This window comes from Apus apus, chromosome 5, assembly GCF_020740795.1.
Source record: "Apus apus isolate bApuApu2 chromosome 5, bApuApu2.pri.cur, whole genome shotgun sequence".
NCBI lineage: Eukaryota > Metazoa > Chordata > Aves > Apodiformes > Apodidae > Apus > Apus apus.
Window position 1 is genome coordinate 2,179,116 of NC_067286.1, and position 71,707 is coordinate 2,250,822.

The window sequence follows — 71,707 nt, forward strand, 5'->3', positions numbered from 1 at the left end:
TGGTGACTAGCTCTCCTTTGACTGGAACTTGGCCATGGAGAGCTTGGAAGCCCTGGGGGTCCTGGTGGGGAGGTGAGGCTGACATACATAGTTGGTAGAGGATCTTGTTTTATCCTTCTCTAGTTTTACCATCACTCATCAAAAACAAGGTGGGCTGTCTCTGTGCTATTTCAGGATGCAGGAAATTGTGAAAAGAAGCAGATACATGGGAAAAAAACAGAGAGGCAGAGCAAGCAATTTCCTCCCACTGCTTGCTGGAGTGTGAGGAATGAAGAGGCTGACCAGAGAGGAGCTTCTATTTTGTATGAAGGAGGAGGAGTTGCTAAGATAATCAAACAGTCCCAACAGAGAACTGCACCTTAAGTAACTGACTATTGCATAACTGGGACAGCTAGATATTGCTGTTACAGAAATATTAAATGCAATTGATAACAGTGGTGTTCCTCCAGCTGGAGGAGAGTTGAACATGTCTGAATCTCTACATGTCTCTGAGGGGTTTGTGTCTCGCTGGTCACTGCAGTCAGTCCTAACAGGGGAAGCTGAGCTGCAAGCCAGGCCTAAAGAACCCAGCCAGGGTTATCTGTAAGATGCCCACGGGTAGTTTGGGCAGAATCTAGTACTCTGCTTTCTGACTCCATAGTCTGAATGTTAATATTAATTAACAATGTCAATATTGCACTATCAGAACCATGTGAACAGTGTTCTGCGGTCTAGTGAGGGAGAAGAGAGCAACTGATTTGGCTGTGTGATCCCCAAAAGAAGCAGGTCGTCCTTTCCACTTCCATCTTTCCAAGAATAATTGATACACTGGGATAAAAGGAGGACCTGCAGATGATATTATCCTTATGTGTTTATATGCTGCTCTGATTATTGCAGTATGACAACTTACAGCATAGGGAAAACTGGAAAAAGTAAAAGCTTAAAAATGCTTTTGGTTTCTTTCACTGAAGTTGGATGAATTAAAAAAAAAAAATATGTTTGGAGCAAAGCTTCAGAAAAGAATGCTTTCTGAAATGAGAAACTAATTCTGAAGAGTCAGTGGAGATGATGATACAGGTGTAAACATGAGCAGCAGGGACCTAAACGCAGAGCAATCTTCCAGGCTACACCAATGTGCACATCCCCATAGAGGGGAGCTGAAAATGGTATCATTCTAGCCTCCTGCAGAGACTACAGGGCAGGCTCTACTCAGACACCAATCTTTATTGACATGTAAGCCTTCTACTGCTCTTGGTTTTACCTCAAAGCCCCAGGTGTTTATTTAGCCACGCATGAGGATGGCCATGCCATAACAATGGCTCTTAGCAGCATTTCAGTATTGCAGATACCATGCAGAAAAATCTCTGCTCACAAATGAAGGAGGAGAAAAAAACCTCCCTGAATATAGATGGGCTTGTTTTGGACTATTGCATCTGAACCCTCCCTCCTCATGTCAAGTTCTCTACATGTGATTGAATGTTAGTTCTGCTTGAGTGGTCAGGATTCTTGCATTGACTGAGCTGCTCCTGGGATTCAGATCCCAGCACCATTCTGAGCCTAGCTGAGTCATTAATGTCTTGCTGCTGCTGATCAGCAGTAATAACTTTACCTTTCCTCATTCCACAGGGTTGGCTTGATGCTTGATACCATTTAAAACAGCCACTTACACCACTTTGGTGGCTAAGGGTGAGAGAGAAGCACATTCATCCTCATTTTCTCCTTTCTGACAGCTATTCTGACTGTTCCCAGTCATTTTAATGTTGTAATCTCCTGTAAATTAAGGCATATGCTCTGTTTCATCTATTGTAGGATGAACTGGTGCTTGTCTGGGAAATGCTGGGGCTCTTGCTGTGCCACATCAGAAGCCACCCAGTGCCAGACACTGCTAGAAAGCTGCAGTTTGCACGCAGAAGAAATTATCAGAACTATTACAGAAGGCAAAATGCAAAAGCAACTGCTGTCAGACACAATGTACAACTTGCTTTTGTGCTTAGGAATCTGTTTTACCCCAGAAAAAGCTGGAGGTGGCTGCCTTTTTTCTGCTTAGAAAAAAGAGTTTCCATCCATTCCTCTCCCTGAAAGCAAGATCAAGGTAAAGAATTGTTAGGAAAATTCTCTTCCCTGACTATATAGCAACCAGTCTGCAGCATGCAAATGTTTTAACTTTGTTATTATGTGTGTTAATTCAGATTATACACTGTAGTGTCGTGAGGTAGTGGAATTTTACTGGAGACTTTGGCATTGTTTGTGTGTTAGTAAAACAAAGTAAAGGACAGGCTGGCCCTGGACAGAAGGACTTGGCTTCTTGGAAGCTTAGAGCTGTCCCTAAAGGATGAAAGATACCCCTGAACCTCCAAGGTAACACCAGCGTCGTGTTGTACCTGAACATTTGAAGGGTATAAAGAACCTGTGTAAAGCCCCCTTAGGGGTTCCCCAATTTACCTGGAACACCTCACACATCCCCACTACTCACACCTGGATCTCTCTCCCTGTGTCCTGCCTGCTTTCCTTGGCCAGGAGATCTATGCACCTCTACCCTTGCTCACCCTGAAGACCTCTGCTGCACGAAACCCCTTCTCTCTGCAGGAAACTTACCAAAAGGCCTCACTTTTCCCTGAAACTGACTTCCCCTTCCCTCTAGACACTGAAATCCATTAGGATCATCCCAGCCACATCCACACCCCACACCTTCTTTGCCCGGGTCACCTTCCTCCCCCTGACGAATCCTTCACCATGTTTATAAAGCACCACCAGCTCATTCCCCCCCCCGCCCCTCATTCTCTTCCACTCATTAATTACCTTTATCTCATATATTTATTTATTTATTTAATCTCCTCGGGGCTGTTTTTTTTTTCAATTTTATTTTATTTTTTCCTTCGGGTGTTTTTTTCCTTGGGTAACATATTTTTTTTCAAAATCTATGATTATTATTATTATTATTATTTTTTCCTGGTTTGATTTGCTCGCCACGATGACATTTGGAACAGTTTTATTATTTTTTTTTTGGGGAGGGGGGGTCCCTTCACCATCTTCAGCCCCTCCGAGGGGTCGGGGGGGGGTGTGGGGGGGGGTTGTGAGAGGAGGGGGGTCGGGGGGGCAGGATGGGGGGGTTCGTGAGAGGAGGGGGGTCGGGGGGGCTCGGGGGGGGGGGGGGATGGGGGGGGTCATGAGGGGGGTCGGGGGCAGGATGGGGGGGGGCCGGGGGGGGGGGTCGTGGGGGGCTCCGCGGTCCTCCGCGCCGCCAAGGGGCGCTGTCGCCGCTGGGTGCCGCCGGGGCGAGGCGGATGCGCTGCGCTGCGCTGAGGAGGAGGAGGCGGTGACCGGCTTCGCTTCTCGGGGCCCGGCCGCCCCTCACCGCCCCCCCCCCCCCGAGGTGAGCTCTGCTTTATTCCCTTTTGTCAGGCTCTACCAGGCTTCGGCGATGGGTTCTGCACCTGTCCCGGCCTGTCTCCGCTCTTCTCGGGAGCCGGCCGGAGCCCCTGGGGCGGAGCAGGCCGTGCTGGGGGAGGAAGGCTTCCCTGCCTTGTGCCCGCGTCCCAAGCGTTCTTGGCGCCGATGATGGGGGTTGGGGAAGGCTGGGAGACGGGGGGGTGTCGGGCACCTCGGGTCGGAGGCTGCGGACGGGGCAGCGGGACTTGGGGCTGCAGGACTTGGGGCAGCAGGACTTGGGGCTGCAGGACGAGGGGCAGCAGGACGAGGGGCAGCAGGACGAGGGGCAGCGGGACTTGGGGCAGCAGGACGAGGGGCAGCAGGACGAGGGGCAGCAGGACGAGGGGCTGCAGGACGAGGGGCAGCAGGACGAGGGGCAGCAGGACGAGGGGCTGCAGGACGAGGGGCTGCAGGACGAGGGGCTGCTCCGCTGGAAACGGCTCATTTCCCGCACCTCTCACGCACCTGCCCTTCGCTGGGGGCTGTGCCGGTCTTTTCTTCCTCTCCCCCGTGGTGCGCCGTTCCAAAATAACGCTGCCTTTTTTGTATGGTTTGTGAGAGGCAAGTGCGGTCGGTGTTATTAAGAGCTGGTGTTTATAATAGGCACAAGTAACAGCTCTGCGAATGTGCTGTTATATTAACTTCGCAGAGTGCTTGTGGTTTGATTAACCCAGCTTCAGTGTTTGGGTTTCTTTGCTGTATGTCTTGTGTTTTAGCCAAGACACTTTTAAGTCACAGAGGGCACAGACCATTTGAAAACAAGTTTTAACTTATTCAGCAGAAGAATCAACATTTTGGCAAGTCATCAAACAAGGGTGCAGACAAAAACGTGCAGATACAATAAGAAGATGATGGTATTAAATGGTGGATGATGGTATTGTTTTTCTTTCAGTCTGTGTGTTTAAAACACAAGTTCTAGGAAGTGGATTTAAAGTATTATAACATTTACCTGAGCTCTCCCACACTTGTGCTGTTTTCTGCAGCAGTCTTGAGGAAGAGGTGAGAAAGGGGATTGCTCTTACTTCTTAGGTAGTAAGAGGAGTGGAGTTCTGCCTCAGTGTTTTTTTCCATTGTATTTGTTTAAGAGAAGGAGAAAGGTCCAACCTTAATCGTTTCACAGTGAGAACTCAAGTGAGTGCTCTTGGAGGCTGCTTTTTATACCAGAATGATTTTGAAGTAGACATAGGGAAGATTAGACAAACATGAGTAGTTCCATGGGAGTCAGTGGATCACTTCTCTGCCTGGGTAATCATGCAGGTAACAATGTAACCTGTAACAATGATGTTGAATATTTTACCAGGTAGATTTGTCACCCTCGGGATGTGGGACTTCTGTGACTGCTTCAGTATGAGCTGCTGCTCTCCTGTCTGATGTGTGCTCTTCTGAGCCTCTTGTGCTGGGTCCTCTAATAATGTAACTCAGGGGAGTGAAGTAGACTGGAAAATACTGAGATGAATAATACATGTTTAGAGTGTTTTTTAGCTGGATATGGCTGCAGCTGGTGCTGAGACAACAGAATGGATGAGTATGAAGGCAAACCTGACAGAGACACTTTTCTTTTTGATAACATCCCATTGCAAACAAGAGCCTAAATCTCAGTTGTACTTTGAGCATCAGAAGAAACTTGTTTCATAAAATGAAATGAGCTTCTGTGGGATTTGTGAAAGGTTCAGCTCTCCTGCCTGCTGCTCTTCAGTGAAGAAAAGATTAATGGAAATGAATGCACAGTGGATGGCAAAGAATGGTTTTCAATACAGTAGAATAGAATCAGATAATTCAGGTTGGAAAAGACCTTTAAGATCGAGTCCAACTGAATATGCAAGGTGAAAGGCAGGATGAGGTATTATTGGCAGTGATAAAGAATGTGGAACCTTGAAGGTGAGAGCGAGGGGTTTGAACTTACAGGGGAGAGACAAATTGTCTGTCACTGGGAAAACTTCAGAGAGGGTGGCTGCAGATAATTTGGACCCCATGCTTCTCTTACGTTTGATGCCTGGTAGTGCAATATCCAGGATATAGGCTGCCAAAGGAAGGAAAATGGTGCTGGAAAGCTTAATTGAATTGTGTTTAGTGGTACTGCAAGGTGAAGGGATAAGGTTGAATGGTCCAGTGTTCAATTTCAGTGTTTTAAATTGCTGTCTGTACCCCAGAGCAAAACCAAAACCCATTATTGGTAGACTGGAGGAAAGTCTGTTATGGTTTGTTTCCCAGCTTGTTTTGGAAAACTTGTCAATATTTAGTGTCCCTGATGTAAATAAAAATACATCAGAAAGTAGCACTTCAGGTATTCAGATAAGAATGCTGGTAGTGAAGTGAGCAAAAGTGATTGCATTAGTCAGAGCTGGAAGTGAGCTAAAAATATTAATAGATTAAATAAAAATGCACCACCACATTCCATCTAGTGAGTCATTTTGTCCTCTTTGTACTTGGGTAACCTGTGTACATATCTAGAAATGAGCTTTTTGCTGAGAACAGATTTGATGTTATGGCTCTGGAGGAGTTGTGAGAGGGATATATGAATCCCCAAGCCATAGCTGATTTGTTGACTTTAGTGTTGGAAAATAATGTTAGCATAATCAAATTTGGCCTTGTAGTTAATGTAGGCCATAGATTGCAGTCTGTGAATCCTGCTTGTAGCTTTGAAATGATAAAACAGCTTTAAAAGCAGCCTCTGTTATCATTCTGAATGCTTTTTAAGATAAGCTGTGTAGTCATGTTTATGGGAAACTGATTTCCAAGTTCAGGACTGATCTATGGATGCATATTTTCTAAGTCTGTAGTACAGATTTGAGAGGACAGATTACTTTCCTCTGGATGTTGCTAGTTGAGAGTGAAAACTGCTGAGCAGGTACAGCTTCTCACTTCATGTGGAGGAATATCATCCAGAGGCTGAGCAAGATATGTTGCTCTGATCTCAAGATTCTATTTGCAGGACACAATTTGAAATTTACTGCATAGGCTGTTTTATAGACTTTGCCCCCTTTTTTTTTTTTTCAACCAAATTTGTCAGTGTTACTCAGTAAAGGTCTTAACCTTTGAGTTGCCTTGAACCTACATGATCTATAGGATTTTGCCTTTTAAAACCTTGTTGTGGTCTTAGATACAGGCATTTTATATGCTGATCAGTGACCTCAAAGGTTGCAATGCTGCTATTTTTCAGATATGCTGCACTTGCACAGCAATTAAAGGGGTTTGTTCTTTAATGTTTTTAGTCTTTATGTATGTATTTATACAAATATACATTGATGTAATCTCTGTTATATTGCAGTGGCAAGCAGTGTTAAAGGTCAGGTTAAATACTAGGCAAACTATGTGTGGTTTGTATCTTATATGTGGGAGAAGCAACTATGCAGAGTAAAGTTTCATGGCATCTACTCTTAAAAGACTTGTTTGGATTATTTTTTATGGTATTGATGTTTTGCTGACTAGCAGCTTTTAGAAAATGCAAATTTATACATATCTTATACCTAATTTCATTATCTCTCGGCAGCTAGTAATACGGTGATCAGAAGTGCTGTCAGAGTTGAACAAAAAAATTAGTTTCAAACATTTTACAGTGAAATATGTAGAGAGAAGTAGCAGCTAGTTACAGTTATCTGAGAGCCACTGATACTTGCTGTGATGTTATTTCTTTTATGTTTTCACAGCCATCGTGAAACTATGTGGAAATGGGGTAGTGGAGAGGATTCTCCTTCCAAAACAGTAGTAAGTACTGAATTACTATTAAAATAATATTTTCTTAAGAATTTCTGATATAGAGCCTCTTTAATTTATGATATGCTAATTCCTCTTTGGTAAATAAGTTGCTTAACTAGTTTTACCATGACTCAGTTTAGGGACTCTGATAGTCGGGTTGGGTTCTTGCTTCCTGGCTACTTGGCATTTAATCTCTTGTGTGTAACACAGCCTCTCTGTTCTTCTTCACTGTGCTTATCTTGCTCTAAAAAAACATCTGCAGGAGTTACATAAGCTTTATTCCAAGTGTATCTTTTGTCTGTAGTGTGTTCAATATCAATATTTTACTTCCACTAGGTTCAGTAGCATTACTGGTTGTCACAATGCAAATCCAGAAAATGAGGAAAATCAGTTTTGGATGCTTAAATAGTTTTGCTGTATCTCAAACTAATAGTCCTAAACCAGTTTCTAAAGTTTATAATTTCATGTGTCTATCAAACTTGCTAAAAACAGTCTGATATAAGTATATATAGGATATATATAAATTTTAGAATTACACTCTAGTAAGATTTGCTGAATGTTTTAAACAAAAAGAACCAAACACCAACTGAAGACTTGTTGCAGGAGCAGGGTTGTCTGCACCATTTTGCTTTTTCCAAGTATGCTTAATGTCTGAAGGCTGCAGGCTCCCAAGATGCAGGAAGCATGTCGGTGACAGATTTGACTGAGCAGCTGACAAGGACTGAACAGCTGGTAGCACAGCTAAAGGGGCTTGTCAGAGAGAAGGATGCTGAGCTTCGAGATAAAGATCTGCAGTTAAAGGTACCGTGCCTGTATTCTTGTCAAAAAGACTGTTAAAACCCCCCACCTTTTGCCCTGTTTCATCATGAGCAGTTTTATAGGCTTACCATCAGTTACAGCAGCTCTAGGAACACAGGAAACATTGATTACACTTAGCTGTTGTGTTCCTGCTTTTTGCCAGTGTGTCTTCTGGTCCAAAACTGTAGCAAGGCTTGGGAATTACACAGGCAACATGTTCCTTGCCTGAGCAGATGCACTTAATAATTGGAAGGGACAGACTGGCTTTCTGAGGCCTAGGGGTGCATGGTCATTTTAGGCTAAATATGGGGAAAATACCACCCAAATCATTACTGGGCATTTGGTGAGATGCCAGTTTACCTCCAACTAAATTTCTGTAGGTAGTTTTTTATTTCTCCTTCCACTATAATTGTCTTCTTATTGTATAATGATCTTACTGTTAATGCTACTATGTATTGCTATTATCCTCTGCTTGTGACTGGCATTAAGAAGGAAGGAACTAGAATTTTTATCTAATAACCGGAAGGGGTTGTTCTTTATTCTGTTGTTTTTTAAACAGTCATAAGGTTGATCTATTCCTGCAAGAGACTATTTTTACACTTCCAAAAAATGTCTTCTGTGCACACTGACAGCCAAGTGTTAAAGTATCAAATTGTCTAGAACTGATTGTAAAATAAGTCGCCTCTTTAAGCAAAATGAAATAGGTTTTTATAGTATTATGAAGGTGCCTTTTTGGCATGAAAAAAAAAATTAACTCTTCTTGCAAAAAAAAAAAAGTAATCAACCCCTGATTTTGTATTGCTATAAAAAATAGGACAATTTCTGACATCATACTTCTCTGAATTCTCTACAATAATAATAACCACGTGCAGAAAATTTAAATAATGAAAAGATGGTTGTTTTATATATGCAGACCTGTTGCACGTGACTTTATAATGTCTCTTCAGGAGAAAGATTTATTTGATAATCTATATATTTATTTTTTTCAATGGAAGAGTGGAAGGATGCAGTTGTTTGTGTAGCTGATTTAGTCTTTTGTGATTTTGGTGTTTGTAGGAGGAGAAGGAATCTGCTGATGCCAAACTTTCCAAGTTGAAGCTGCAAAACAAAGCAAAGGTAGCATCACTGACCTCACAACTGGAAGAACTTAAGAAACAGGTATCAGCATCAGGAGGCTTAGAGGCAAAGGCAGAACAAAAAAAGGTAAAGTGTCCTTACATTTGAAAGCAGACAGCATTTCTATAAGGCTGTAGGCAGTTCTGTGTGCTGGACTCAAATGTGGAATTGAAGTTCAGATTTTGAGCTGAGTCAGTTTAGGATCAGGTAGAACCTGTGTGGGTGCTGTCAGTCCACCTGTGTATTTCTATTTCATTCTTTTATCTCTCTCTAGAAATTTAGATAATTGTGCATTCTTTTCAGATTGTTTTAGTAAAAAAATATTCTTACTGATCTTCATCTTATTAGCAGCTCAAACTTATAACACATAAATCAGGAAGATAAGTTTTTGAGAAGAAGTGAAAACAAAGGCTCACTTGTTACTTTAATGTCCAAGATAAAAGTGGAAATACAACAATGTCCTCGGTAGGGTAGCAAAATGTAAATTAAGTGTACTAATGTCTCATTGAAGTGACCAGGGTTTTACCATTAGTATTCTTAGATCAGTTTTCAGTTGTGTTATTTTGTGTGTGCTGAAAGGGAACAGAAACAGACCAGTTTGTTGAAGTCCCTCCTTAAGTGCCCTCAAGGACGTGCACTACTTATGCTTCAGTTTTGCTAATAAAACATGTTCTTAGCAACAGCACTTGGTTTCTTTTGTAATGGCAAATAATTCCTGTAACCCAGTAGTTGTACCTACTGAAATTATCCTTGGAAACGTGCTCAGGAACAGTTTAATTTACACATTTTTCCTCCTATAATCTTTTTTTCCCTCTGAGTTACATGGACTACACTTGCCAGAATATATGGGTTACAGTTGCCAGAGGAAACAAATCCCCTTATTGCACTTTTTAGTCCAGTTTGCAGCAGTAATTCTCATTAATCATTGAAATATTAATATTTTTACAAGTTTGATACAAATTCAGTGCCTGATTTGTCTAGCTTCTACATGGAATATGTAATGTATAAGAGAACTGAAACACCCATGAGTAAAGTGCACCTTTTCTCACCAGTTTCTTCGAAGTAAGCAGAGCTGTGGAAGTCAGGTGTTAACTATTTACATAATGCAAAACTCCCTGTTTTTGCAGGCATCAAAAGATGGTGACCAGGAAAATGCTGCAGCTGCAGCAAATCGTGGGAAAATACTAGTACTGAGAAGGAGAATTGAAGAACTAGAATCCCAGATCACACAAAAAAATGAAGAGCTACAGAAAAAGGTGGTGGTTTATACAATGCTAAATGGGTGGTTTCTCACATTTGTGGTGTAGGATCATGTTTAAATATATTTATTTAAATATATTTATATATTGAATTATATTACTAAACAGATATTCTGAGAGCTTTCTGTGGAGTAGACAGAGAAGTTTACAGGCAACAACTTGGCCTGAGCAAACCCTGTGAAAGTCCTGTCATTGTGAGCAGTGAATCCTGAAGTGCCCTTTTGTAGTTGTTTGAAGGTAAATGGAACAGAATGCACAAACAGGAGCTTTGTGGGTTAAATGTTATATTTAAATCTTGTGTTTCGAGCCCAGTTCTCTTCTGCTTCAGGTTTTCTTGGTGCAAAAATAACATGTAACAGAGAGAAATGTAGGCAAGGGATGATTTCATGTCATGGTTTGTAGCTGTTCTGTGGACGGGACTGGTGGTTGTGGAAAGTGGCGGGAATATGGATCCTGCAGAACTGCAGAGAGGATGGCTCAGTAGTTAAAGACTACTATTAAAGTCAGAGCAGGTTATACATTTGATTGGAGTTTTTTTAGTACCCTAAGCCAGACAATAAAGAAATGATGGAACTGTTCTGTGCTGTGGATGGTGGAACCAGACAATGCTGTCCTTTCATTTTCAGAGTGCGGAACTGGAGGCCCAGCACTGCCGCGGGACTGAGATGGATGCCATGCTGGCAGAGAAAGAAAAGAAGTTAGCTGAGAGAGATGCTTATATCATCGATTTACAGATGGCCTTTGGATCCAGTGGTGTTGCCAATGAAATGCTTTTGCCCAATGAAGAACTGAAGGTATATTAGCAGCTCAGATATAAAATCTCCATAGAGGTTTCAAGGAATCAATGATGGGTTGTACGGTGGATCCTTCTCTGAAGCACAAATCCTCTGCAGTTTTTCATGAGAATAAAAATTCCTTATTGATTCTTTAATTGATGTTAGTAGAACTATCTTTATTTACTTCTTTTGTCATTACCATTAAGATGTATTAAGATCAACTTCAGAAGCTGCTGACAGATTTCATTCAAATTAAAGCCAAACCTAGATTTTGAGTTTAATGTTGCATTAACTGAGGGAAGGGCTAGGAGGTGGCTTCATGGTGGATCTTCTCTTTCTGGGTCTGTTCTTCTAATTGTATTTTGGTTTGCATTCTCAAGAATCAGCTGGCTGCTAAAGAGTCATCACTGCAAAGCATGGAGATTTTAGTTCAGAACCTCACCAAGAAGGTTGGAGACAGTGAAGAAAAATGTAGCTTGTTCCAGGAACAGATTGAGAGTCTGAAAAACATTCAGAGCAAAGAAAGAGAGCGTTTTCAAGGAAAAGAAGCTACCTTCATGGAAAATGTAAGTAAACAACAGTGTAAAAATATTTACATACCCATTCCTTGATGTTGCCAGGCTCTTCCAACTCCCTTGGAAGCTAAATCTTGGATTTTCATATGATGTGCCTGATCTCTCAGCATTTGAGTTCTACTATGTGTGAAACTATTCATCTCAGTATTTCCCACATCATTTGATGTCTTGAGCTTTTTTTATCTGTAACAAAAATGCTACTTTTAATCCTGAACATGACCACACCTGGCCAGTAGCATGCAGGGAATTACTTTTGATACAGGAAAGAAAGAAAAAGGCAAATAACTGAGGCTGTAAGAGTAATTTTGTTGATCATAGTGTCGTGACTCAAATATAAGCCTGGGTAGGACTTCATGAGAATTTATTCAAAATATCATTAGCAAGATTCCAAAAGTTATGTCCAGTTCATATAAAAATTGTAAAATAGGTAGCAAAGACATGCTGGTGGTAGAATTCAAGTTTTTGAGGAGGAGACACCTAGGTTTCAAAGCTGCTATTTGGCCTTAATTTATAGAAACATGGTAGAAATGAACACGATCAGTGTCATCTTTTAGAAATTAGAAGTGTCAGAAGTGGCATCCAAAAGTGAAAAGTGAAGATCTGTAGTATTAAAATTATTAAAACAAAATTAATCATAAAATGATAAAATTAATAAAAAGGAACAGTAACCAAGCTTCTTCTTTGAAGTTTATTGTTGTGGAATTGTGACAAATTTTCTGTAAGTTGGAGGTTTTTATCTGCATGCACCCTCAGTAATCATTGGCTGATTACTGTTAAGTGGAAATAAAATTGAGACTTTAGATAGAATACATTATCTTGCTGTACCTTTAGATATACAAACTGGACTGTTGCCATGTTTATTTTTTATGTGTTTTTAGGTACGTGTGTTGCAAAATATTATCCAAGAAAAGGAAAAGGAACTGGTAGCACAGAGAGAAAAGCATGAGCAGGAGCTCTTTAAATTAGCAGCTAAATCTGATGCAAGTGCTGACCTAGAACAGGTATGTTGCTTTGGAAAATCAATAGCTTGCTTTGATTGAGTTAGACAAGGGAATTGGAAATCATGTGATTACTAACCTCTGCAATACAGTTCAGATGCCTGGTTGCAAAAATAAAGCTCAGTCTCTTTCTTTCTCTTCTGAAAGTTTTAACTCTTGTATTGATGGATTGTTTTCTTAAAATTTTTTGTAAATCTTTTTTTGCTAGCTACTAAAGGCTTTGAAACAGAAGCTCCATGAAAAGGAAGAAGTCATGCTGGGAAGGACACAGGTGATAGATGTCTTGCAAAAAGAACTGGATGCCAAGGACCAGCAACTGAATGTAAGGGAGAGCTCACCAGGTTAAATACAAGTTGAAAAAGCTGATTGTGCACAGATTTAGGAAGCTTAGACATGTACTAATAATGCAACCATGGTTGTGCAAACAAATTATTAATTCCAGTTGGGAAATTAACTTGAAGGAGAAGTAAAGTCCATAAAACATAAAACTGTCAACTCTCACCAATCGTTTGTCTGGATTAATTTTGGGAACTTGCTGTGTAGGGGACTTTGCTGTGGGAAGATTTCTACTGGTTAGAGGCTGAAGTGAGCCCTAAAACTTTTTATTTCCCCTACCAAAGAGTGTTTTGCTAGTTGTGTGCCTCTTTTGCTGCATTTCTTCTTCCAGCATTTTAACTATACTATTTGCAACAAATTTTCCACTTAGCAAGAGGGCTCCCAGAATCAAAATATTACTAGAAATAGATTCAGCTCTGTACCCAGGGTAGATGTTCTGCTCAGGTAGTTAAGGTCCATGGTAATTTAAGCCTGTTTGATTTGTCCTTCCTGTTTGTTATGTCTCCTGCCTTATGCAGGGTTTGATTGGATTTTTTTTCTGGGCTAGATGCATCTTCCCACAGTGATGGGGCAGGAACTGGTGGTACCCAGTGCTTGTGCATTGAGGGGACAGAAATACACACCTGGAGGGTAGGGGGAAGGTTTGTTATCACAGATTTGACTATGACAACATGAACTTAAAGCACTTTAAACTGTAATGGAACTCAGAATTAATATTAAAATAGCAGGACACCTTGTTTTGTTCAGATAAGCCATTTTAACCATATTTAGGAAATTTTCCCTCTGCTGTTCTGCACAGCTTCTCTACTTGGACAGTTTGTAGGAGTTTTTTGAGCAGCAGGTCTGATGTGAGTGGACTGAGAGTGATCTGCAGTCTTTTCTAACTCTTACATGTATTAAAATGACTAATGTAAAGGCACTAGGATAAGCACGAGCAGAAGTCTAGTTAGCAAGACTGCAAAGTGGAAATAGAGAAGTTTGCCAGCTTTAATTGTAATGGATGGAGGTGACAACACCTGGCTGACATGAGAGTGAGCATCCTGAATCTTTGGGATCAATCTTAAAAGTCTGCTTCTGTGTTTTTTTTGTTGTTTTTTTTTTTAAATTCTGTTTTCACCTCTGGGAAGAGGTGACATGCAGTTTGCACTCAAATAATGTTGCCATTTTTACTAAAGTCCCCACTTCTGTCATGGAAGGTCAGAGCGGAGTAGTTTTTTGTAGTAGAGCCACATTCCCAACAGTAGCTTTGATTAGAATGTACATAGGAATACAGATATAATATTTGCCAGTGGTACTAAAGATACGTTGCATTAAAAGGTAAAGGATTTTTACTTGTTTTTACAGGAGATTAATGACAACCTGAAACGTGTTCTGTCTGAAAAAGAAAACCTCCAGTCTAAACTGGATGCTGAGAAGCATGTAATGAGAGCCCAGTTAAGAGATATGATGGAGAAACATGAGCTTGAAATGACAAAAGCTAAGGAGAAATATAATGCTGAACTACATGAAATTCAAGAGAAACATGAAACTGAGCTGCAAGAGAAAGATCAGGCCCTGTTTCAGCTTAAGAAACAAGTGGCAGAATTAAGTGGTAGAGGACAGAGTAACTCAAAAGAAGTTACAGATGTGGAGTCTATAACCAAAGAGAAGATGGAAGATTTAGAAGGTATCCTATGGAAACTGTCACCTGTGAAGGGTTCCTTTACTCCTGACTGTTACGTCTTGTATGCCAGTTTCTGACCTCTTGCAAGTTGGATCTACATTAGATTTGGTGGAAGAGTTATTGCCCCTCTAATTTAAAAATATCTGTGCTCAAATACCCTTAATAATGAGGGTTGTAGGAATACCAAGAGAAGTGCATGAACTGTGAATTTCTCACTGTGTTTCTTTAAATGCAGTTCTCTTGTATGAGTGTATAATTTCCAGTTGCTAAAGGACTTAAACACAGATTTTTGTATTAATAATCTTTCTAGAGTTTAAAATACTTGTTTGTGTCATGTTTCTTAGTACAAGTGAAATTGAAAACAGAAGAGGCCAGCAAATCTGAAGCCAAGTTTCTGAAAATGAAGGCTTGGTCTAAATCCAGAATCAAACAACTGGAGGATGAACTAAAAAGTGTATGTGTAACATTGTTTAAAATTCCATGACTGTTTTAAGCTGCTGTGCTTGGAGATTTGACTGAAAATAGCAAAATAAGGGGTAAATGGAATAGTAGAATAATTTTCTCAAAGTGTCTCCATGTATGAATTAATGTACAGAAATTGAATGGACATAAAATGTTGACACAGGATGAAGTTTCAACAAAAAATAGAACAAACTAGTGTTACCAGCATTCAGGAGTAAATTTGTTAGCTGCTTCATTGCACTCTGAAGTATTGGAAAAACAACTACTCTAAATACTATTAAAAAGTCAGGAAAAAAGGTTTCATTGGCTTTGCTGTGTTTCTGGTGTTTTGGTACATGTGAAAAACTCATAACTATTTTTCTTTTCAGTTTTCATCAAAGAATAATGATGTATCTGCCTTAAACAATCGTGTCTCAGAATTAGAAATTGAAAACGAAGAGCTACAGTCAAAACTGCAATCATTGTATGAAATCAGAACACAGAATGGTAAACCAAGTCTTTTTCTTTTGCAAATGATTCAAAATGAAGAGCTAAAGATAAATAAACTTTCTCATTTGAATTTTCAAAGTGTTTCTTTTGTTTGAAAAGAGCTTCTGAAGTGACTTCATGCAACTTTGAGAGGGTACAGTGTTTCAGTCAGTTACAGCTCAGCGTTTTCTTCCCTAAATCTACCTGTGCATAATTGTTGTTGCATTTAGGCTTAGGCAGAGGATGTGCAAACTTTTCCTGGAAGTGGAAGAGGCATCTTGTTAGGAGTAAAGATGAGACCTCTGGAAAATCTATTGGAGTATATACAGTAAACTTCTGAGAGCAGTGGGGTTCAAGTAAATGAAGAATTACCTTTTGTGAAGATTTGAGAGAGAGCAGAGTTTTCTGTTTCATCTTGTGTTATTTTTCTCTGACATCCTTTGTGCAAATGGAAACCAGGAATTTTCAGTTCATCAGTCTGAATTGTTGACAGGTTAGTTTTAAAGCACCAATATTTAATAATCAAGAAGTCAGTTTCATGGGTACGTGGAAAACCAACAGAGGTCTTCTTACTGAAACTAGTTACCTGAATTCTAATTTTCTAATCTTTCTTTTAAATATTTATTGCTCTTCCTGTTACTTTTGTGTCCTAATGAACCAAATTTACTATGTTTTTGTAGAAGAATTGCTGACTAAGCTGGAAGTCTACGAGGAGCAGCAAAGGAAGTTGCAAGCTGATCTTGACCAAGTTACAAAGAGGGCAGCTTCACAGGTTAACTGTCAAATTGATTTGTATGAGTTACTGATTAACTCAAACAGGGCTAATTAGACTTAAAAAGGTGTGTTAGCTGGATTTTGGAGCTGAAAATTAATTTAGTGATAAATGGAATTGTCAGTGTCAGTAACTTAAGTTGGATAAGAAGCTGACAGGTTTTGAATTACTTATAAAGGTTGATTTCTGCTTATTTTTCCACCGACTTAAATAGTATTTTTCCAAGCAGTTTATTATATACTTAGTTACATTTAAGATGAGCCATCAAAGTGTGGCTGTTATTTTGTACAGATATCAGCAGCTTTCAGAAGGAAATAATAGCTGTAGCCTTGACAAATGTACAGGTCCAGATAAGAAAATAAGACTCAGAAAATATTCCTAAAGGGCTTTAGATGGATTAACAATTTACATTAGTCCCAGCAGGTTTGTGCAGCCCTGGCAGCAGAGCCATTTTGAAACAATTAATTATATTTGGCTAAAAACATAATTGTTTTCTCCAAATTTGGTGGAGAAGTTGTTTTGTTGTTATTTTTTATTTTCTTCTAAAATCTGAAAACAGTTTTTATTTTGATGCAAAATTTTCACAGAAAAAAGGTTGATGTAGATTTGTTATCTCACATAAAGACTGAATATTGTTTTACTTTGAAACCTTGCTAAGGTGAGAATGTATTTTGTTTAAAAAAGCCATTTTTTCATTTTAAAATATTTCAGGTTAAAAGTGCAACTGGTAGCAGCATTTCTGATATGAGGTGGTGATGCTTTTGCATGCTATACAGTAGCAATGATCATCACTTGTGTGGATTTTTATTTATGCAAAGTGGTGAATGCTAATGGATTGTTTTCTCTGTGAATGGTTTACCCACTGGGAATGTTACTTACATTTGCAGTGGGATTCAGGAAATCTGTTTTAATGTGGAATTTCCCTTCTTAGGCCAGTGAATCGGGTAGTGTGGATGAATTGCAGAGTCAGCTCTTGGAGTGGCAAGAAAATGTACCAGAATCAGAGGAGTCCCGTGATCAAGTCAGAGAAGAGAAATCTGCTATGGCCTTGAGAATGGCTCAGATTGAGGAGGAGAGAGAAGGTGAATTGTTGTATTTACGATAAAACAACCATATTTGTACATAATCTGTATTTGTGTGTTTGAGAGCACACCACCATGGCTCATTTCTGTACTCCTAAGATTTGTATAGCTAGTGAAATTGCTTACATTTGCAATTTCACCTTTTTACTGTTTCCAGAAACCTGTTCTTCATGCATTCATCTTTTTTGTATCATTTTTATGAGTAGCTGTGCTTGTTCTGTTCTCCATCTAAGTTGCTGCTCCGTGAAACTTGCTGAATTTATTTCCAAAGCTCATTGTCTGCCTATGAATTATCAGTGATAAAAAGTTCACCACTGTCACAGTAAAGCTGCCTGCCTAGAACATGCAGTGAAGGTGTGGGGAACTGTAATGTTAGAATTTGGTGAACGAAGGTGATCCTTCACTAAATTGTACCTGAGACAGAGTTTCTCTTTAAATATAATTAATGAGAAACCTTTCTTGGAATATTTAGCAATGTCTTAGTGTCACTTGTATAGGTCAGCTGGGTAACATGAGCTGGCAATAGTTGGCAGCTAGTTAAAAATGTTAAATTACCCATAGAAAATAACATTTCAAGTCATCTCAGGTTTTATAGTTTTCTAAATTATTAACAAAACAGTGAAGCAGCTTCTGTTAAAACTTACACAAATCTGGTTAAATTTCAGACAGCTCTTGCTGCTTTTTTTCATGCCATCTAGTACTATATTGTACATTTTGCCTTGTTAGTTCTCTGGGTGGGGATTAATGGCAAATTTGAATGTGCACGGTCATAATGAATCCAGTTAGTTAATTTGAGCCTTCTGTTTTTAATCTGCACTTGAATAGTTTTTTCATGTCCACAGTCAGTTTGGAAGTTCAGTTTGCAGACACAGGAATGGTTTAAGGACCATCTCTCTTTCTTTTTGAGCGATTTACGCACGGGAGGTTTTGAAACGGAAAGAGAACAATATTCCTTATATTAAAACTTCCTGTTCTCTGTGGTAACAGCAATATTAATTCCAGTTGTAAAATTTCATCTGCCTCAGCCCATGTTTCATTTTGCAGTTTGTCCCCTTGGGATCAGCATGACCTTTCTGTTTCTTTTTTTCTCCTGCCGTTCCACCCGATGAGCACCCAGCGTCCCTTCCCCCTCCACTCCTACCCTCCTCTGCGATTTGGGCAGCCAGGGAGAACATTTGTTTCCCATCAGTTTTGTGCATGCAGGTTCCTGCAGCTGTGGCAACTTGTAATGTACTGTTGTTGATTTCTTCTCATTGCTTTTTTGGAGGAAATTGCCAGCAGTACCTTAGAAGATTTGCCATTGATGGTGTGTGGTTTCTAGCAATACACGTAACGAATGCTGGTTTCAACTTGATGGCTTTTTTTTTTCCTGCCTTGCTCTACCTGTTTCTTCATTTGTATTAACCATATCATCTTGCTGAATTTCTCTTTGTAGTAACAGCTGGCTCCATATTTATGTTGTCATTTGATCTGGAGGCAAATTTCTTGCCTGGCTGCAAGTGGTTGTGATGAAGTAGGAATCAAATTCATTTAAATATTATTAGTAGCACTAGAAATTCCGTAGTATTTTTTCAAAAATTATAACCCTTCCCATAAATGGGAGAACTTAACATGCATTAAAATTAGCTACCAATATTTTAAGCAATATATAAACCCACTACTCATTCCATCATAGTCTATGACAATTGGCCATAAATGGCAGTTGTCTCCTGAGTGGAATATGTGGGGAGCTGCAAATCACAGAGGGTGCCAGTATTCATTAAAAAGAATTGATTACAAACAGCTAAAGATGGTGATACTTAGTGTGAATAGTGACACAAGGAAGTACAGACACCTGATTAGTTAATTAAAATACAATGTGTACCAGGAGAAAAATATTCTGGGAGGTTTTTCAGTTTTTGTGTTTAGATGTAATTGGAAATGAAAAGCTCCTTAAGCTGCTGTTAAATGTTACAAAATATGTTTACTTGCTGGTTGTTGTTAAAGCAATGCTGAATTCAACTGCCAGTGTTTTAACTCTTCCAAAAAATTCTAATCCCATTTCTTACTTCCATTTTTCATGGTTATGATTATGTTAATTTCATTTTTTTTCAATATCAAATACTTAAGAGCCTAAATGTTTCGGGTTCCTCAAGAATTGTGCTATTCCTTCTGATTATACTTAACAATAGATTACCTCAGTTTCAACTTCCAAGACATTTAATTATTATTAATTTTAATTTATTTTTTCCTCCAAGGAAGGGTTTAAGTTCTTACCTGGAACAGTGTTTGCTTCTTGAATCACTTGGCTGATTTCAATCACAGCTCTTGTAAACAGAGGTTTAAGGCGTGTGACCACAATTTGGCATTTATTTTTTAGGGCTTTCAAGAAGTGTGTATAATGATTAAAAAATAAAATAAAATTATAGCACCTATACTTGCAAACAAAGAAAGGTGTGTAAAATGAATGCTGATGAAGTGACAGTGCCAGAAGCCAAAATGTAATTAAAAACATAAGTAAAATCCAATTTAGCAGTCCTACTTTAGGAGGGTCCTTATTGTTGCATTAACTCTTTTCCTCTGAGGTTTTCTGATAGCATGTTAAGTATGTGATTTTGAAATATGACAGGAAGAACTTAAATCTAGTAAATGTTACAGAATTGTGTTTTAGTGACATTTGTGGCATAAGTAATCCTTGGAAAACTCAGGTGAAAGCTGGGGATTCCCATCAGGGCTGAAGCTCATTGTAGTTTCTGGTGTTTACCTGACAGATGCATCAACATGAGTTCCCTGAATTTTGCCTGCTGTGAGGGCAACTGGGGATTGATGGGATTAAATGGAAAGCTGAATTTGTAATGATCTAATTAATCTGATTTTCAATTGAAATATGGAGCCACCTTTACTTCCATTTCTTTTCACTGGGTGTTCTGTTTTGTCTGCTTTGCATGAAACCTCTGTTTCCTACTCTGTTACCCCAAACGTGTTTTGTCATATCACAAAACAGATGGGAATGTACTTTAAAGGAAAAATAATTTCTAACAAATCCCATTGGTGCATACCTAAACTTTCCTATTCTGAATTTATTCAGTGTGTTTATTTACAAGTGATTCTGTATTTGTCTTAAAAGGAATGGTATTACTAATTGAATATTAAGATGGTTTGATGCCAGTTTGCGGTGTAACATGTGCTTGTGACTTCCTCAAGTTATCTGGCTGTCCAGCTCATACTAAAAGTCAAAGGGGACACGTGTCATTTCCATAAATATGTGATTGTTGAGATCATAAAACCTACAGCTGTCTCAACTGATGCCTTTGTCATACACATTATGTATATTTTAACCTGGTAAATGGAAATGAGATGTAATTTGGCATTTTAATTGGTTGCCATACTTACTTTATTTTTTTTTTTTGTATCAGCATAACCTCACCCTTTCCAGTCTCCTGTATAAAGTCTTCATTTAGAGCTGGTGAAGAAGTAAAGTTAGACATCAGTTTGCTGCTTCTTAGTGAGATCTGCAGACTTTATTCTTGTGTTCTACATAGTAATGTTGGAGGGAAATCACAAAGTGAACGTAGTGATTGCTTCTTTAATCTTGTTCCTGTCAGTCATTCATAGGGACTTCAGTCTGTCCCTGGTCTCTTTTCATGTAGTAGTGTCTGATATAAATGTAATTGCTTTCCTGTGGCACAAAACTGATTGAGGATGACTGGTTCTTTCCTGGCTGCTCTGATCCAGCCATGGTCTCAGGGCAACAGGAGCTGGAGGAGGAACTGACCACAGTTCAAGAAATGGGCAGGCTGCAGCAGGCAAGACGAAAAAGCAGTCAGACCAGCAGGAAGCTTCAGGTGGGTTTAAAGAGAGAAGAGTTTATTTTTACCTCTATGTTAATAAAAATAGAGCCAGTACTATTATTTGTATGATGCTTCACACTTACATACATGAAGTGCTTAAGAACTTAGGTTGCTTATGTAACTGAAAACTTTGCTAAATTTCCTCTCTGTAGCCAGAAGATGAGAAATTGCAATGGCATTGTGCCTTTTTGCTCCTTGAGTCTGCTTAATTGTACATGGAAAAATAATGAGCTTCCCTCTGGAGTCATTCACATGCTTAAAGCTATGTGCATTCTTGGTATGTTAAGGCCATTTTTGGTTTAGAATCGGTCTTTGCAAGTCTCTTTGTTGGTGGAGCTCTACTTAATAATTATCCGTTAGTATCAGTTTGTTCAGGTGAACTTCTAGTAGTTGTTGCTGTAACTTGCAAGAAAAAGTGATGGTCTTTTGTTAGAAGAATTAGGATGTCACTGGGAGAATAGTTTGATGTTAAGTTTACTCCAATACTTTACCCTGAGGTTCAGAGGACCCTATCAGCTGTAACAATCAGGGGACCAACTAAAGTATCCAAACATAGTTGCCTTTCAGGTGCCTGAGGGTGTCTTCAAAGTCTTGACAGGTACCAAACAAAACTTGTGAGACACTTGGCTTCTCTGGGAATAACAGCTGGGAGCTGGGCAGGTGACTCTAGTGTCCCCAGCGATCCCATGTATTTACATTGAGTCACCTGAACCACTTGCTAAATTTTAGGGCTTTTAATTGAAACTGTATCTTCAATAACAGAATATGTATTTTATCCTTGCTGCATTTCTTCTTTAAATTAAACTTCTTTCTCCTGTTTTATGCTCAGGAGGAATACAACTTTGATAGAAAAGAATGTTTTCAGGAACTGAATGTCACCTTGGACAGCACTGATTCAGCTGAAGGAGAAAACATGGGAGGTTGGTGGCCAGAGTACACTTCACCTAATGCAGGTGTGATAGCGACTAGACAGTTTATTAAAGCATGCACAGCATCTGTAGTTTGTGTCTATTTTTGTTTTCAAATTCAACTAACAACCCATTTGTGGTGTATTCTAATCTTTGTTGAATTTTTTTGGCTTGCATTTTCTTCTGTTTCATTTCAAAGCATGTGCGTGCTGGATGAACTGCCTAGTTTTGGTTCAGAAGTAGATTCTAAATATGACCAAACACTGAAATTGGCTGAGCCTTTGTGCCCATGAAATATCCTGTGTGGCAAGATCATTTATTTCTTTAAGTTATGAGTCTTTTTCCTGTGAATGTGTTTTCAATCTATATAACTGTTACGTTGCAAACCAGGATTGCATTCCGCTGCTGTTTGCTTTTCATTTAAAAATCAAATTCTTATTTTTTTAATGCAAGTGTTTTCACACTGATGGTAAAGGCTGCAAATATCCCTTACTGTTAAAATGGAAACTTAGATGGAAACACCCTTGCAAATTTGGATACAGACCAGCTTATTTTGTTTATTAAAAATTGCTCAAAATCTGAACCCGCAAATACACGATTAACTTGTGATTAAAGTGACATGAGCCACACTGCTGATTGAGCCACAGTATTGGTCAGAATATTTCTGCCAGGTTGTCAGAGTTCTTCCTTTTGGTTTTTCAACAGTTAAGGGTACTTTTGCCATCTTTATTTTTGGAAATGCAAGGCCTCAGGCATTTCCCCTGGAAATGGTTGAGATCTGGTTGTTCCCAACACTGGCGAGAATCGTGAATAAAAAGCTGAAACCATTTCTAACTAGACTTCAGGAATTTTAGCAGGCTGCTCTTGAAATCACTTTTCTACTTTGACTTAAGTAGGTTTACGGAGCGTGGTTGAAGAGTTGGAATTGGAAAGGAATCAACTGCAGGAACAGATTCTTTTCCTAGAAGAGCGTTGTCAGGATTTGGAAGATCGAGTACAGCTTCAAGGTAGAATGGAGGCTCTTCAGGTGAGTTTCTGAAGTTGAGTAAAACCTGATAGAAGAGAATAATTTTATTCTCTCTTTCTGTTCTTATAATCATAACCTTCAGTAAGACAAAAACATCAATTTGCAGCTGGCAAAAATGTCCAAAGCCTACTTTATACTTCATAATATTGTTGGCACAGGGCGTACACGTGTACTGTATTGTGCTCTGAAATTGAAGCCTGTAACTTCTGTTCAGCACATGGGAAAACTTGTTTGGAAGTAAACTTAGTTATTTCTTTTAGAAATATATTAAAAGGCAATATGATTTTTATTATTCTTTTTAGGGGGCCTTGGTCAGGAGGTCCCAAATTAGATTTTGTTACTGCTGGCATAAGTCTTCCTCTTCTGACATCCTTCAGGTTTCTTTTCTATAAATCTGTGTGGATGTATATTATGGTTTTACATATGTATATGTAAATATATGTATATATACATAATATACATCCACACAGATTTATAGAAAAAAGAAACACTGTAAATAGAAAAAGATAATTAATGTTTATTTAGATATATATACAATATAAACCCCAGATACCAATTTTATATGTATTTGTATTGTAAAATTATTCACTGAAGGCACCAAAAGGAACTTTAATGTAAATAATGAGCAGAAAAGTTGGATTTAGTATTTCCTTGTTGACAAGTCACTGTGTTTGATAATTTGTAAGCTGTAATCATACAACTCATTTCTTACTTATGAGTAATGCTTGGTGCATTGCTCATAGTTCTTTAACTGTTAAGTTGTACTTGTATAAAAGAGGATTAATATTAAGATGAAAAACAGCCTGATATTAATTATGATTTGAGATTCTTGTAACAAAGCCTTTCAATACAGGTAACGTTTGGTGTAGATGAAGAAGGGCAGCTATTGAGGGCGGTACAGGTGTGTTCTGCCTCCTCCACAAGGCTAGCTTGTTTTCATGAGAGGTGACAAGTTTGCCATGTTTGTCCTATTTGCTGTTGATTCTGGGTATGTGTTCTGCTTTGGGGTTTTGGTTGCTGTTGTCAGATTTCTTTTTTGGTGGTTTTATTTTTTTAATTGGTGCAGTGGATCTGGCTAGAGTAGGAGATTTGTGGTGCGTTTGAAAGAAAAAACAAAAATGCTGTGTGAATGAAGCTTGCTTCATTTTTCTTCTCCCCAGTTTTGCATTCCTTAAACCTGAAAAAATAGGTAAAAAATCCTGTGAGTTTGCTACAGTTTGCAAGCCATGAAGAAAGTGTTTGTTTTTTTTTTTAAAGCAGTGGTTTTCCCTGTTAAGATAAGTAAGCTGCCTTAACACAGTCTGTGTGTGTGTGTGTGTGTGTGTTGTTTTGGGTGCACAGCAATCAATCCTCCTTGAGTTGATGCTACCACAGCATTGCTGAGGGTGTCTCTGAAAGGTGGGTTGCATTTCATTGAACTAATATCACCTCTGAACTTGTGATATTAGTGTTGCATTTTGCACTGGTACCTCCTCAAGTGCTAGAGCAACAGTTCCTGGGTAGAACATACATTTCCTAGAAGAGTCAGATTTTCATGACTCTTAGTTACCTTGTGCTGTTCTGGGTGTTTGTATGTGATTAATCCTTTCTCATGGTTATTTTGTTGCAGAATGAAAATGAACGTTTGCAAACACAACTCACCCAGTTACGCAACCAACAAATGAGAGATGCAGAAAAGAATCAAATCCTGATCTCTGGCTTGAATGAGCAACTTAAAGGGTAAAATAAAAGTTCTTTACAATTCTTTTCAGGATTAGTTTTCTTTGCTTAAGCTTCTAATGAGAAGGATAATCTCCTGATACACTTGAGAAACAGATACTTGATTCCTGCTTCACTAATGGTATTTTTGTACTTGGAAATTTAAATGGAAAGTGTAAAAATAATTATTCTTTTAGGAACATAGTTGAGGGCTAACAAGTCTAGCAAGTTTAAAGCAGGCTTTGTTTTCAGAATATCTAAATGTGTATTTCCTTCTTAGATTAAGTGACAGAAATAGCTCCCTTGAAACTTCACTTGGAGAAAAAGAACAAAAACTGTTGAGTGTGACAGAAAAACTAGGAGAAATTGAAACTTTGAGGAAACTACTTCAAGAAAGGGACCTTCTGAACAAAGAGCTTGGGGAGAAATTTGTGCATACTGAGCAAAAAGTAAGTTAAAGTTGTTAAATAATATTTGTTAAAATTGATGAGCATTAGCCATAACTTTCTAGTTTTGTCCCAGCAACAATATTCTTCTTTTCCCTGTCTGAAGGTTTTTGCTCTGTTTCTTTTCAGTTTTGTTCACTTCAGGTAATTGCTCTGCATTAAGTTGGGTGTAAGGATTTCTTAGACCCAACACAAAGTATTTCTTTTACTGTAGTGATAAGTTGTCCGCTTTTATTAATTTCAAAGTATAAACTCCACTGTTATGTAAACTCAACATTGTAAGCCTAACATCACAGTTTTAATCTAATTATATTTCTCTCACATTGACTTTTATTTTTTCCATACTAAGCTGAATGAGGCCCTAAAGAAATGCAGTGTTTATGAAGTGGAGAACACTGAGCAGAAAACAGTCATCAGTGATCTGACAGAAAAAGTTGCTACGCTGAAGGAAAAGGTAAAAATAAAAGTTAGAGAAGACATTTTATGGTTTTTTGATGTGGCCCTTTATAATGTCAGCAAAATAGCAGCAATAGTTGCTAAAAATGTCATACACTAACCTTTCTGTATGCTAAATCTAAAGAATAACATGGTGATCTCATGATGATACAGTTGGGTAGAGATTACCTTAGATACTTGGTCTTCATGTGGAGTGTAACTTCCATTCACCCTCTAACATATGTTTGAACTATTCTTGTAACATTATTTTTTTGGTGTTTAGACTTTGAAGCAAGATGGTGTGGTAGAGTCCATGCAGCTGGATCTGGACCAGACAAATGAAGAGCTTGACAAGTTGAACACCAGCCATTTAGAGGAAAGATCTCAGCTTATTCAAGACCTCCAGAAACGGGAAAGAGAAATTGATAACCTTAAAGAAGCACTGGCAGAAAAAGACAAGGAGATGTCTGTCCTGTCTTTGAACATGACAGAATATTCTGAGCAGGTTCTCATCCTGAAGCAACAAGTGCAATGCAAAGAGGAAGATATTAGAGGGATGGAAGAGGCTTTATCAAAGGCTGAGAGGGAAACTCATTTACTGAAGGAAGTACAAACAGCTGACGTAAGAGATGCAAGCATGAAGATATCTGTCCTTTCTGAGGAAAGTAATACCCTGAGACTAGAGCTAGAAAGAGTTAGAGTTGAGAGTGAAGCTAAAACCAAAGAAAATGAGGAATTAATAAGACAAAGCAGTGAGAACAGCATCACGATTAAGGATCTCCGGTCTGAAATCAAGGCCAACAATGTTGCCTACCATAACAAACTTGCAGAGTGTGAATCACAGATTACTTTGCTGAAAGAACAACTTAGTAAATCATCTGAAAAGCTACAAGAAACAGAGGATAAACAAAGAAAAGAAACGGAATACTTAAAATCCCAGCTTGAGGAAAACAATACTCTAAAGGAAAAATGGAACAACTTGCTTAAAGAGAAAGAGAGTAAAGCACAGACACTTGAAAACGAGTTAAAATCAATTAAAGATTCATACAACAAACTGGTTTTGGAAAATGCTAAAAAAGATGAAGAGTTGGTTGAGTTATCTAGGAAGCTTATAGAACATACTGAACACCAGGCAACAATTAAAAAAGAATTACAAGAGAAACAAGAGCGTGTTATTTCATTAGAGCAGAAGCTTGGGGTTTTGGAGCAGCAAAATGAAGAGAGTCAACTTAAATTAACTGAAGATCTAAAAGCCAAGGAGACATGTTGCAAAGAACTCAATAACCAATTAAATGAAATACATAAACAAATTAACAAGATGGAAATAGAGACACAAGAGAAAGTTTCAGCTAATAAACAATTGCAGGCAGATCTTGAAGGGAAGGAAGAAAAACTGGCAGAGCAAATAAAAGCAAATGAATATCTGAAAAAAAAAATTGATACGGTGGAAAAAGAGAAGGAACAGCTAATGAGTGAAAATGAGAATTTGTCCAAACTCCTGGATGCAAAAGAGAGTGAATTGTTACAGAAAATCCAGGCTGTGGCAGAAATAGAGAATAAGTTTTCTCTTAGTGCTGCTGAGTACGAAAAAAGTCTTTCAGTACTAAATGGTGATAAAAAGACTCTGGCAAAAGAGGTTGAACAACTGTCAATACTTGCCAAACAAAAAGAAAGTTCAGTTGCAGAACAGCTGCAGGAGAAAACAAAGGAGTGTGATGTGCTGGCTGCTCAGTTGTTTGAAAGCAAGGAACAGACACAACAGTTGCAGGAACAAATGCAATCACTTCTCATTCAGCTGAAGGATACAAGGGAGAAAGAAATAAAGAAAGATGAAATGTTAAATAATAAGTTATCTGAATGTAGTAGCTTGATCCAAGAGCTCAGCCATAGTAATGAAAAGAACTTACTCCTGCAGGAACAAATTCAGAGCGTAACTTTGGATTTTGAAGCTGCAAACAGGTCTCTAGAAGAGAAAATCCTTCAAAGTGATTCATTGCGTAAGGAGATGGAAGAGAGCAAATCTTGTGTTGTGGAGTTGCAGGGTGAAGTTAAAAAACTTAAAGATGAAAAAACAAAGTTATCTCAGTTGGTTGAAGAAAGAGACCTGACTGTAAAAAGTCAGGGTTCAGAACTTGAGAAGCTTCATAGGCAAGTTTCTGAAAAAATGGAAGAAAGTACAGTGTTAAATAATCAGCTACAGCTGCTAAGCAAAGAGGTGGATGTGCTCAAGCATGAAAAGGAGGACTTTGCAAGCCTGTTGAGTGAGAAGTCACGTGAATGTGAAGTGCTTCAGTCACAGCTGGTACAGCAACAGTCGGAAATTACTTCAGTGAGGCAACAAATGCACACAGCAGCTCTGGAGAGTGAAAAATTGAAAGCAGAGATTGAAACATTGAATGTTACAGTAAAGAAGAAGTCAGATGAAGTGGCTGCTTTAACCTCACACTTGTCCCAACAAAGTCATAATATTTTAGCTCTGAAAGACCAAATTGATGGCCTGTTGCTTGAAAAAGAAAACTTAAAAATTGTCTTTGGTGAAAAAGAAACTCTCCTTTCTGAAAAGGAGACTTTGATTCAGCAAATGAAGGATAGTAAAACTGCAGGAGAAGGGCATTACATGCAAATCATTTCAGATCTGCAAAACCAAATACAAACCCTAGGTTTTGAAACCAGCCAGCTTAGACATGCAATCCAGGAAAAAGAAAATGAATGTAAGAGGCAAGTCCAAGAACTAAAGTTATTAAAAAATAAATCCGAAGAGTCTGATGTACTTAGGGTTCAACTGTCTGAGAATATGCAGGTAATTTCTGACCTTCAATTTCAGCTTAAAAATCTGACAGAAAAATCATCCCAGTTGAATGATTCCATTATACAGAAGGATGAATCTTTAAAACAAAAATTAGATGAATACATCAGTTTAAAAGCACAACTTTCTGAGGTACAGGAATCTTCTGTTTTGCAGCAGAAACAGTTGGAGCTTTTAGCCACTGAAACAAAACAATTAAAAGCGGTTGTTTCAGAAAAAGAGTTAACCATCAACAATATGTCATTGTCTAGTGAGACTTTCAAGACACAGCTTCAAGAGAAAGAGAATGAATGTGAGGTCTTAAAGAAGCAGGTGGTAGAGCTGGAGGAAGTGAAAGTTAATTTACAAAAAGAAATACAACATCAGAAGAATGTCATTATGGAGTTGGACCAGTCGTTATCAGAAAAGGAGTCATCTCTCATGGAAAATAAAAATCTCATCACAACTCTGAAGGAGAAAGCTGGGAAAGATGAAGAGAAGACACATCTAATTACTCAGCTCCGAAGTCAGGTACTTGAACTAACCCAGGAGCTGCAGAAATCCAAAGAACTAGTCAACGAGAAAGAAAATGCCTTTTTATCTCTTCAGGAGAAAATGGAAGCACAGAGTGAGCTGAGAACTGAGTTGAATGCAGCTCTTGGGAAAAAGGAAGAAGTTATTGCTGGGCTGCTTAATTCTTTAAAGGAAAAAGACACGAGGATACAGCTGGCAGATGGCAACGTTGGTGTTCTGACTAGTGAGATTGATATTAATCAGAAGAAAATTGATTCTTTGACAGTTGAACTTGACTCTCTTAAAATTGAGCACCAAAAAGCACTAGACCAGATAAGGACATGGGAAGAAGAACTGCAGCAAAAAGACTTGGCTGTGGAGTCTCTGCGTGTGACGTGCGCTGAGCAGGCAGATAACATTGAGTGTCTGAAGTTAGAGCTGAACAATGTAAATTCCAGATCATCTCAAGACTGCCATGACAACAAGCTTCTAATAGGCAGTCTGCAGTGCCAGGTGGAGTCTTTAGAGAAAGAAAAAAGTCTTTTACAGGAAGATGCTGATAAACTGGTGGCTGAAAACGTTCAACTTACCGAGTCGCAAAATCAATTGCAAAAGAAATTGGCAGAGCTTCGAGAAATCAATGAAAAGCTAGAAACCAGTGAGAATTATTCAAGAATGCAGATAGATGCTGTCAAGCTGCAGATGAAGACTGAAAAAGAGAAGTTACAGATGCAGGTTAGTGTAAAGGGTGAAGAACTTTCTAAGTTGGAACATAAAATAGAGTCTCTAGAGCAAAATCTGCTCGAGTCAGAAAACAAGTGGGTGACAGAACTTGACAGGGCAGCTGTACAAAATAATAATCTTACTGAGCAATTGGGCAGTTTAGAAAGTGAAATGAAATCCAAGGATAGCAAAATCCAGGCTTTGCAGCAAGAGCTGGATCTTATAAAAGAGGAATTAACTCAAACCTTATCTCCATTACTTAGTAGTAGGCTTTTATGTAAAGAAAAGAGGGCACAGATTTCAGATTCTGAACTGCAGCTCACTGATAGTAAAATTCAGTTGGAAGAACTCTCCAGTCTGATAACCACTATTCTGAGCAAAGAAACAGAAGGAGAACAGTTGCAACTGGTACTTTTAGAAAAACAGAAAGAAATAGACACCATGAAAAAGGAATTAAAAAGTCTGCAGTCACTTGAGGAGAAGAATGAGTTGCTGCAGAATGATATGGAGAAGATGGAAGGCAAGTACAAATCTGAAATTGAATGTCTGTCAAAAGAAATGGTCACAGTCAAGGAAACATTAAGTGAACAACAGTCTCTCTTGCAAGAAAAGGAAGAGTCTTTTGCAGAAATAAATAAGCAGGTTGAATTTCTTCAAGAGAAGATAAATAAATCAGAAGAAATAATAAGAATCAGTCAAGAAAAACTACAAGGTGAAGGTAAAAAAGTAGCAAGTCTCCTTGAAGAAATGGGAGAAAAAGATGAACTAATAAAAAACTTAACTTCCCAGTTAAATCAGCAGAAGGATTTAATTTCTGGTCTAAGCCAGCAACTGAAAGAAAAGGACTGTTCTGTTACCCAGGTCATGGAGTCGTTGTCTAATGAAATGCTGCATTTTTCTGAAGAGAGAAATACATTAAATACCAAACTGCAAGACCTTGAAGCTGTTCATAAGAGTTCTGTGGGAGAGCTAAAGAGAGTAATGCAAGAGCTTGAGGATTGTAAGAAGGAACTGGAACACAGTCAGGGTACACTAAGCAGTAGAGAATCTGTGTTTAAAGATTTAATGAATGAAAAAGAGGAGATGCAGGTTAACCTGGAGAAAATGGGCAAGGAAAAAGAGAATCTGAAAAAGAAACTTCAAGCAGCATTGATAATAAGAAGAGATTTAATGCAAAAAGTTGGAAAGCTGGAAAAGAGTGGACAGGAAGAAATTGAAAAAGAGCAAAAAAGAGCAGAGGAGTTGTCAAAGAAAGTTAAGGAGTTAACAGACAAGCTGGAACTAGTTGAAGTCCAAAATAAAGATTCTGAGTCTCATCTTAGAGCTCTGAAGCAACAGCTTTTAGAAAAAGATGCCAAAATAAACGATTTGACTGAAAATTTGTCTTCCAAAGCCTCTTATTTAGAGGAGCTTAAGGGCAATATTGCAGAACTAAATGATGTTATTGCTGCAAAACAAAATCTATGTGAGCAGAATCTAAAGGCTTTAGAGGAAAAGGACTGTATGCTTGCTCATATGCAATCTGTGCTCGATGAAAAAGCGAGTGTGTATGAAGTGGAACGTTCTCAGCTGCTTGTAGCTCTTGAAAAAGTGAAGTCTGAAGTCAAGGAGAAGGAAGAATTGTTGAAAAAATCCAGTTCAGAAGAGCCTGATATATGTACTGGGGACAGGAAGAAGTGTCTGGACCCCAACAGTGTCATGAATCAATTGAAAAAAGAAGAAGAAGCCTTAGAGAGGGAGCTTTTGGTCAGGAAAGAAGATATGGAAAAGTTTCAGAAAGAAAAGGAAGAGCACGATAAACTTGCAGTAGATTTAGATGAACAAAAAACCTACCTTGAGAATTTCAAACAAGAACATAAAGCACTCCTGGAAGTTCTTCAAACAAAATGTGAAGAACTCGACTTGAATCAGTTAGAAAAGTATCCTCTAGGGAAGGAGCTGGCTGCACCCAAGGCAGTGCTGGGAGAAGAAGAAACTGACCTGAGGAATTTGGAATCAGACAAACAAAGAAGCAAAGCTGAGGTTGCATCCTTAAAAGAGACAGAAAACATGATCCCTTCGGTGGCAAGTAAAGGCACGGAGTTAGAAGAGCTAAGAAGTAATTATGCAAAACTTCAGGAGGAAACAGAAATGTTAAAGAAAGAGTTGAGAAAAATATCAGTTGAATTTGGTGATGAAAGAGAAGAAACAGTCAACTTAAACTCTTGGAGACAGCAGGAGCAGTACCAGGAGCAATGTAAGGGCAGCTGGTTGGAGGACATAAAGCAGCTACAGAAAAAGCTGGAAGCATCTAAGGCTGAAGCTCTGGACATCAAGAGAGTGCTTGAACGTGTGAATAATGAGAAAGAAGCACTTACTAAAAAAAGTGAAGAGGATCAGAAGATGAGCCAGGAGCAACTGCAGAGATTGAGAAGTGAAGTGAAGAAGGAGGTTGCAGAAAAGAATGAGGAAATAGAATCATTGCGTTCTTCACTGGCGGATGTCAAAGCTAAACTTGATCAGGAGAAGGAATCGTTAAACAAAGCTGTGAAGGAGGCCCGAGAGGAGGCTCATCATTACAAAACAGCATTTGAAGAAATGAAGAGTGAAAGAGAGAAACTTGTCAGTTGTTTAGAAAAGTCCAAGTCGGAGCTACTTAATATGAGAAAGGAGGTGAAACATTTCAGTGAAGAAAACAAAGAGCTTCTGGCAGAGCTACGTGTGCTGCGGGAGAAGGCTGAGATGAGTAGATCTGTGGGGTCGTGCAAAGAGCTTAAGGAAGCTCAGCAAGTTCCTGATTCCTCAGGAAGAACTAAACTGAGGGAAGAAACAGAACGCCAAATCCAGAAACAAACACAAATGATTGAGGTAAAAAGTGCAAATGTAGATGATTCTAAACCACAAGAGCAAAGAGCTACAGCAGAAGAGAAGTCCAGAGAGCACCTTCAGAGAAAATTACAGGCAGCTTTAATATCACGTAAAGAAGCCCTGAGAGAAAATAAGTATCTCAAAGACCAGATAGATAAGCTGATGTTGGAAAGGGAAGAACTGGTGAACAAGACAGGTATGCTTGAGCACTTGTTAGAGCTTGGTAGAGAAAACCAAAGTTCAAGTGCTGTTTTTCCATTGCCTGAAGAGGAGAGCCTTGTGTCTGAAAATGCTAGACTCCTGACTGAAAATGAAAACCTCACTGCGGCATGTGAAAGTCTTAAATCCACCATGGAGACCATAGTTCAGGAAAAAGAGGCCTTTTCTTGCCAACTAAATACCTTAAAAGATTCTCAGACAGTTGAATTAACAGGATGGAAGGCAAAACATAGTGAATTAAAGCAGGAGTATGAGTCGCTGCTTCAGGCTTATGAGAATATCAGTAGTAAAATAGCAGATATGAGGCAAGTTATTGATCTCACTAGGAAGGAGAAGCAAGAGGCTCTTCAAAAGCTGAGGGAAGGAGAATCTGAGAAGGAGGCTCTCGAGAAGCATTTACAAAAACTGATGGGTGAAAACGAGGTTATTAATAATCAACTGAAACAGCTCAGCGAAGCCAAGAAAACGGAAGTCGAGGAATTACAAAGTAAGGCAGAAAGGCAGATCTGTGAGCAAGAGGCAAGGATGCAGGAACACCAGGATCGTCTTCATGAGCTCACTGATCAGAATCACCAGCTCATGGAGGAAAATGAGCAGCTGAAACAAACCTCTGAAAATTTAAAGCAGGCTTTAGAGAAAATTCAGAATGAAAACGATACCCTTCATAACAACATCACCGTAACTAAAGCAGCTTTGGGAGAGCTCCAGGTTCAAATGGAAGTGTACCAAAATGATATGCAGTCTAAAATCAATGAGGCATTGTGTGAGAATGAATCATTGCTAAAGGATATTAATGTGTTAAAGGATCAACTCTCTGAAAAAGAACAAGATGTGCTTGTCCTAGAAGAAGAAATAAATTTGATTTCCGAAAAAGCGAAAGAAACGGAAAGATCTTTGGACCATAAAAATAATTGTCTAACAAAGCTGGACATGGAATGTAAAAGCCTTACACAAGAAATTGTTAGTCTAAGTGAGAAAGTTAAGATTTTAGAGGATGATAAATGCCTGTTACAGGAAGAATTAGAAAACGTACAGGAAAGTTCTTACAAAGTCAAGAATGAGAGAGAATTTCTTGAGACAGAATTGCTTAATCATGTTAAAAAAGTTGATAATCTTACTGATAGAATGAAATCAGCACAGGTACAGAATAACTTGCTGTTACAGCAGCTGGAAGAAATAAAGGCAGAAAAATGTAATGTGGTTAAAGAAAAAGAGCAGCAGCAGTTACATCTTGTAAAAATGTTTGAGGAGAAGGTGAAAAGTGCTCAGAGGGATAATAATGGAAGTAAAAACAAAACAAAAGAATTACAAGAACTCTTAAAGGAGAAACAGCAGGAGATCAACCATTTGCAAAAGGATTCTATAAAGTTCCAGGAGCTGATCCTAGATTTGGAAAGATCTGTGAAACTGTCACAGTCAAAAAGTGAAAAATTTGAAAAGGATTTAAGGAATACATCAGAAAAGCTTGCAAAGTCCTATGAAGAAATACAGCATCTCAAGGCAAAGCTTTCTTCACAGATGGACTTGTTGGATCAGTCGAAGAATGAAATGGACAGGCTTACAGATGAGAATCTAAATTGGAGAAAAACACTTCAGAAGAAAGATGATGAATTACAAATTCAAAAGAAAGAATATGAGAGAGAATTGGAAATAAATCTTCAAGAGTTAAAATTAGTTCACAAAAGAGAAATTTTGAACCTAGAGGAAAGACGTGGTGCCCTTGAAAGAGAAAGAGAGAGGGCAGTTAGTGAGATGCGTGGTTTGCAAGAGGAAATGAGCATGAAGGACTCTCAAAACAAGAAACTTCAAGCAGATTTGAATGCAGCTTTGGCACAATTAGCTGCTTTTACCAAGTGTATGTCCTCTCTTCAGGATGACCGGGACAGGGTCATCACTGAAATGAAAACCTGGGAAATGCAGTTCAAAGAGACCATCCAAAATAAAGAGAGACAGATAGAAAATAGTAATAAGAGAATCATGTCTTTACAAGAGGAACTGAAAGACAAAGTAACTCAGATTCAAGAATTGAATATCAAATATTCTGTGGCAGAAGAAGCAAAAGATGAACTGTACTCAAGGCAGAAATCTGCTGATAAACAAAACTATGAGGAGATCTGCAGAATAAAGGAAGAAAATGCATTTTTCTTTAATAGGCAGCAAGAACTGGAGAGTGTTCTTCAGTCAAAAGAAGAAGCTTTGCAGGCCCTCCTTAAAGAAAATAATTCTCTTAATCATCTCATAGAGAACAGTAAAAGTACAGGAAGGGAGATAAAAGCTCTGGAAAGTCATTTTACAAGGCAGGAGCAAGAATTGCAACAGCTTCTAGCTGAGAAGGAAAAAATGAATGCTGAATTGCAAAAGCAGATTACCATTTCTGAGCAAATGAAGATCATGCTAAATAATAAAGACAAAGAAATTTCCTTACTGATTTCTTCAAAAGGTGATGAAATTTCTAGCTATCTGATTCAGGTACAGACTCAACACAGAGACCAAATCAAAGAGTATGAACTTCAGCTAAGGTCTTTGCAGCTGGAGAGACAACAGTCTGAGGAGTCCTGTCAGAGGATGAGAGATGAGTTGAGGAACCTCCAGATGAAAGCAGACAAAGCTGTTCAAGATAAGGCTGCAATAGCCAGTGAAATAGATGCCTTTAAAAAATCCATGTCCTCTCTTCAGAATGATCGGGATGATCTGTTTTCTAAATACAAAGAGCTGGAACATCTCCACCAAGATGTCTTAAATCAACGGGACAGTCTTCTAGTTGGCAATGCAAGTGAGAACAGTGCTTTGAAGCAAGAACTAAGGATCCTTCTCAATCAGATAGATGATCTTCATTCTGAGAATGCATTGCTAAGTGCCCAGCTGATAAAGTACAGGGAAGACCTTAACCAAGTTTTGTCTCTGAAAGACCATCAGCTGAAAGACTTACTGAAGCAGAAATTGGATTGTATTAAAAGCCTTGAACAAGAAAAATATGATCTTCAAAAGCAAATAAAAGAAATGCAACTTTCCAGTGAGCTGCAGAAGGATGCTGCTGTATCTTTGGAACGGGAAAATAAAAAATTGGTGTCTAAAGTAAATGATTTAGAAGCTTTAATTGCATCATTAAACAAAGAGAAACTTGCTTCTGAATCTGGAGAGAAGCTGCTAATTGGTGGTGGTGTCCCAAAAAAAGAATGTGTATCCAATGGACAATATGAAGCCAATCTTCAGAAGAAGGTTCAAGAACTCCAGAAATCAAAAGGCAAAAATACTCAGGGTACAGATGAGGAACACAGTAAGACTCTTTTGACACTGCAACATGGAGATGAACCTGGTGTTTTTGCAGAGAAGATGATGTTAGAGATTCAATCTCAAAACACTGAGCTGAGGTCCCAAAATGAGGCCTTTGGGAAAGCAATGACTGCTCTGCAAAATGATAGGGATAGGATAATAGAGGACTTAAAGGTACTTCAGAGCAAATACACATCTGAACTTCAGACTGAAAAAAAGAAAGGAGATGAACTTGAAGCTGCATTGAATGGCTTTAAATTACATCTTAGCAGTATGTTTAAAGAAAATCCTCTTTTGAATTGGGCTGGTTTTGATGCTGCAGATAAGATTACACTTGATCAGATTGCTGATGCAGTTGAAACTCTCTGTAGGACCTTAGTCAGTCGTGAGCTGGAGATGAGCAGGCTCTCATCTGAATGTGGGAGTTACGTTCACCAGATCGAAGCATTTTCCAAGGCTATGGCCAGTCTTCAGGATGACAGAGACAAATTGCTGCAGGAGCTCAGCAATCAGAAGGTAACTTCTGGAGCAAAACAGGGCCCAGCTTCATTTCCCATGGGTTGCAACAGCATCATTGAGATAGGGTCTTTAAAAAGTAGTTTGGATACACCTCAGATTGATAGGGAAAAGATTGGTAGGTTTTAATTAGCTACATCACTTCATTTATTTAATTTTTTGTGCAGAGAATGTTTAGAGACATTGTGGATTTTGACGTTGAACTTTGTAGATTCTGTGAGTGTGAAGAGAACATTGTGTGACAAGAGAAAAAATGCTTAGGATTTTGGGAGTTGAGGTCATTATCCTGTTAAACAGGAGCAAATGGGGAAAAATATTATTCTCTAATTAGAATTCTAGCACTAATGGAACTTCAACCATATCATTTTCATTCCAGTTCACTAATCATGTTTATTAAATGTAGGCCAAAGAAGGAGCCAACCTTGCAGCTGTTGAAGTAGCAAAACTGAAGACAAAGGTTGATGATCTGGAGAGGGCATTGCAGCAGACAAAAGCCTTCCAAGCAGAAACAGAGAAAGAGATTGCATCTTACCAGAATGAGCTGGCTGGATTAAGGTATGAGTGTTAAAGCTAACAAATAATACCTGTGGCTCTTGTTTGGAATTCTTCAGTGACTTCTCAGCCTGGCATAGAGCTGATACAAAACCAAAATTATGTTTAGTTTAGCAGGAAGCAGGGTAAAAGTATTTCTGTAATGTGCAAAAACAAATTCCACTGAGTTGTCTTTGTTCCATGTATCTTTATGTAATGGTCTCCTTGTTCATGCAAAGTTTCAGTCTGAAGTGAATATTTTCTGTTCCTTTGGTGACTTGGATGTATGGAACTACAGTCTAAGTGTCTTTTTTCAGTGCTTGATACCATGTTCTCTTCTTAGAGTAACAACTGATACGGCTGAACATTTTCCCCTCTGATCTGTTGTTTGTGTTGGATTTTTATTCAGATATTTGAGGTGTTGCATATTTGGCCCAACTACATACTGAAAATTAAATTAATTTCCCATTAGAGTATTATTTTTGTAGATTCAAGAGTCCACTTCAGCACTGTTAGCACCTTGCATCATCTATGACAAATGAATAATGAGACACCTGGGGCCTAATCCTGGGAATGCTTCATGAGATCTGTTTCAAAGAAGGCAGTGGGCATTTTTAAGTGGCAGTGGAAAGAAGTTTGAGGCCAGGAGGCAGGATCCTAGTGCCTTTACTGTGTTTTATTGCCTGTACTGCAATTTCTAGATCTCTTAATTTAAGTCTGCAAGATAATAACTTTTATACTAGAAGGTTTTGTGGGATGGGATGTAGACCAAAAGGTCAACCCTACATTTATCTTTGCAAATTTAAGCAAGCTAGCATGAAAGAGTCAAACCTCATTCTAACTTGTAGACTTCACCAGGGAGCAGCATGAATAGTCTTTTTCCATTTTTCTCTTCCACTTAAAAACTAGATATGGCATTGAATCATAGAATCATAGGGGTTGGAAGGGACCTCGAAAGATCATCTAGTCCAACCCCCCTGCCAGAGCAGGGTCACCTAGAGTGCATCACACAGGAAGGCGTCCAGGCGGGTTTTGAACATCTCCAGAGAAGGAGACTCCACAACCTCTCTGGGCAGCCTGTCCCAGGGCTCTGTCACTCTCACAGTAAAAAAATTTTTTCTGATATTCACCTTAAACCTCCTATGCTCCAATTTGTATCCATTACTCCTTGTCCTATCACTGGTCATCACTGAAAAAAACTTAACTCCATCTTCTTGACACTCACCCTTTACGTATTTGTAAACATTGATGAGGTCACCCCTAAAGGATTCAAGTTACTTTTCTGCCCTTTGTGATACTGCTTGTGTATGCCAGCAGTTTCTGGGGATATGGTATGTTTGGTTATTTCAGTCTTTTGAGTTGAGGATATTTCGTTTCAAACTGGTGTACTTGCAGCAGGGTACTTGTGCTATTGCTCTGCACAGCTGCAGCCTTATATTTTAGGCAGCTGAAGTATTTGTTACATTAACAAATGTTAGCCAATTAAGCCAATGTGATGTTAATTGATGTTAGTGCTTTATTTTCTGATTTGCTTTTCAGCAGATGTTTTTAAACTGGAATATGTATCGGAATATTGTTCATATAGTGCTGTGTATTTCCATATAACTGTTCATAAAAGGCCATTATTTCAGAAATAACAGTGAGGACAGCTTTATCCTTTTCATTGACTTGTATGCAGTGTATTATCATTTAATGTCTGGTCTAATATTTTCTCTTCAGAATGGAAAAGTCCCTCCTCCTCTCAGAGTCCCAGGCCCTGCGAAATCAATGTCAAACCACAGTTGCTGAGAAGGACCAACAGATTGCAGAGCTACAGAAGCTGCAACAAGACATGATTGTGAGGAATTCAGTCTCCTCTGGCAGCAATTACCCAGTCAAGGTAAACAAATGGGATGTAGCAGGGGCACAAACCTACTTTTACCAGTTTATTGTATTAAATTTGAAGCCTGGTTCCCAAATGAGAACTTTACAGCACATGGTAGTGAAGGATAGAAGGCTGGTGAGTTACACCTGTAGGTCAGTGTTGCCTGGCATCAAATCAGCAAGTGACAACTATTCCAAGCAAAGGAGTTGAAATTATTATTGGGGGAACAGACAGACAAGGTGACTTGCATGTGTCTTGTTTTTAGGAAACTAGTCTAAAACAAAGAAGTTGTTTGCATGTTGAAGAAATGGTAGAAGTGGCACAGAAGACATAGTTACTGAGTGTAAGTCATTTGCAGTACACTTCAGCTTCACAGAAGTATTAGATTGCAATGCAAAAAGAGGTTTCAGATGAGGGAGGTAGAAAACATGATAGAGGAAAACTTGTAAGAGGAAAATTCAAAAAAGATAGGGATTGTTTATATTAAGAAAGAAAGGAGAAGGAAAAAGCCCAACCTAATAGTGCTGTGGGATGTAAGTGAAATGAGAAGCACACTCTCACTTCTTGTAAACCCAGAACAGGAGACATTTGGTCACAAATACAAAACTAGAAAAGGATGTGGTCTTTCAGATAATATGAATATTTTTTTCAGATATACCTGCAGCCTGTCTTCAGGGACACAGTTTTTTTAAGAGGATCAAAAAAGAACTTGGTAGTTTACATGGACAATAGTGTTCAGAATTTGTGTACTTCATGCTAACGTGTTTTAAAGACCTAATAAAGTTCATTCTTGGGAGCCTAAATCAATCTCTAATTGCTGCAGATAAGAATAGGACCTAATTTGGGGGAGAAGGGAGAGATGTGCCTAATGGCAGTGTTCTTGCCCTTCCCCTGAAGCAGCTGGGGTTGGCTTCTGCCAGGAACAAAATACTAGATTTAGAAAGGCAACAGCTGAGACCCAGTCTGGCAATTGCTCTCTACTGTCGTAGACTATTATTAAAGGATCAAGGAAAGTGTTATTTTAGAATAATACTCTTCTTTGCCTTTTCTGTGCCAAAGGAAGTAAACCATATTCCTTTTCCATTTCATTAAAAGCAGTGTTTTAGTTGGGCAAATTTGTGTCTCGGATGCTGTTCATTTTCTGTGATTAAAATCATGAAGAAAAGGTAACAGTCATGTTTTTTGGGTTCTGAAATATTTCATGTGGTAGAAGTCTTTATTTCATGATTTAACAGGAAAATAGATTGCTTAATAGCTTAGGGATGGTATATTTTCTATTCACCTGGCTTTCAGTACTTTTTCCTTTTTTTGTGGGCTTCACACACATTTGTGAATTTCACACGCTTTTTTGAATTATTTTCAAAATTCATTGCAATTTTTTATTGTGTTCTTTTAGTTGAAATATTTAGGTTGAAAACTCTTAGGTAGCTTTTTGAAAATAAAGTCTCCTGCAAATGTCATTCACTTGTGAGAAGAAATGGATCTTGTGAAAAGGAAATTACTGTGTGGTCCAGGCGGATATTTAGTGTTGGAATGTTTATTGTTTGGAAAACTTCCTGTACCATTTACCCCCTTGACTAATATTTTTGAAGGTTTTGGAGACTGCCTCCCTTGCTGGCAGTGCAGAGACACCAGAGGACATCAAACATGCCTTAGCTGAGAAGAATCAGCTTCACAGGGAACTGCAGCGCTGCCTTCAGGAGATGCAGCAGAAGGATCTGCACTTTCAGCAGGTTAATTCAAAGGTAACTTTGAATCTGGGCTGGTGTCAACACAGGAATGTTGCTAAATTGGTGGTTAGTTTAAGACTTAGATTCTTCAAAACAACCCTGTTGGCTCAGACTAGAAATTGCCAACGAGATGTCAGTGTTTTTCTGTCAGGCTTCCCTGACTTATTTGCTTGAGAGGGGTTTATTGGAATCTGCATATTGAACAGACTGATGAGGTGCTGCTGAACTTCTATTCAATATAAAATATTTTTCATCATAGGCAGGAACAGGGAACCAGAATTTAGCTATCTCATCCCAAATTTTAAATACCTCAAAAATACTCCCTTACAGACTCTTATGAACACTTTTGTGGCTGTTATGAGGGTAAGAGTGTATGTGTGTCCACTTGCACACGTGTTTGTGTTAATACTTTCTAAGTATTCTTGGAGACTCCCATAATATTTGCCTCTCTTAAGTGGCCTGTTTTTGGAAGCAGATTAGGTTTATGTTACTTTTCATCTGTGGTTGTGTCTGTTTTCACTCCTTCACCCAAACATTTTGGAAATCTAGTAACAGTTTTAACCAAACTTAGAAACGGGTACAAAAATCTCAGTCTCCTGAAGATGAGTGTTTGGGTAAAGAGGTGGAGACCCTAATTATGCTTTTTGAAAAGCTGAAAACTCAACTGCTGAGCATTCCTGGACATTTGGCTTAAAAATCCTGAGTTTCTGGTTTGGGCATATTAATGACAGATCAAATCAACACTCAGGTTGAATTATTTCTGCTATGAATGAAAAAACTACTTAAATCTCACCCAACTATGAGCTTGTCAAAAAGTTTATGCAGTTTGGAAACTAGTTCAACAGCAGGTCTCAGATCTGTAGTGGTTTCCCAAAGGAGATAATTCCCAAATTTTATTTGTTGAAATGGTAATTTCTTTCAGGTTGTCCAGTCAGCAGAAGAGAATGCTGTCCTGTCTGCCCAGCTGAAGGCTCTGTCACAGACCCTGAGGGATAACCAGCTTCGTTACACTGACCTGCAGAATCGTTATTTAAGACTGGAGAGGGAATATCAGACAATCCAAGTGGCATCATTCCAAGGCCCTGTTCAGGTAAATAAATAGATGGAAATGCTCTTGTTTGGTTGTTTTTTTTTTTCCTTCTCTGCTTACACTTTTCTGGTTTTCATGTTAAAACCAGAATAAATACTTTTCTGTTGTAGTGATCCAATACTTTTTCTAGCCTGTGATGTGCTGAAGATAACTGTCTCTGTTGTGGTAAAGCTGTTCTTATTTGACTTCTCATTTTGTTTTGAAAGATCATATTATTTTAATTGTTCTACAGCTGGCAGAGGTAATTGGATGGTCACTAGTCACTGGATCAGCAGAGTTTAATGATAATTTCACAGCAGGCATGAACCCTTTTGCAAGGTGTTTGAAGTAGTATTTTCAGGAGTGAGATTTTATAACCAGGTCAGCATTTCAGTCCCTTTTGCCACCCCCTCATACACATTTGTAACTTACTCCTTTGTGTTCTCTTCCTTTTCAAAAGTTTTCCTGTACTGCCTTGGTTATTAAAAAAACAACAGTATAATACCCCAAAATATCATATGGATACATCTATATAACAATTCTTACTCTACCATAAACAGAAATGAAACACAAACAAGGAGAACCATGAACTGAAAGATAATGAATAGCTGGATTACTGATGAAGCTGCAGTCAGTGCTTTGTTACTGTGTGGATCTGTAGATGCATTTTTTGCACTTCAGACATTGTTCAGAGCTTGTGGGGTATACGTATCCTTCAAGTCCTGCAGCACACATAGGCAGTGTCCTTCATCAGCTTTCTGTTATCAAACAGGTTTGGAAAATTGCAGCTCTGGAAATGAAAAGATTAAATGGCACAGAGAGCTGTTTGTTGCACAGCTTTGTGATGCTTGTGGCTTTTTAAATTAAAATAAGTTCATTAATTGACAATTTTTAGCAACTAGAAAAATGATGAGTGGCTCTTTGTTTTCCCCTTCTAATATTTTCTAGGATGAAACTCGAGCAGAAGTTCCCCCTGGAGCACCACAGGAAAGATCTGCTGTCATTGTTGAAATAGACAATACGGAGCTGAATGATCTCAGAAAAAGGTCAGGTCTGAGAGCATAAATTAGCAATATTGTTTTCCTGACAGCTGTGCTGTAAGTGCTAAAGAAATCCTTTTCTACCCCTCTAAGGAATTTGGGGGAGGGGGGGGAAGGAAAGAAGTGGATTTACAGCAGATTAAAAGAATCACGGTTATAGTCTTGATTTGTTACTATCTGGTAATATTTGTGGTTTGTTTTTGTAAAGATACATATGTATTGGTGATTTTACTTCAAGATATGATCTGAACCATCTCATTATAATTGAGTTTTTATCACAAAAGAGAATATTTCGTATTTAAGAAACTCAAGAAGTTAATCCTGTAGGTATGTAAAATACTGATTTCAGATGTCATTTTGTCACAGGCTTGCAGAGACTGAGCAACAATATGATTCAGTGCAGCAGGCTCTCTCGCAGCTGACAGAAACTCTGGCAGAAGAGAAGAGGAGGAGAGAAGCTGCAGAAGAGGCTCTTGGACTCTCTGAGGAGCAAAGTAACAGGTAAAATATGTAAAACATGAGGGTTTCTTTTCTTTTGAAATAAAAGTGTCTGTAAATCATACTTATGCTTTTGAAGTATGTGCCAGATTGCTGCATTAAACCCTCATGTGGGTAGGAAATAACTTGCATGTTCAGATAGCCAAAGTCATCTTTTGTTTCTGCTTCCTCTTGAACAAATACTTGGAGGGGTTTTCATTTACCCTCTGCCTGGAATAAATACCAAGTGTACTGCAGAACTAGAAAATTTGCTCAGATTTCTGAGCAAATAACAGAACAAATAGAAAAGAAAAGAATAGAACCTGATTGTAGGTCCACAGCACCTGAAACAGTGACAATGCATGTGTAACTGTGTTCAAAGCTAGGTCTGACTAGGGATAAAGAAAGTGTTACAGACTTGGGGGTTTTTAAAATTTTAATTCTTTGCTTCAGATATTGGACTTAGTAGCCAGTCATATTTCTTTTTTTTCCAAGTTAGAAAAAAAATATCTCACATGGAACAGCTTTAGTATAGCCACTGTTTAGGTTTAAAGTATCATTATCCATCTGCCTGCATAAAGTGTCCATCACTACCATCATCTGCAAATCCACTGTTCCATCAGCTAGTGATGATGGGGCTTATTCTGAATAAATGAAACACCTTGAGAGTAGATTGCAAATAGGGACTGAAAAAGATCTGGCAACATAAACTAAGTCTCACTGGTGTTTGTGGGGACCTTCCCCCAGTAACCTAAGTATTCAAAATAATGTTTTTTACGTGAATTTGGTGCTTTGAAAGAGCAGATAATTCAGTACTTCCGTTATCTCCCTTTTTCTCTAGATTTGAAGTAAGCAGTTACAGGTCTGTACCTAGTGAATACTCTGTTCAGGTGGAAACTGAGGAGGAAAGGGAAGCCTTAATCATCAATCCTAGTGAGCACGTTATTGTGCGAAAGGTGAGTAAATTAAATGCTCTTAAATCCTCTAAATGAGAAGCCACTTAAAAGTGGTGTTCATAGTGTATCCTGCTCGTTGCAGGCTGGATTGAAGATGGCACAACTCATTATCTCCTTCATGCTATTCCTTCCTTTTTCCCATCTTCCCTCTTTCAACTATTACTCCTTTTTGGAGTGTAGATTTGCCTTCTGAGTGACTGGGAGTCACTGATTCTGAGTTGTCTTATTTATCTGTGAACACAGACATGAAGCAGCCACTTCTGTAATCTGCCTTGTCTCTGACAAGCTGACTGTGAAATATTCTTTGATTGTGTTGAGTATCCTGGGGGTGGGTGGGCTGTAGAGGCATCCAATCAAAGTAGCAAGCTACCACATTTTCCTGAAAAAATGTCCTTAGCTAGCTAATGAATCCTTAATTTTTTTTCTCTTGGGGTTGTGGATGGTGAGTCAAATATGGGCAGCTGTGTAAACTGCCCTAGAACACATTGCTCACATTTTAATTTGGACATACGTGTTCATCTTTATATCAGATATGTGGCTATTACATCAAATTTAAAATTACATAAAATGTGTGTGCATGTAAATGTGCATTTCCATCTCTACTATGCAGATATAATTGTCATGCACAAATATCTTCTGTCCATTCCTCTCCCCTTTTAGTAATGCTGTTTTCTTTGGCCTTTAAGTCATTGATGCTTACAGCCTGTGCTGTGGCATCCATTGCTGCATCAGAGGCAGAAGTTTTATAGTGCCTCAGAAGTCTTAAGTTACACAGAATCATGGAATGCCAGGTTGGAAGGGACTTCAAGGATCATCTGGTCCAACCTTTCTAGGTACTACTATAGTTGATATGAGGTGGCTCAGCACCCTGTCAGGCTGAGACTTAAAACTGTCCCATGTGGGGGAATCAACCGCTTCCCTTGGGAGATTATTCCAATGTGTGACTGTCCTCATGGTGAAAAATTTACTTCTGTTGTCCAATTGGAATCTCCCCAGGAGCAACTTGTGTCCATCACCCCATGTCTTTTCCACATGACTCCTTGTAAACAGGGAGTCTCCATCTTCTTTGTGGCCACCCTTGAAGTGCTGGAACATGGTAAAAAGGTCTCCCCAAAGCCTTCTTTCCTCAAGACTGAACAACCCCAGTTTTCTCAGCCTCTCCTCACATGGCAGGCCCTCCAGTCCTCTGATCATCCCTGTGGCCCTTCTGTGGACTCTCTCCAGCCTGTCCCATCCTTCCTGTAGAGCAGGGACCAAAACTGAAGGCAACACTCCAGGTGTGGTCTGACAAGCGCTGGGTAGAGCGGGATGATGACTTCTTGATCTCTGCTGGTGATGCCCCTGGGTTACAGTGGAGTTTCTTCTAGTTTGTATTCATGATTATTTATTGGAGGGTTTTTTTGTTGTCTCTTAACCAGATGAAAGGAGGAGCCCTTTCTTTCAGAAGATGGCTTCGAGGGCGAAGTCTGTACTGTTCCAAGCTGCTGACCTCCAGAGCAAAATCCCGCTATTTATTCCTCACCTACCTGGTTACACTGCATCTTGTTGTTTTACTGTGCCTCAGTGGTGTTCTCTGAGTACACTACATTTTCTGGGTGAATGATTTCCCTGTAGGTAATGGTGTGCCAAGTCAAGACAATAGACTTTTCACCTGCTGCTGTTAAGCTATGCACTGGACACAGTTGTAGATATTCTTGTTACACGACATGAATCTTACGCTTCTCAAAAGAAATTTGTGTCTATCACAGTTGCTCCAAAGTTGACTTGAATTGCTCTTTAACAGTGGAATATTATATTTGCTAAGGAGAAAATATTCCCCTCTGTTTGCCCTATAAGGAAGCTGCTGCATACAAGTTATTTAATATTGTTTGTGAGGACATAATGATCGATCACTACTGAATGGGTTGTAAATGATATCTTTTCTATATAAATTTTATTTTAAGAGTTAAACTATACATTTTAAAGGAATATTCAGCTATTACTGTTTATTGACTTCTTGATTATAACAAGAAGTTTTATGGAGTGCAATAAAGGAAGAACTACTGGGGTTTTGATTTTTGTTGGTGGTGGGTTTTTGTGTTGTTGTCTGAAAATAAAAGATTTAAGAAGGTTGTTCTTTGGCCATGCAGTTTGTAATGGCTCTGACAAGGAGCAGAGAGATGTATATGGTGAGGAGGTAAGCTGGTGACTAAAGATGCAGAATTGAGATGACATGAAAAAATGTCTTCAGCTTCTTACATTCCTTTGCTGTAGTTTAAAGGTGCAATTTCTGTAGCTTTTTCTGGTGGTGTAGTTTTTTGGTTGGTTTTGTGTGTTTTATTCCGTGTTGTTTTTTTTTTATTCACTTAGACTTCTTGGTGGGTTTAGTTACTACCTCTCTTGGGGGCAAAGTGTAACTTAGCTGCTCAATACATAAAATTCAAGCTTATAAAGACACAACACCACATTTTTACATACTGGAGCTGAGCAAAGGGTGTGTTTTCAACTAAGGAAGCTGTAAGAAGCAGAGGATTTGCATTCAGTTCCTGTAGACACATAATAGGCTGTTATGTCTTGCATATTAATATATCCATGTGTTAAAGTCTTCTCTGAAACTGCACAACTATTTCTGATTCAAAAAACAGCTTTTTTGTGAAGACTGTGGCCGCTGGGAGCTGGAAGATTTGTATGTGTTCACTTTGTGTTTCCACTCACATCTGTATTAAATGGAGATGCAATCAAAACAAGCTGAGTCTAAAGGAGCAGATATAGTCACAGAAAGGAGCAGCTATTTGATTCCTGCTTGGCTAGAATAAAATCAGAATCTTGTGTGAAGACAAAAATCTGTGTGAAAATGGAAGGATTCCAACAGTTACACTGATGGGCAGGGACAAGGTGGAACAGATGTCAGAGAAGTGAATGATCTGCCTAGGGTCCAAGGATTCTTGTGTGTGACTCCTGCTGCACCATCGTGTGACAGGTAAGGGAGGGATTGGTTGGTATTTATATTTGCAGAGGTAACATTCACCAAGCTGTATCTGATGTCCTGCATCACTTGTGTTTTGTCACCTGGAATGGGAAATATTGCCAACTGTAGTTATCACTGTGGGTAAATCCTGGACACTCTTCTTTTGAGGGTTCTTTTGTATTAGTCATGTAAAGGTCTGGATTTCTATGGAATCCAATCTATTCCTCTATAATTGATGTCTTTTTTTTCTGTAAAATGGTAGTGGCTCATCTTTGAATGGCTGATTGCTGATTCAGTCCCTGCTTTCAACCATAGTGTCCTACAAGTCTGGAGGTAACTCAGCTGTTTTCAGTCTTTGTGCCATGCAAATGGACACCAGGTACAGTTGAAACACGAGTGCTGTGGTGGTAAGACTTTTCCCTTTCCACTTTGAAAGTGGGTCTTAATGGAATGATAATGAGCTGTTCTTAGCTAATTGTGTTAGAAGGAAGCAGAATGCTTTCCAGTGACAACAGTGGGATCTACAAATCCAGCCTTACTCATCTGGTTTGAGGGGTTTTTGTCTTCAGGGGAGCAAACAACACTGTCATGAGGGTCAACAAGTTAGTGAGTGGGAAAGGATCCAGAGATGTTAGAAATTTTGCCCTAATTTATCCAGGCCCTTGTGCTGTCACTGGGATAAGCACAAACTGGGGAAAAAAAAATTCAAAAAATGGTTTGACATGTGTAGATATTCTGTGAACTCCCTCCCAGAAGCTGATATAAATGTAATGGAAAGAGAGATGATGTTATTTTCAAAGAGCATTTTACAAATTATCACAATTTCCTAGGCAAGTATTGCCCTGAAAGTTTTTCTTGTTTGAGTTGATGATTTTAATTCCTTGCTTCACTTGGTCTGAGAACATTGGGGATTTATGCACTTGCAGGACTTGGCTGCTGTTTGCCTCCAGCCTTGAAGGAATTCCAAAGGGTCTCCTGGTTTTAGGCAATTCAGGTTTGTCCACAGGGTTGCAGGGAAACATGCAGATGCTCTTCAGGGCTGGAAGGATCAGCAGAGTGCAGTGAAATCTTCTTGGTCCATCCAGAACCTGGAAGAACACTCAGTAGTGTTTGTTGTCTGAACAGCAGGCTTTGGGCACATCCCAAAAAGGGGAGTTCCTTGTTATTTGTATTTAATTTTGCACTGGGAATTAGAAAAGTAAAACATTAAAATATTGCAAATTTAGGAAATTGATTTAGGAACTTCATCTGGTGACAAGATTTCCAAATAGCTGCTTTGGGAAAGTTCTTTACAGCTGCTGAAGCTGTAGGTTTAAAGCATAATGTTAATCAATCAATGAAAATTTTAAGTAGTGCTCTTTGTAAATTGATTCACCTTGTAATTAATAATCAGCAAAGCAAGATGATTTGATTTTTTTAAAATGGGAAATAAAACAATTTCACCCATTGATTTTGTTAGGAAATGTCAGTGGCTTCTCAGGAATCTAATCAATAATGAGTAGAAGTGTAAGCAATCACTGCCAGGACTCCAAAGTGGGTTTGTTGTACAGATCAGCTGAATTTAGTTTCTCTGAGCAGGGCTGTACTGACCTTAGTTTGACATGGAAAGCTGTATCTGAAACTGTGTGGATGAAATGAGTGGGGATATTATTTCTCACCATGGAGGATTAAACATCTTGGTCCTATCCAGTCTTTGTTAGAGTCAAGGAGCAATGCTGAGCTCTCAGAGCTTTGTACCATTTCTCTACTTTAAAATTGTCTTTAAAAATAGTTTTAAATTCTAGTATCTCATCTGGTGTAATTTCTGATATGTTTAAGAACTGAATCCTTGCTTTACGTTGGAGTCAGTTCTGGTTGCAGCTCTGTAATATTGGATGCTGCTGGTAAGGGGTTGGATTATTGCATTCTAAAATCTTTCCTGAGGATTTTAGAAGAAAATAGCAATTCATGGCAGCAGGAGTGAATGTTCCAAAATAGCAGCTACTGGAACTAATGGTTAAACATTCCTATATTAAAACTGTTAACAAGTTTGTGTGATAAAATTGTTCTGCTTCATAATGTGAAGAAGAATCTTCCAGTCACAGGCACATCAGCAAGAATTACAATTATTTTTTTCCCTTTAAAAATAATGTCATATTTTTGAATTATGCTTCAGTTTCACTTGTCAGGCCTTCCTCTGATGTGTTGAGTTGCTCTGGGTGGTTGTGCCTCTTGTGCTGCTTCCCAGAATAACCACTTCAAGAAGGTATTTACCCCTTACAAAGATGGAGTGGGTCCTGTAGTGAGCACTACATGTTACAGAGTAGCTGTCACTTTGAAACACACAGCAAAAACTCTCCTGAATCTTTTGGTGGGGTTTATTTTCAGTTGGTTGATCAAGATTGATGATGGCCCTCTAGGAAAAAGGCAAATTTCAATATGCCCCTGGGGAACCACTGCAGTCTTGGAAGTAAGGAATATTTGGTGATTCTTACTTACCTTCTACTGCCATTTTAACTGGTAAGTGCATATGATTAATTAATTCCTAACATAGGAGTTCTTCAGCCATAAAATGTTGACTATAAAAGGAGGGTTTTAATGATATGAAGGTGTCATGAAAAAAAACCTACCAAACCAACCAACCAAATTGCTTGATTAATACTTGCAGTATCAAGACAAAGAAAAAAAAAATAGGCAGAACATTTTAAATGTGAGAAACCAAATGAAGAATGGTGAGAAGTTCCTTTTCGTGCTCCATCAAGCAACAATATGGCCCAATAAGCTTTGAGAAAAGGTCTCTAGCACATCACTTTGCCAACTCAAACAGGACTGTAGCTCTTCTTGACCTTGGAAAAGGTCTTTCTGCTTAATTAGTTTACTGTCAGCTCCTTTATAAACAGAAGATGCAGATTTTTGTTAATTGTATTAGTATCTGAGTCATATTTTAATTTTATGGGCTGTAAAAACCCTTTCCTGAAGTTCTCTGTGTTGTTTTGCTGAGATAAATAAGCCTGGTTTGAGAAGCATAAAATACTGAGCATTTTAAGGAATGCATTTTGAACACCTCTAGGAACTGTTGAGCATCAATGGTTGAAAACACATTCATTCTTTAATGTCTCAAATTGTTAATTTGCTTTTATTGGTAATTGGAGCTGGCAAGTGATTTCCCACAGTTAAGCAGATCAGCAGGTGTATTATTGAATCCATGGAATTAAAATGTATCTGTGAGAAAAATACTTTTTTCTGCTAGTTGATGAATAATATTTTACCTCATATATTGTTAGATTATTTGGGGCAATCGTGGTAGGGGATGTTAGATCAGGTGGTTACCAATAAATTCACTTTTTAGTTCCTTGCATATTTTGGGGGTATGACTCCATCAGTAACAGGTACAGTATTTCACATGAAGTTTTAACTTAAAAAAATATATTCTGTCTGTATTTTGGATGATATCCTGCACTAATGTTAGAATAATATACTTTGCAGGGTGTTGTGGTTGGAATGGGGCAAAAAGGCAGTGATGTCACAGGGGATGAAGCCCAAAGTAAAAGAGGGATCCTGACACTGAAGCATCCCATGGAGCCTGGAATCATCACTAACTGGGATGACGTGGAAAAGGTGGATGTTTATTTTTTATGTAATTTTATTGAGGCATCGTTAAGGTTGGAAAAGACCTTCAAGGTCATCAAGTCCAACCATCAGCCGTGCACCCCCATCTTATCCAAGATGCACTATTTGCCATTAACCTTTTTGCAAGCCAGAGGGAAAATCCTGGAAGAATTTGTAATCAGTTTAGGGAAAGGGATAGCACAGTGTGTTGGTACAGGAGCTGGTCAGGCACTTCTGTAGTTACTGTTCTTTTAAAAAGTAAATGCTTATTACTCATCAGTTTCAGCATTATTTTGTAAGAGTATTTGATGCTTGATTCATACTGTTCTCAGCCTTGGAAGTTCATACTGAGGCAGAACATTTGACAGTGATGGAAAGTAGCTAAAGTAAAAAAAAACCCAACACAACAACAGGTGGTGATTCATCAGAGGTTAATCAGAGAAATATTAAAGACACGTTACAGAGATTGGGAACAAAACCTGAGAGGTGGAGGGGTGATTTTTCCCTTTGCAGTACTTCCTTACATGAACAGGCTGGTGGGTGATGCCCACATCTCATATTGCTTATGACATTCTCACCATCAATGAAAGAGGAGAAAACAGATTGGGGCTGGTCTCCCCATACTAATTCTTTGAGAGGGGGATTCTTATTTTTTATTTTTTTGCAGCCTGTTTTTCTGTTGCCAACTCCAGTTAGCTTTTCATGTCTGGATGGTGAGAAGGTGTCTTTATTCCCTATCAAGTCCAACCTGCATGGCATGCAGCCAGTGAATGACTATTCTGTGAAGTGCCCACTTCAGGTGCGGGAGGAGTCTTAATGGGACTCATACTCCAATATCCTGTATGTCCTGGTCTCTTTAGGAAGCATCTGAGTCTGTATGTGGAAACACTGTACCTTGTCTTTAGAGACGGGATTGAAATTCAGTTCCTTGTCATCTCCTGGTGGGATGGTATGGGGAGGAAACTCCAGAAGTAAATGCTTCTAATAATGTTTTTCTGTGGAAAATACCACTGAAAGGAAGATGTGGAGCTGGTGCTGTTCTGTACTCACACTTGCTGAGATGAGGGGTAGACAATTACAATAGGTTAATCTAAAGTCAGTTGTTGTGTCATATTCATGGACCCAAACTGCTCAGTTGCTGAGTGTTCCAGATGAGCAGACCAAGTCCATGCAGGAGCAACAGGAGTTACTCAGTTCATGTTTGGAAATAAATTGCCCACCTACTCCTCTAGATGGAAGCACAGCATTTGCATTTCATTATTCACTGCTTCATGGGAGGATACCTTGCTCACTTCTGCAGACCAGAAAGTCTACCCCTGATACCTTGTTCCTGATATCATCCTGATACCTTGTTCCTCCTGAGAATTGTCCTGCTGTCTGCCTTCAGAAAGAAATTATATATTCCTGTAGGAAAAATAAAAGAAAATCAGAGGTCACTGTTTAATCTTCTTCCCTCAGTGCTTGGTCTCTGCATCTGGAAGTTGTCCTGTGGGTAACACATCCTGCCTTCTCTGTCTGGGCAATGCTGGATGCTAGAGCAGGCTATCTAAAATCAAGTTGGGAAGAAGAACTAGAGAAGGTAAAAAAGGTGGCATGTGCTTTCCTGCAGTGTGACCTCACAGCTAGATGGATTTGGTTTAGGGTGTAATGTGCTGGAAGCTTCAGGCAGTGCCCTAATTCAAATAATGGTCAGGTATTATAGAGGTTCTTGTAGTCTGAACTTTTCTTTGTCACTGAAACAGATGAAGGAATTACTTGTGAAAGGGGTTCTCCAGCCCCAAAAGCCCTTCTTCAGGCAAGGTGCAGTAGCCCCAACGCTGAACTGTGCTGGGACTTCTTGCTGAGCCCAGGAGCAGTGGGACAGAAAGCAGAGGCTGCCCTCAAGTGAATGAGCCCTGAGCAACAGATAGAAAAAAACCAGCATGAGAGCAAGGCAGTGGTAGGGAAGAGATAAAAAACAGTGTTGCTAACTTCTGGGATTCTTGCAAATAGGAAAAAAAAAAAAGAGCTTTCTAAAAATTTTATTAATTTGTGGCCTTCCCTGATTCAATCACAGATCTCAGCTTGCCCTGCAGCTCATTAACACACACGTGTATGCACACACACCTCTGGCTGAGAGAAGTTCTGAAAGGCAATTCCTGGAGTTTGATGCTAAGGGAATATATTTTAATCTGCATCTAAAATTCCTGCCCTCCAAGATTTTTAAGCCAGTTTAATGGTTTTGATCCAAACCACAAACTCCTTTCCAGTACCTGGAAGTGGGATTGTGAAAGGCATCACGATGGAGAAGGAACAAAAGAATTGGAATCATAGAATCAACAATGACTGGGTGATGTGCCAAAAATGGGCCAAAAGCACAACAGTGCAGTGCCCAACTGTTCCCACAAAGAGGGGGGTCACCAAAAGATGAGGCAGAGGGTGCATGTGTGTGAGGGGAAGCCAGAGCCTGGATGTTGTGGGACGCGCAGACGTTCGTGTGAATCGGGTGGAGAACGCGTGGGGGATGAACAAAGCTTTCTTCTTCTCCCCTGCTTCAGTTCACAATATTCAAATTGGGACTGTGCTGGTTTCTGCTGGATAATAATACAGGACATTGTACATCACTGTTAATTTGTTCACAGTGACTGAGCTGAATGTATGGGAGCAAAAGGGCTGGGATGGATGGAGCGTTTTCCTGCTCTGGTGACTGCCTAAATGTTTAATATAAGTGTTTGAGTAATTGTTCCTCAGTGATGTCTCTTTGCTGTTGTGCTTGCTGCTTACATTTAGTTCTCATGACCTATAAAATCCAACACTGAACTACTTTTGTTTCTTGTAGAACATCATCATCCATTAACATTGTGGTTGTTATTGGCCGAATCCAATGGGCTGTGCAGTGCCTAATTCTGCTGGTTATCTATATATTTATACTTTTACATGATGACTTTATGTTTTCTTCAACTTCACCTTGTATTTGTATCCTAAACCTTCAAATGGAAGATGGCCCAGGATCCCAACAAGCCACAGTTAAGGAAACATCTGATAATTTTCTTTAGGGAACTGAGATGCAATGTCATTTATTTTTTTTTAGGGCTGATAATTTTCTTAATGAAGAATTCCAACTCTGGACAGCTGGTGACTTTGTAGATGCTTGAAATTTAAGGAAGATCTTTTCTTCCACTGAAATTCATTTTGGAGCGTAATCATACTTGGTTCTAGGTTATTAATCAAATAAACTTACCCATAAAACTAACCTGATTTTTTGTGCTGGTTGGGACAGGCAAGGCTAGAATTGGATTAAAAATAGGAATAAATCAATAAATAATGAAATAAGGGTAGGAAAGAAGGTAAGAAATATTTCATTGTGTTCCTGTGAACAGTCTGTCTTTTAGCTGGCATCAAGAAAAAAAAAAATCCCATCAGTTCCTTCCAGCCAGAGGCCTCAGACAATCAAAGCCAGCATCTTTGGACACAGGTTGCACCTTCCAACGTGAAAAAATACTACAGTAGTTTGCAGACTTTGACTAAGAAATGTAGTTACTCTGTAGTGAAATGAGAGTTAGATTCAGGATTTACTGGATAAAATATCTGTGGCATAAAGGGCCTTTTACTTCTGTGGAAAGAATTAGATTTCTCAAGAGCATCTTGGCAAGGAGCTCCTACTGGATCAGTCTCCAAGCAGCTTGAAGTGGAGAAGTCTTTCCAGGTCCAGCAGCTCAGTGCTTGGCTCAGTTCTGTTTTGGAGCATTGGGAGTGGGAACTAAGTGGTGCCTCAGCTTAGAGAGGATGATCTGTTTGGGCAATCCCAACTGGAAGGACTCTCTTGGGTAGGTTATGTTCTGTTGTTAGCTACAGTAGAAAACTGATGGGTTTGATTCTAAAATAGTGCTGCATTTAGCAGATTCCCTCTTGGATGCTTTCTGTCTATTTTAATATGTCTGTAATAAACCAAATCACTCAGACTGTATTTGAAAAGCTTTCTGTGTAGCTCTGTGGACAGAAGAAAGGAATTTCAAGATACTTTTTTAAAGCAATTTTTATTTCTAGATTTGGCATCATTCTTTCTACAATGAGCTCTGGGTTGTGCTGGAGGAACACCCTGTCCTGCTGACCAAGGTCCCTTTGAATCCCAAAGCCATCCATGAAAAAATGACCCAGGTAATTGTCTGAATCTTCTGCCATGGGTCATTTCTGCACAGCAGCAGCTAAATATCTAAAATAGTCCTGGATTTTCAATTTTTTTTTCTTAATCTGGGAGGTGATCCCCTAGGGTTAGTGCAGGTTACCATGCTGGCTTGGCCATGGTGAGACAGCAAAAGTTTCTCCTGCTCATGCAAGCCCTCTGGATGACCCAAAGATGGTTTGTGCTTGTGTGTGGCAGTGAGATTGAAGGAATAAGTCTCTTAAAAGCATGAAGTGATTTTGTATCAGAATTGAGTTATTTTAGAAGATTCGAATAGAGATATTTGAAGGCCACCACCCAGATGGCTTTGTGGAGCTCCCAACTGGAGCAGCTCTGCGGAGATCAGGGGAAAAAGTGTTTGAAAAATGGGGGGATGTTTGTGCTGGCTTGGGAAGAGGAGTTGTCTGAAGCACTCAAACTGAGATGATGCTTTGCTAAACATTTCTGCCTGTGACACATGCACCCAGTCTGATTCAGCAAACTCTGATCAGAACCACAAGTCAGCCTCTGAAGTTTGTATGTTTTAGAGCAGCCTTCTGGCCAAAAGTCCACGTTGTAAATTTAGCCAGTGAGGTAACCAGAAGGAAGTGTGATTTAAATACAGATATAGGTATAAAATCACCTGGGGAAATTAGAAGTGGCTCTGCTCTTCCCATTAGGCCCACTTTTGGCATATATTTAATAGGAAGATTATGCATCAATTTAGCAACAGTGTAAATAAAGTAATTAAGTAGTGAGCTTGACAGCACACATTGCTGGGAGATAATACAGCTGGGAGATAATAAGTATCAACAGATGATAAGAAAAACCTCATTTATAAGAACCAGAAAGTGGGGTTTATACAGTAGACATGTCTAGGACTGTTCCTCTGTCATTATACTGTAATGCTCAAACCTGTTTTCAAGATTGTTTAAAGGCTTGTTGTTTATTACTGATTGTATTAAATTCATTATGTTCATTAACTATGAAATATTGGTGATTTGTGTGTTCTTTAACTGAAAGCATAATTGTCATTAAAAGTAGACTTTGTTGGCAAAGCTCGTGAAATCTGAACTTTGAGTTTAACTTCTTGAGGAAGTGGCCTCAAGTTGCACCAGAGGAGGTTTAGGCTGGATATTAGGAAAAGTTTCTTCACAGAAAGGGTTTGTCAAGCACTGGCACAGGCTGCCCAGGGAAGTGGTGGAGTCATTATCCCTGGATGTGTTTAAAAGATGTGTAGATGTGGTGCTGAGCGATATGGTTTATCAGTGAACTGGACAGTGTTAGGTTAATGGTTGGACTTGATCTTCAAGGTCTTTTCCAACCTAAATGATTCTATGTCAGAGGTTGTGAAGGGTGCAGTCATGATGGTGGAGTCACCATCCCTGGAGGTATTTAAAAGACGTGTAGATGTAGCACTTAGGGACCTGGTTTAGTGGTGGATTTGGCAGTGTTAGGCTTATGGTTGGACTAGATGATCTTAAAGGTCTTTTCCAGCCTAAATGATTCCATGATTTATGTAATGTGGTCACAGCAGCACCACTGGTGGTGGGGTGGCAGTGCCTGGGGTGGGTGGCATTGCTTCAAGGATGGATACAGTGCTTAGGGTTGTCCAGAGCGTGTTGGTTCACTGGTTTTCCTCACCAGAGCTCCAGGGGAAGTCCAGCTCTTGTGGGTGTGATGTCCAAGAGCATAAAGCTGGGTAGTCAGATCTCTGGCACTGAGTTGGATTTGCAATCCTCTGCAGTATCAAAGCAAAATTCTGTTCAATTTGCTAATAATCTACTTGCCTGTGTTTCAATATTCAGAAATAAAGGGTCTTCTTTAGGCTTTGACTTTTTAAAACATATCCTTTTAGAATATACTTACAGCTCGTTAATGAGGAAATAAGAGGAAATAGTTTAAAAGTGTGTGTTTTAAGTGGCAAGGGAGGGACATGTTTACAGCATTTGCATGTCACTGAAAGAGTTCCTTGGGCTTTCCTTTTTCCCCTCCCTTTCCCAGGTCTCCTTCTCTCATTCTCCACAATAAAGTTCTCTTTGGTCCTTGGCTGGCACCTCTAGCTCCTGGCACAGCTGGGGCTGAGATGGGAGCTCTCAGTGGATAGAATATGAATCCTCATCCTGCAGCTGACTCCTTTTGCAGTGTGGAAGGGCATGATTACACTTTGAATACCTCCCTAACAATCTGCATGTGGAATCTTATTCAAAATTAACATGCATTTTGAAGATAGAATTAATTATGTGCTAAGAGCAAATACAGATAAAAATAAATAGAACTATTGAGCTGCTTGTGTGATTTGGCAAATCTCTTCTGGCTTCTCTGAGAGGAAGTTGCCTTTGCCACCCTGCAAGCCCTGCTTTTCTAGAGGTGGTTGTACAGAACACTGTTGTGGTTGGAACTGAGGACAGGGGATACCTCCTTCCTTTCTCCAAGAAATGTATGTCTTTACATTGAAGACTCTTGCATAGCTTTAATCTGTTTTCACTTTTCCTCATCCAATGGTTGGCTTATGCTTCTGACCAGCTTCTCTTTCAAATCAAGAATGCTGTTGCTTTTTTTTAATTTTTCCCCTGTGGAGCATCTCCCTAGAAACATCTTCACAACTTCAGTCCTTCTAAATGCTTCTATAAGACTTTACAAGGCCTCAACGCCTCTGAATCCTAACCTGAATTAGAAGCTCAGATAGTGCTCCATCAAAAGTTGCCCTACCTTTTGCCACTCCAATATTATCTCTTTTCTTAGATTAACAAGCCTGCATGAACAGGAAGCAATTTGGGGGGGGGTTGTCTTTGTACAGCACCTTTTATAATCAGGTTTTTGGCCTCAACTGGGCATCAGAGTCATGGTGTGCTTCTGGGCTGTCATCTCTGTGCTCCTTAACCTTGTTGAAGTGTCCTGATTCTTTTACTGGCTCAATTTCTTGAACTTGCAATAGCATCAAATAGCTCCGAGGGTGTGAAGCATTGCTTGAATACAGTTCTTAAAGAGAAGGGTGCTCTCAGGTAATTATAAAAGTACTTTTCAGGCTGATGTTTTCCTTGCACTGATGTTGTACTAGATCTAGGCAGTGTCCTTGTATAGCTCAGGAGGTTCCTTTCAGAACCCTGCTGCTTTCAGGACTTGCTACCTGGCTGTTCAAGAAGCTGTCTCCTATATACTTCTAACATTTTCCAACTTTTTCTGAACTTCACAGTTGCTTCTTTGTTATTTGGTAATAGCTGTATAATAATGAGCTTTCATTTTAACATTCTCCAAATTGCTTTCCTGGAAACACGTTAAATAATGTGTCACTTCAAAGCAACCCCTACTCCCTTTAACAAAGAAAACACTGTCACCATCATTTCAATGTTTTTTCTTCTAAAGAAAGAAAATCTATCCAAAGACTAAGCACATTTTCCTCCTCACACATTTTTCCAAGGAGAAATATCTTCTTTTTCATCAGGAGAACCTGTAAGGCAGAATATTCATTCATGTGAAGGTTACAGACTTCCATGCATAAAAAACTGGCATAGCTGAAGTTACTTCTGTGGGTGTGATTTATTAAATCCAGGGAATATTTGACATCTAACTCTCAAATGTGAATCCTATCCTGCAAGTCATTTTTGAGACTTCAGCCTCCTCTAACACTGCCTTTCAGTTCTGCATTTCACATTTCCAGTGCTTTCCTGTTAAATTATAAGGGGTCCAAGGTGACATACTTGTCATCAGTTGTGTCAGGTCTTGATGTGCACTTAAAAAATACAAGCAGCATTTTGAAGTTTTTCCTTTGGGGGCTTTTTCCTCCATGTTTGCCTCAAGATTAGATGTTGAACTTTTGGTGAAAGAGTTATTTTCTTGAAGCTGTAACTGAGGAAACCAGTGAACTCGGTGTTTTAGGGTTTTGCTGACAGTCTAAGAATCTAAATTCTTAGAGAGTTCAGAGTCAGAGGTGGGTTTTTTTGGTTGGTTTTGTTTGTTTGCTTGTTTGTTTATAAACCCAAGAAAATCTGCTTTCCAAAGCAGTAATGTTTTGGAGACACAAAATAAGCAAGCTTCAAATGTCAAGGTAATAGAAGGGAAATTGAAAGCCTTGAAACTAATTGTTAACCTTTGATCAAATTGATTATTGGTCATTTTAATTGGAGGGTGCTGAGCTTCAAAAAGCAAATGACATCTTCATTACCTCATGTATGCAGAACAGGGAGGGAAGAGAGGAGAATGTGTAATGATGGAAGCAAAGCACCTTTGTAGAAGGCTTCTTGGAATCACTAGAGGACACCATACTTGGGATGTACTGACCCTTTTTGCTATCTAGAAAGCTTTTAATGAAGGAGGAAAAAAACCTGGTGGTCTGTTGCTGCAAAAGTTAAGAACATAAAATACTGATGAGCATTTTATGTAAGAAGCAAAGGCTGCAGATCTCATTATTTGGACCTCCTGATTGTACATGCATGTCCAACAAGAGAAGTGGAAAATACATTTGCCTTTAAAAGCTTCTAGTGGTCTGCATTCACATTTCTGATTCCATTCCCAGTGCACTTCAATAGAAATGCAAAGGACCACTGAGGTCACCTAGGCCATGTCCCTGCCCAGGCAAGCTTCTTCACTCACCAGACACTGGCAGATAAGAGACATGTGTCCAGCTGCAGTGAACATCAAGGTAAGGGCAGGATTTGGGTCTCAATGCATGGATTAGCACTTGCTGTAACTCGTTGTCCATTTTGCTTGTATCAGTTTTAGGTAAAGATCCTGATTACTGTTGCAAACCTACACCTAGAAAACCTGGGGAGAAGTTCTGAGTCATTGACTCTAGTAATTGGGACAGCGTGGACAAGTGTTCATTGCATCATGGGTGGGATCAGTTTGCAAGGGGTCGTGTGGTGAAGAGCACCCAAAATACATCTTCCTCTTTGGGGATTTCAGAAAACAGAAGTCCTGGGACAAAGAAGACAAGAATTGTAATGGGGGGACAGCAAGCAATGAAAATTGCAAGTTTTGACACGAATTAAATTTGCAAAGGCAGAAGCCAAGCCCAGTGACATGACAACTAAGATGGAGGAGAATGAGATTAAGGAATTGAAGTATCTCTCTCCTGTTTAAGGTTGACATCAGGCAAGAATGAGCTTGTTGGTGTAATGTCTTGTTGAATTTTCAAATGGAAATATCTCCTCTATTCCAAACACCCCACAAATAGTGATATTGCTCTGACCTTCTGTTAAAGTGAGAGGTCCTTTGCAAAAATAAGATCTGGGTTTGAATGGCAAATAGCGTGAATATTCTGAGGAACGGGGATCAGTTACACGTTTCAGTTTGAGACTATAAATCACCAGGAGTATGGCTTGTTTATTATCATTTTAATGCAGGCTTGCTTTCCCTGGAGCAAAGTGTGGGGTGTCATTAAAAAATCACGGAGGAGATGCCAGTGGGTACAGGCAACAAATAATGTGTTTGTACAAAAGGGAGTTATTTGAAATCCATTCCTGTTCTCTGTTGCCACAGTTTCAGGTATCTACTGTCTTCTTGCCAGTGAGCTAGAATGAACACTCAATTTGGTTTTCTGTTTGCTTGAGACAATAATAAAAATATAACAAGGAGACCTACCTAACTTCCTGTCTTACCCATACCTGAAGTCTTTATGTCATCTTTATATCACCAGGGTCTCAGTTCTCACACAGTTGCATAAATACAGTTGCATCTGGCAGTACTTCTGTGGCTCCACCTGGATTTTAGGGAATATCTCTACTCAAGTGGGCATCAGTCCACTTTCCTTACAAGTACTTGTTTTTATAGCAGTTGTTTCCCATCTGGGCTGTTAGCAAATAACCTTCCTTAACCATGAGCCATATATAGTTTTGCTGAAGTTGGTGCTGATACTAAGCAGTTTTCACAAACAGTTGGGTGTGAATTATGCAGGTTTACTGTCTTAATTGATTTCCCATCTGCCCCAGAGAAAATTATGTTCTTAAAGGACTTCAAAGCCTCTAATGAAACCAGAGAAGAATTTCAGGCAGTCATAGCCCCCACTGGTCTGTAAAACAGTCAAGTTGAAACATCAACTTGACCCCATGATTTGATGGTACTTACTCATTGCGCTGCTGGCAACCTTATGCCTCAAGAACTGTCCTTGCCTGGTGGTTTGACCTTGGAAACATCACTCCTGTTTAATGAAGAAAAAAAAGAAAAGAAAGAAGTGAAGATGGGCTCCAGGCTGGTTGGTGCCCCTCAAGTTCCAGGTGACAATACCATCTGCCCACTTTCTGCTGTTGCTTCATTTTACCTGTGTTGCTGGATGAATCTACCTACTCCCCTGCTCAAAGGTGGTTCTCCAAAGATGGGTGAATTGGGTCGAGCTCTGCTGTGTAGTTTCAAGGTGAAAAAGTATTTAATAGGTGCTGAGGTCTGGACTTGGTTTTGGCTTGTTTGGTTTGTTTGTTTGTTGGGGTTTTTTTGGTAAGATTTTTCTTGTACATAAAAATACCAAGGATCCTATTCTGATTTCTTATATGAACTTACTGTACACAAGAGCCTGAGTATGGAGTTTGTCTTGAGAAAGTGTCACTGCTCTGGGCCTTTTCCTGCTTCCTCTCCAAATGCTGAATATTTTGCTGTTGTCCTTGGGAAGTATGAGGGGATGTGATCCTCTGGATATGTGTGATTCTCTGGATTCATGTGATTCTCTGGATTCTCCTTGTGGTAGCTCTTGCACTTTAGTGGTCCAGGCAAGAGCATTTTTCATTGCATGTTGCCCAGTAAATCAGTTGCTGGGCTCTCACACCGAGTTGCTGAATTAACATGATGTGACTCAGAGATGCAAAGGGATTTCTTTCATTAGCGGTGCTGGGATGCTCGGGAGAACACAAGATGTGTTTCCTAGACAACAGCCCATGGTCCTGTGGAACTGGAAGAAAGCACAAAAGCTGCAAAGGCAGTTTATGAAGAGTAGGGATCCGTTTAGGCATTAAAAAAAAAAAGTAATAATAATCTGCAGAGCAAAGTGAAAGTTCTTTTACAAAATGGAAAACGCATCAAATGTAGAGACCTGCTCGCAGGGGCTGTGAACCAGCTGGGATGGTTTCACAAAGAAAAAGCCCCATAAAAAGCCAGCAAAGAAATGCAGTTTAAAACACAAGTACCTCACTTCCTAAACCTTAAGGTCACAATCCTTATCTGACTATTTTTCCCCAAATAAGCCAACCGAGAATGATCATCCTGCTGGAATAAGCACAGATGGCAGCTTGCACGTGACCTCGTTCAGCTGAAGTTTTACTTCAGATTCCATGCAGGGTAAATAATCAGCAGCTGAAGGACCATCCTCTCTGACCTGGCTGCTTGCAGGAGGAGGACTGGTGCAGAGTTTTGGTTAATATTTCAGCAGCATTTCTGACAGCAGAACATCAACCTTGCATCATCAGGGGAGAGAATTCAGTGTTTGCTGAGAAGCAGGAGCTCCTGACTATGTTCAAAATCCTGCACCACCTTGTTCTGTAGCATCAGACCAAGGACCCTTGAATCCTGTCATTCATCTGAGGATTTTATAACCATTTACAATTAATTCTCATGAATTAAGTACCGTGACAGGACAAAGGAAATGCTTCACCATCTCCAGGGTAGGTCTTTAGGAAGATTATGGAGCAGTTCCTCATGAAAGTTGTCTACTGGCACGTGAAGGACAAGCATTTGATAGCTCTACTTCAAGCAGAGGGTTAGACCAGGTAAACTTCAAAGGTCTCTTCCAATCTTCATCTCTGATTATTTTTGTCTCTTTTACAAATTCAGGGTAATTTGTTCACTTGGCCAAGCTCTTAGGAAAAATAAAAGGGCAAATCTGAAAACAGACATTGGAACAACTGATAGAAGTTCTGTGTTTTAACCACAAAAGTGTTTCTGTGCACATATCTCTTCTTCCACACCAGCATCTGGTAGACAACTGTTACACCAGTAGTGTTGCTGCAAAACTTTATCTAACCAGCTGTGCTTTCAGTTCTGTTTATTAAAAAAGGAGAATTACTGGAGATACAGAAGTAAACACCTCTGACTTTATTGCTTGCCTTTAATTAAGATCTTCTCTCTCAAAAATATTTACTAGGCAAATATCACTCTGTGAGGCTCACACTGGGAAAATATGTTGGTAAAGTTTGTTGGAATAAGAGGTCACATAAAGATAGAACTTTGGGACCCTACACTTTATGGAGCTGCTTGCTTGGTATCTTTTACTCTCCACTACCTGCCAGTGGATTTCACACTCACACAAATGTGGTGTAACTAATAAGCCAAATTTCTACTTCTTCCATTTAAAAAAACAAAACAAAACAAATGTTCTTGCACTGAACCTTTACAATCTCCTCAAAGAAAGCTTTGGCTTCAGCAGGACTGTACCCTGAGGAAAGACAAAATTCAACATGGACTGTGTATTCAATGAGGGTTTATTTCCTGTTTTATGAAACTGGGCTGATGGCTTCCTACCAGAGGCAAGCAATTTTCCTGTGAAGAGTTATCAAATTTCTCTGTGAGAAAGCTTTCTCCTCATTTTATCAGTGAACTGTATCTATGCCAGGGAATTCCATTATAAATAGAAATAATAGAAATAAATTGAAAACTATATATACATATAGTTCAACCACAGGAACGTTTTCATCGTTATTTTATTACCAGAGCAATGTGGTCCTGGCATTTCCTTCTGATTCTTTCCATTGTGACTTTCCATGTCCTATCCTGGCAAAATATCATAGTGAGGTATTGCAAGGCAAAAGGTATTGCTGCTGCTGGGCTTCTGTGCCCTGAAAAAAGCAGATTGTTGCTAAGATTAATGTGTGAGTTTGTATTTAAATTGCAAAGCGTTTAAAAATTAGCACTAGTTCAAATGATACTCTGCTCAGAAAATGGAGTATCTTTTAAAGACAGTTCTGGACACTAGTGAGATCACTCCCCAGGGCACAGCAAACTTAAGAGGCTTTGCCAAATAACTGCAGGAGTTCATTGTCAGAATCCTACTCTCCTGGGCTAGTACCAGAAATACAAAACCATTTTTCTTTTTACAACTCATTGCTGAAATATCAGGGATAAAAACCAAAACAACAAAAAACCCCAAACCCAAAACCTCTTCAGAATTACTGGCTAAATGTTTTCTGTTGACTTCAGTCAAGACATTCACTTAGAAACTTATTCTTAGAAGCTAAAATTAGATTGTCATCGTATTTGAAGCCTTTGGATTTGTCTTCAGCAGTAGCACTGAGATAAGTAGCTGGCTGGCAGCAACCTTTCTTTTCTGCAGAGGTATCCTGTTAAAAGTCTCTGCTCAATTAAAGATGATCTATCTATTAATTACCACATTTGGTTAGACTACACATTTCAGTTGGCAACATTTGAGATTATGTAAAATCTTGAACCATATTTTTAGGAAGGTTGAATGTGTATTGAGTCCTACAGCTGAATTTTCTGTGATGGTGATTCAGAGATGTCATGACTTGTTTACACCTAACCCCCAAAATCCCAGGGTGCTTTTGAAACACTGCAAAGTGTTTCAGGACATACTATCAACATGTTACAACTTTTATTCTATTGTACTCCTTATTTGTTAAAAAAGAGTCCATTACCTTTGTATATTTGTACTGCAAAACTCTGGCTTTGACTCTCAGGATAAGATGGTAGAGAGAAATGTGGCTCCTGCTCTCTGTTCTTCTGTCTTGCCAAAAATAGACCAGGTAAGACACAATTTCTGTCTAGCAACTGTGAATCAATACAAATAATTTCAGTTGTGGTTGCATTGGTGGTGCCATATTGGCAAGAAGAAGATCCCAGTCACAGAATCAGTGGGCTGTCTGTTGAAGATGCACACAGTTGAGATACCTTGTGACTCAGTTTGCTGGGCTTAGCTTACAAGGTGAGCTCTTGCTCATTCTGTTTGATTTGACCAGAGCTGTTCCCTGCAGCAAGGATCCTTGTGGGACAGAGCAGAAGGCTGGATCTGGACCCCTTGAGCTGAGGGATGCTACATGTCCACGTGTCCTTCATGTTCCTGCTGCATGAAACCATGCTGGGATGTTTATTGGCTGCCTGTGCATACCAGGAACAGTGTGATGGAAAGGGGGTGGCCTGGAGTGCAACCTGAAGGGAACCTTCTCAGCGAGGCAGGAGGGGAAAGCCAAGAAATACCTTTGTGTCCTATGCTGTCTGCTGTCACTGTTAAGTATTTCTTCCTGGCCAGAATGGTGTCTCCATGGAAGGACCTTCTCTGTGCCCAGCATGCCAACTCAGGACTTTGTTTAACCAGGTCTTAAGAACCTTGAAGGTCAGAGACTTCATGACTGGGATTTCATGGCAAATCTGTTCCAACACATCATTTTCCTCAGAGGTTCTTTTTTCTGTTCTAGAGTTGGAACATGGAGTATTTCCTCAGGACCAGTGAGAAGGTAGCTCCCTTCTTGTGATGAGGGTCCTGAACCTGAGTTAACTGGAGGGGAGTTACACTTCTTTTGAAGGCAGAGAGGGCAAAGATGAACTTTACAAACCAAGAGCTCTTGTGTGGCATCAAAACTTTACCCTGGTGCCTTTGCCTCCTCTACTGCCATGCCTGTGTTATTGCCAACCCAGATGCTCCCTCCCTAGTCATTTTGTTAAACTCCTGCATTATCAAGCTGTCTGCTGCTTTTAGTTTTCCTCATAATACAACTCAGCATTAATGTGGAGCTTTTCATTATCATTAACTAATACAGATGCTAATTAATTAATCATGCTTGCATATCCCTCTATTAAATTGCCTGTCTACTAGAATTTATTCTTTGTATTCCCTAGAGGTATTTTATATATCAGTGAGGGCTTTTTGTTGATCTTCTCTTTTCTGCAGCATGTTTAACCTTCTTTCACTTATCATCTGGGGTTACTGAGGCTTATTATCTCAGTTAACCTCTCTTAAACCTGCTGTGTTGCCCATTATTTTTCCTTCCTCTCACCAGAACTGTGTAGTTGTCCCAGATTCTCTTCTGATTTAGTGTAAAAAACCCTAAATAAATCAGGGAAAACTGAAAAACTCTACTAGAAGCCAGATTGTAGTGTCATTCTTAACAGTTCAGACCTGACTTTCTGGTCCATACCAAGATGCAGTGATGTCTGCAGTTGCTTTGATTTCAGTGCTTTTAAAATAAGCTCTGTCACTGTGCACTGATTAGGCATTTACTGGTAAATTGTGTCTAGTTTATGTGGACACACTTCAGAGGAAAATGCAAGGAATTTGGAAAGAATAGAAAAAAAGATTCCAAGGATGATCTGGAGTCTCAAAATAGTGATTGATAATGAGAAACTAAAGAAGTTCAGCTTAATCTAAGATAAGGTAACTGAGAGTAAACCTGTAGAACCTCCAGGGGGAAGACTCCAGAGAGCACTGAAATCAAAGGTGCAACAGAAGCCAGAGTTTGAAAACTGGAGACAGACTGATTCAGAGTACATGTAAGATTCACTGAGAGTAATTAACCATCAGAGCAATTAACCTGTGGACAGTGAATTGTTTGAAGTATTTAAATTCAGACTATTTTTCCTAGATACAGGGTTGTCCAGCCAGAAATTACTGGGTGAAGTTCTTTGGCACTGCATTCTGCATGAAGCCAGAATAATTCCTCACAATCCCTTTCAGCCTTAAAATTCAAGACTCATATGCTCTAAACTTAATTTTATTTTTTCCCCCTTCTTTCCTTTCTTTTGGGATTCTTGCTCCCACACATTCCCAACTGTTTTCCTGGGAACAGTGCAGCATTTCCCCTTATCACTCAAGACCCTTTACTCTCTTGGTGTCCTGTAATGTAACATCTCTTAAAATTTATTCCTGTTCTTTATTATTCCTCTTCCACCATAACCCTGCATTGACTGAAGTGGGATTGCTGTGGTTGCTCCCCTATTCATGTTTAACTTCCAGCTCATTATTCTATCAGAAGAGTTTCCTGCTGGCCATGTAATTATACCCACAGATTCTCTCCCTGTAAAGTATTTTCTGTTATTGCTGCTCCTTTGCTGAGGCCATGTGAGATTTGTTAGGCATGCTCTCTGTGGGTAAACACATGCTGACTGCCTGCAATTTAGGTATAATTTGCTAAATGTTCCATGCCAACTATTTCCTCCAATTCTTATTATTCAAATCATGCTTGTAAAGTCTTTCTGAGTTTGTTTTTTTTAAAAATATATATTTCTTGGTATCTATCATAAATTAACACAGACTTCATCTTACTACTTCTGCCTATTCTATCCACCCCAAGGAACCTGGAATTGCTGTTAAAGCTACATGGGACCATGTGGCTGATTTCTGCCAAGTCAGAGATTTGAATTGTCATTTATTTGCCTCTCTTCCTCCTTTGCTTTGTGTATAGTCCCTCCTCATCCTCTTCATGAAAACCATGGGCATGATAGTGAGGCTTTATACCTCTGGTGACAACTTTCTTCCAATTCTGCCTCTCTTTATCACCCATTTTTCCAGCTTTTTTTTTGTTGTTTGTTTGTTTGTTTGTTTTCTCCATAAACATGCTCTTCTTCTCTACCTGTAGCTCCTGGCCTGTAAGCACATCCCATGTCACAGGCATTTGCCCCTCACCTTTATTGCCAAAATCCCTTTATTTCTCCTGGCTGCCACTGACAGTGGGTGTCTTCAGAGAGCAGTGGGTTAATCTGTTCCTCAGTGTGATGTGTCCCAGCTCTTTGGTTTCACCCAGGATTTACAGGGTTAAAGCTAATAATCTTGCTATAAAAAAAGTATTCCAGAGCTGCCTTCAAAAACAAGGCTGTGTCTTGTACACACACAGAGTACCCACCCTCAGATGAGGTGCTTTTGCACTGAGCAGGCAGTTGCTTTTCTCTGTGTCTCATGTCTATGGTGCAAGTACAAGATCTCATCAAGGATAGGGTATCACAGCCTTCTTGCCAATGTATTGATGACCCATTTTTATTTTCTATCTATTCAAAGACAAAAGAAGGTGAGACCATCAGAGGGAGCTTTCGTGATTAATTGTTCTGTGCTGCCTGTCCCAGAATGCAGATTGAAACTGGAACACTCTGGCTCCCAAAGCTAAATTCCCAGAAAGCAGCTGGGTTGTTGTGTTTTTTTTTTTCCTAATGAGAAGCAGAAACACACACCTGGCACTCAGTGTGTGAATGGTCTTTAAAATACTGGGTTGTGGCAACCAGATCAAAGCAGCAATGGCTTTAGATGCAGCCATTCAGACCCAGTTGCATCTTCTTTCCTGTTGTCTGTAGAGAGGCACTTTTAAGGAGGATGCATCCCCATGCATCATGATGCAGTTTAAAGCCACTGGCTGTAGCTAATTCCCAGTCTTTTTACTGGATGAAATCACCTCTGATAAACTCATTTGGCACATTGATAACAGCAGAGAATCAAGGTGGCTACAGCACTTGTACCATCATTGTGGCACCTGCACAACAACTCGCTGTCATGTGTGAATTAGTTTTCCAATAGTTAAGCAGTGAGAAAAGTGCTATTCCCTTGCCATAAGCAGGGAATAGGAGCAGACAGATACACAAACACTTCTGTGTCCTTGGAAAGAGTAGCATTGAACTCAGCAGCCTCCTCACAGGAGTCAAGCATTCAGATGAGTTTTTGCAGAAATGGGAGTAGAACAACTACAAGAACATAAAAATGCTCAGAACAGATGGGAAAGGGGTCTCCAGAGTCACTTGCCAGCACTTGTGAAGCTCTGCAGCTGGATGGAAGGATCATGCACTTAGAATTATTCCTAGGAGGAGAGAGGACAATAGGAGATACAGCCACAGCCAGGGAATAATTAACTGGCCCTTTGAAATCTTCAAAAACATGGTTAGTAATTTGGTTGGAACATACTTTGGAATGACTTAATCTGCTCTAAAAAAGAGTCTGTTTATTGATCCTTGTTTATGTGTTTGTTTTTGGGAAGGGTGGGTGATGTAGGGAGCTTATTGGCACTTTTAAGATGTATAAGATACTTTTTAACTTTAGTTTTTGTTGCCTTTAGAAGCCTTAAAGCATGTAACTTGTGCTCATGCTGTCCAGGTGTCACAACCTTAGCAGAGGGAGGTGTTTGCAGCAGATTGAGGGCATTGTAGGAAATAACTGCATCATGATTTCTCTCAAAGCCTGAGACTTTATCCTGCTTCTATTGCTCTTATGCCTGGAGGAAACCTCTGCCTTAAGTGTCAGTCAGTTTTGGCTGTCAGAAATGCCGGGTCACCAGGCTTCGTGTTCATCTGCAGTTGTGATTCATAGAGGGGAGCTGTGCCTAGCTGAGCAGGCTTTCATTTTGGGTCAGATTGCTGAACTTTGCTCAGTTCTTGCCTGGCACTGGGTGGCTGTCTCAGCCCTGCCTCAGGGTGATGCCCATCTCCACTCTTTCAGTTTCATGGTTTCACTGATACCCTCATACAGCTGCTCCCAGAGGATGTGAAAGGGGAGAACCTTAATTATTTAACACTGTAAAGAGTTTCAGGGCTCTAACCTGACAGTATGAAGCCTTTTCTTGTTAGTTTTCAGATGGATGCAGTATCCAGGAGAGCACAAGGGCCTTCCTAGCCATTGACACCTGGGGATAATTCTATTCATGGGCAAATAAACCATTTCCATACACTGCTGAAGTCATATCGTTAGGAATAGGATTTCTGCTCCTGCAAGGATCTTAGGAGGGAAGCACAGGCAAAGAGCAGCCAGGTGATGGCTTGTTTCTATTTAGCAGCTGTCACAGGCAGGCTCAAGTATCTGTGTGAGCTGTCACCCGTTGGACAGGCAGCAAATTTGTTTTCTAAGAAGCACAGAGGTTTTATTATTCTCTGGGAACACTATGAGATCTGGTAATTGTTCTGAACATGAAATGTGGCATCTTCTGTTTCGTATTAGTGCCTGGGCAGCTTTCTGAAGGGAAGGCTCCCACAGCTGCCTGGGGGGCTTGTGGCAGCCTGGAAGGGAAGGTATTTGAGTCATGGGGGAGGAGAGACTTCAGAAAGGTTGTGGATATGATATGATATGATATGAGATAGATATATATAGATATATATAGATGTAGGTATATAATATATATGGCATATAAGTAACTGCAGGTTGTTGGATCTGTGCTGTCATGTACAAAAGGGAGACACTTGAAACAGTGAAAGGGCTACAGCCTAATTTAAAATTAAAACCTTTAGTCAGAAGTGGTAACTCCAGTGAACACTGTCATGAGCAAAGATAATATATAATGATGTACTTGTACATGGGCTTTGGCTGTTGTCAGACCCTGAGGAAATCCAATCTGTTACAGCCATTCTAGAGACTTCTGTGCCAGTGCACATAAATTCACTTTATCTTCAGTGCTGATGGTTGATGTTTTGCACTGCTGGGGCACTACGAATATCAGAGGTGCAGCAAATATTTTAAATATTTTCTTACAGAGCTAATCCAGCCCCAGCTCTGTGCTGTGCCTCAGTACTATGACCCAGCTGATATCAGCAGTGTGGGTATTACAATGAAGGGGAGTCTGTAGCTCCTTATTTCTGGGTTACCATAAAATGAGCTGTGAGGCCCTGCAATCTACTGACAGACAATCTGGGACAACAAGGCACATCACATCATTTTGATATTTTGAGAAATGGGGACAAAAGAATCAGAACATTCTCGTTGGCTGCCTTAAAAATTTCTTCATGACAGCAAGCAGAAGTTTTGCAGTAGAGGAAAGCTTCTAACCTTTTCATTTTTGCAATTTTTGTTGTGAAGGAAAAAAAACCAAACCATGGCACTTTATCGACATATGTAACAGTAAATGCAGCTATCTAAAAAAAAATAAATGGGAAAAAAAGGTATTCTGTGCCTTCTAGCAATGAAACCGTATGATTGCATTTCCCTCAGCACTATAATTTACTGCAAAGATAATATTGATGAAATTTAGATAAGACTTTAAATGGTGTATGGTTCTAACAGGAATGCAGTGTCTGTTTAAATGGTAATTCCAGCCTTCTAACACCAATTAGACTGTACAATTTGAATCCCTAAAGAGTGGAAACCTCTAAAAGCTGTGTATAGGGTACTTGGAGTATACTTCTATACTTTTTAATACTTTCATAGAAGGATCCTTACACTAGAAAATACTGCAAGTTTGTTTTAATTAAGGCAGTGAACCCTAGGGGAGGGGATTGCTTGGAAACCTGAAGTAAGGAAAAGGGCAGTTAGTTGTTAAACTGTATTGCAAATACCAAATCAGACGAATCTGGAAGTTCTGACACTGAGGTAGTTGCAGCAGGGCATATAATTTCTTCCTGGTGAATTTCCTTGCTCTTTTAATTTACAGAACTGCTCTGAAGTAGAATCCTTCATTTTTTATTTTTTTATTTTTCAACATGAGGATTATTCATATTATAACGAGCCATGAACATTCAAACTTTGAGCTATTATTTGAATGCATTTGGCCTGATCTATTGTATGGGATGCCTGCTTCTTGATTGGAGAAAACCAGAGAAATTCATGGTTCAGATATTTGCGTTGGACCATTTTTCATTTGTTTTTAAACAATACTCACACATCTGTCTTTTAAATGATTTTTTTTTCAGGAACACTGGGGAAGTTGCTTGCTCAGATCTTTCTGCAAATCACTCTCAAGAATGATGTGAGTGTGGCCAGCCTGTCTTTAATTTGAAAACAAGTAAGAATATTCAGGATAGATTTTTCTATGCTTCAGGTGTTACTTTTATGACATGTATTGTTTTCTGTGAACCATTTGACTGTAAAAGCTGCTCAGTTAAGTGGTTGTGCTGGTTTCTT

The 71,707-nt window shown here is 39.3% G+C and overlaps 1 protein-coding gene across 6 annotated transcripts; it reads left to right on the forward strand.

The window, feature by feature from the left end:
• The first annotated feature begins 7,058 nt into the window (after positions 1–7,058).
• On the forward strand, positions 7,059–46,408 carry LOC127386058 (golgin subfamily B member 1-like). Of its 6 annotated transcripts, none has more exons than XM_051622528.1 (29): positions 7,059–7,113; positions 7,762–7,905; positions 8,959–9,105; positions 10,146–10,274; positions 10,904–11,071; positions 11,434–11,619; positions 12,507–12,629; positions 12,835–12,948; positions 14,307–14,628; positions 14,970–15,079; positions 15,456–15,573; positions 16,236–16,327; positions 17,259–17,409; positions 21,124–21,233; positions 22,069–22,192; positions 23,041–23,174; positions 24,028–24,075; positions 24,784–24,893; positions 25,153–25,321; positions 25,668–25,772; positions 26,037–36,629; positions 37,033–37,184; positions 38,880–39,039; positions 40,617–40,769; positions 41,677–41,844; positions 42,772–42,869; positions 43,230–43,364; positions 44,182–44,296; positions 45,715–46,408. In XM_051622528.1, exons 1-29 carry the CDS (start codon positions 7,069–7,071, stop codon positions 45,871–45,873), a joined length of 14,382 nt encoding a protein of 4,793 aa, XP_051478488.1. In that variant the 5' UTR covers positions 7,059–7,068; the 3' UTR covers positions 45,874–46,408. The 6 variants fall into 6 exon arrangements, with proteins under 6 accessions (XP_051478488.1, XP_051478489.1, XP_051478491.1 ...); XM_051622529.1 differs by having other exon boundaries at positions 23,044–23,174; XM_051622531.1 differs by having other exon boundaries at positions 22,069–22,159.
• The last annotated feature ends 25,299 nt before the right edge of the window (positions 46,409–71,707 follow it).

Excerpts from the sequence above, each read along its gene's own strand:
- LOC127386058 (XM_051622528.1), top strand. The coding sequence starts at position 7,069 with ATGTGGAAATGGGGTAGTGGAGAGGATTCTCCTTCCAAAACAGTA. Across the intron at positions 25,322-25,667 it reads TTGTGCATACTGAGCAAAAA|CTGAATGAGGCCCTAAAGAA; the intron begins GTAAGTTAAAGT and ends TTCCATACTAAG. Across the intron at positions 37,185-38,879 it reads AATGAGCTGGCTGGATTAAG|AATGGAAAAGTCCCTCCTCC; the intron begins GTATGAGTGTTA and ends TTTTCTCTTCAG.